The following is a 56733-nucleotide window of genomic DNA, read 5'->3' on the forward strand; positions in this document are numbered from 1 at the left end:
AAGATAGACCCATAAAGCAAAAGGAGATTTAAAATTGCATATTTAATCACCAAAATGTGCACTGGAACCATACAATAATTAGCTTAATGCTAACATGTAATGCAAAACAGCATAGATGGGCTAATGGAAATTAGCACGCATATTACAGTAACAACTGCTACTTTAACACAAACAGAAGTCCTATTTTACAAGAATAAATTCACAGGGAATTTTCCCAACTAAATTGCGTTGTATATTACTATTAGTAACTACAAGCAAACCAAAAATGAATACTTTTGAAATATGACTTCCTGACCTCAATATCATATCTTCCAATCATATCAATATATTCCAACTTGATGTAATAATGTATTCTATGGGGTGAATCTCCTTTGGTGTTTACTGGGCCTAACAAATAAGCAGTTTGAAGCAAGTACACTCGACATCAAATTTGGTAGTGCGAGTCTTCTTTTCCATTTCACAAAGTGATGTTATATGACAGTCTCTCATTTCTTCACACCAGGAGAGTGAGAAAAGGCAGTCGACACCCCGCTATTTAAAGGGTGGCGGTGGGGTGGTGGGGTTGATTGCCTGGTACAGAAAGAGCAAAAAGATGTATAGCTGATGCACATTTTTAGTAGGCCCCCATTGGACACGCGCACACACACACACACACACACACACACACACACACACACACACACACACACACACACACACACACACACACACACACACACACTCACTCACACACACACTCCATCAACACCAACGTCATCTCTCCTCATCGTCCACCTTTGTGACTTCTCTGATGTAAGAGATGTTACCTCCGTTTTCTGTATAAAAAAGGTGCTGTTGTCAATTATTCTTCTTCCCTCAGCTTGTGTGTGTCTGTGTGTCTGTGTGCATGTGAGCGTGCGTGTTCAGGTGCGCGTGTGTGTGTGTGCACGCGTGCGGCACGCTAACTGCTAGTAGAGAGGCACAGAACGGAATGGTCGGATTATATAAAAACACAAGTATGTGTGTGACTAATCACCACCCTCAGCGACAACAGATGGGAGTGTGTGTGTGTGTGTGTGTGTGTGTGTGTGTGTCGGGTTTACTTACCTTCGTGGACAACCTTTTCTTCTAAAAATAGATGTTTTTTCCCCTCAAATTATATATTTTTTCTCTCTTTTTCTTAAGATACACCTTTATTTCTTCACACTTTTTCAAGCATAAAAATAAACAGCTTTTTCTTGAAAAAGGATAAACTGTTTGGAAAATGAATGAATGAATGAATTAATTAATACACCACTTTCCTATTGAGATTCTACAGGGGCGTGCAGAGGGAGGGGCCAATGGGGCGACGACCCCGGGCATCCTCCTGCTGGAGGCCATCCAATGGACAACATCCCACTCCACAACATTTTTCATTTCTAGTGGTCAGTTTTCAAAGTGGGGTTTCAAACTCGGTGTAGCGTTTCAAATTAGTGTTTTAAACTAGGGCTAGTACAGGGTGACCCAAAAAGACCCATGAAAATTTCAATTGTGAGTTTGATTAGAAAGTTGTTTATTTCAAATTACAATCACACATTATTCAGTTTATGGAAGACCATTCACCAGAGTTTCAGCTATTTCTGTCAATTTTTAGTCAATTTATGGCTTTCCCAAGATGTGTCCTAGGGCTGCGTTCTATTGAGTCCCTCACTGCAGCAATGTTTTCTTCTGTCCTTGCACTCTTTTTCCTGCCGGAATAAGTTCCCCCTGTGGCTTTAGAACATAAGTTCACTACAGTCCCATGCTCTCTGAACTTCGTAACCCAACTAACAATCGTTGATTTTGGTGGAAAGTTGCGACAATGGAAAAGTTTTCGAAACTGAATCTGTACACTCTGGTATGATTTTGTTGCAAAATAGATCTCCAGGGAGAATATCTTCTGCTGATTTGTCCAAGACATTTTTGGGGCAACTATAGCTAAAAACGATCATCCATAGGTTCACCTTTCACGTCCTGCAACAGAAAAGACATTCGTTAAAAAATGAATTTTTTGTCGAATAAAATGTGGGTACGCATCTTTTTGGGTCACCCTGTATTTCTTATTGGGGTTAGGGTTTAGAGTTACGGTTATATACTTTGGTTAGGTTTTCAAAGTAGGGCTTCAAACTGGGGTTAGGCTTTCAAGTTAGGGTTTCGAATTTATGTGTCAAGATGGGGTTAGGGTTTTGATATAGGATTTCAAACTGGGGTTAGGGTTTCAAAGTAGTATTTTAAACTAGGATTAGGGATTCAATTTAGGGTTTCAAACTTGGGTTAGGGTTGAAAGTTAGGGTTGTATAATTTAGTTAGGTTTTCAAAGTAGGGCTTCAAACTAGGGATAGGGTTAAAAGTTAGGGTTTTAAACTGTGGTTTTCAAACAAGGCGGTATGTTTTCAAAGTAAGTTTTCAAATTGGGGTTAGAGTTTCAAATGGAGGTTTCAAAGTAGGGTTTTAAACTCGGTTGCACCGTACAGCCATTGAAGCAAGAAGGTACTTTAGTTTTCTTGAGAATGTGTATATTTTAGACTAGAAAGCTTTTTTATTGAACATATCAGCAACTTATGGAGAACAGATGGTAGTTGTATGTGTGCGCGTGCGCCAGTATGTCTGTGCGTGTGTTTGTGTGTCAGGTTTTCCTTGCCTTTCATTGGAGGACTGGATGCAATTCCTGTCTGACGTCATCAGTTCATTCAAGGTGACTGAATTTTCGAGCATATGCTGTTTTTCGTGAAGTGATGGATGAAGGTGTGTGGATGTGCATTGGTGGGGCTGCAAGGAGTGAGCTCCAGTGGACTGCCAAATAGGGGTTTCCTCACACTACCAACCCCGTTTTTTTTTTTTTCTTTGCAGCATCACAATGTACGGAGTGTAAGAACATCCACAATGCTGTTTCCACACAACAGACTCAGCAATTTTGTTTTCTATGCCCAGCCATGTCTAACATACAAAAACTGTTAACATACTAACATACAATCTTGTGCTCAATAAACCATATTGAAGTGAGGGGAGGAGCTTCATTTTATCAGGCTATTGCCTTGAAGAAGAAAAAAAAGTTTGGTTTACTGCCATCTTGTGGCATCTATAGAAAATCGCATTGGGGGGGGGGGGGGGTTTATGCCATTACTTCATCTCAGATTTTCACTATTTGCAGCCCCCACTCGAAAAATTTTCAATCAAAAAAATATTGCAGAAACGTCTGCATTTTCTCTCGAAAAAAAAAGCCAAATAGTATATCTAAACATAAAAAAAAAAGATCTAATTTGAGGGAAAACAAAAAGTCCTAATCTTAAGAGATTAACGTATCATGTTTTTATTGGGGTTCAAAATGTAAGACAGAAAGGGGGGAAAAAAAGACAAACGGGTTGTGCCAATGTCGCAAATCTTGGAGGCATCAAGAAGAAGAAAAAGATGACGTTTGAAGTTTGTGCTTTGCGGATCACTATGAGAACAGGAAAAGACACAAATGAGATGAACACGCATGCACACAAAGGCACACTCGTCCCCGCTCATTTGTTACCAGCTTTCAGCAGACGACTTTGAGCCCAAAGTCCGGCAATGCGTGTCAACGGAAAACCATTTTGAGCATCGAGTCCCTATCCTTGATATCCTCTTAAGTGTGGGACACATAAAGGATATCTTAATCTTAATCTTAAAGTGTACGCACTTTGTCCTCACTAGTAGGACAATCCAGCACACTAGTAAGGAAACTTCAGCATACTAGTAAAACAACCGCATACTAGTGAGGCAAAACTTTGCACTAGTTGATGCCTCCGTACTACTACTATTACTAGTGACTGTTCTAGTTAACATGGAATGCTTCATTTAGTAGTAGTGCCAGCAGGATATACAGGAACACGTGGCGGTCCTACAAGGGAGGACAAAGTGCAAACTAGTCTATGGTCCTTTCAGCCATTTGAGGATTTTGTCAATATCCTTGATAAGAAGGCGACTAGTGCGTGACACATGCCTACTAATTAGGCCTAGTCGTGCTATCAGAAAGGTCAAAATGTGTACGAGCAGGATAAAGACTGGCACTCGCAGTAGAAAAGGGTTACAAGCAAGCTACAGTTAAACTACTAGTGTACCAAAGTTATTGTACAAGTGCACGGAATTGTCTTACTAGTGAGGACAAAGAACGTGCTAGATACCTGTATGGATCTTCTGATATGAAGGATATGGAATTCATGCTCAATTGGCTTTCCATAGAGCTTTGGAGCATTTGTTGGGAGTGAGCTTCTTTTCATTCCGAACTCGGCGCGCTAGTAGGACATGAAAGAAATGCTGAATGGGTTTTCCGTGTGTGTAATGCGTGGAAACGACTCAAAAGATCCAAAAGAGCAATGTTTGCACAGTTGAAGACGACATGAGAATTGCACACGGCCTCCTCCTCTTTGTGTTTGTTGGTGCCTCGTCGTCCCTCCCGCCTGCTGCGGGTGTCTGTTGATTTGCGAGCATTAGAAGGTGTAGGGACCGATGTAGATGGAGAGTCTGAGGGCGGAGCTGCTCTGGTAGTTGCCCTGGTAGCTGAGCAGCGGGTTGACCGACACCATCTCCAGGTCCAGCGTGTACTCGCGCGGGCCCGACACGGCCCGGGCCAGGACTAGCATGGCGCTGATGTTGTTGATTTGCTAAAGGCAAAAAAACAATTATAAATCCTTAATAATTGGCTTTTGAAAATCATGCTTAATTTTTTACACTGAGTTTTGACTTTTTTAAACATTTTTTTACTCAGAATTTTGGACTGGGAAAAATGCATGGAAGCAATTCGATGGGAAGGAAAATCTTGAGTTTTAAAAAATGGTGCTGAATTTTGGACATTTTTGTGTTTTTGATAGTAAGTTTCGATTTTTGTTTCAAACTAAATTTGAACAAAATTTTTGTGGGGAAAAAAATCTTGGCAATTTAGTGGGAAGGAAAATCTATTATAAATTCAGCCTTTAAAAATGGCGCTGAATACTTTTTGACTTAAAAATGGTAAGAATCTTTTGGTTTGATGATATGAAGAATTTGTTAAAAATTTGTTTTACAAAAAAATATGCAGAATTTTTCGCTCTAAATTTTGAATTTTTGACATTGAGTTTTGATATTTCTAAACAATTTTTTCCACATTTTTATCGGATTTCTTTCACCATTTTTGACAATGACCTTTGAGTTTTTTGACAGAGATTTTTTTATGGAAAACGTTTTGCAATTTGGTGTTAAAGAAATCTGGTGTGAGAAATTCAGTGTAAAAAAATTACTACATTTTCAACACATTCTTTTTTCATGGTAAAAAAAAGCGGTTGGAAATAAAAAGTGAAAGTAATGGCACAGGTATACTTCCATAATAAATTACTTTCTTCTAGAAACTGTTGCCATAGAACATTTCCCAACAATTTCCAAACAATATCCAAATTTTTATTTTCTCCTGTTTAAAAAAAAAAAAAAAAAAATTTAATCAATCCATTTCGCGGCACGTTCCTACCCTGATGTAGAAGTCTCCGTGCGTGTCACCAGAGCGAATGCGGAAAGTGTTGTAGGCTCCCGGGGAGACGCTGGTGGCCTGAATCTGGAAGATGTCGGACGGCACCGAGCGCTCCGACGTGATGCTCATGTAGCGGTGCACGATGGAGAACGGCAGATCTCGGCACGCCGCCTTCATCACGGGACACACGCAGCGGCTGCGCACGCACACAAAGAGTGAAAATACTGCATTATCACAAAGAGCTTTCATCATTACGACAACGTTCAGAAATGAGCCAGTGGAAGTTAGTGGAACAATTTACATAACAATTACATGACTTTCACAAAAATGTGCAACTTTTTAAAAAATGTACTACTTTTTCCTAAAATTAGGCCGCTTTGTAATTGTAAACTCTTCTAAAAATAAACATATTTTTTCCCCTAAAAGAATTATTTTACTGTCAAAATAAATATTTTGGCCTCCCAAAAAATATATAGATGTGTATATATAGATACAGTATACAGTATATATGTGTGTATGTGTATATATACACATATATATACAGTATATATATATATATATATATATATATATATATATATATATATATATATATATATACACAGTATATATGTATATATATATATATATATATAGAGAGAGAGAGAGAGAGAGAGAGAGAGAGAGAAATCGTTTTGGGGGGAAAAAAATCGGCACTTTTTCCGCATTGACGTATGATTTTTTCCCCTTCAAACTATAAATGATTTTTGTGTTAAAAAAAATCTTTCAAAATAATTTTTTAACCTAAAAAACACTGCAGTACTTCTCATAAAAAGTAGAACGACTTTTTTCCTCTCTCTTGATAACTTCATTCCTTTGTTCAAATTTTATTCGAAACGTTTTCACTTCAAATTCTACCACCTTTTCCCTCAGAAGTTCGACCTTCGAAAAGCTACACATATCTTTCTGAATAATATGTATGCGTTTGTTTTCAGATTAAAAAAAAATCCCCCTTGTTCTCGTGAATTTTCTTGAAAGAGCAGTTACAAAATTGACCAGCAGAGGTCAGCAGAGCGTAGCTAGCTTTTGCTTTTGTTGAGCTGAAATTAAAACTGCGATGAAAAACATTCACATTGCGTGACAGTACAACAAACATAAATACACGACATAAAGGAAATGTGCGCCAGCTGGATAGCTCATTCAATATCTTACGTCGAGTTACAATCAAGATAAAATACCCGTAATCCAAAACAACATTTCAACGTGTGGTTTGTATTTGTAGAATGACTGTCTTTCCTTAAAAACTGGAACATCACTGTAAAATAAGACGGGAAATGGTGTGTATCATTCTCTCCAACATAACTTGTTACAGTCTTCCACATAGTTTGAGCTGATAAACTATCCATGACACACGTGCGAATCCCACATTTGCTCTTGGTTTGAATGTGTGTATGTGGACAAGAGTTTTCCACCTGTTAGCAATCCATGAAATCAAAGTTGCATTTTGGTGTGGGGTGAAAAAGTCAATGTGGAAATTGTGCAGCTGGAAGCTGGAGCATGTGAGTGGACGTCTTGGTTGTTGAGATTATTACAGGGAGATGAAGGCCAACATATTGCATGCGTACGTCCACGCGGCGTGTGGGAGAGCAGGCAGACAGGCAGGCAGACACTCACTTGTCGGACACTTGCACGTACGGGTCCAGGCATCGGTTGGCGTCCACGCACTGGTATCGTCCGTGGATGTTGACACACGTCTGCGTGTCCGTGCACTGATGTGCACCCGTTTCACATTCGTTGATATCTGCGCAGACATTTAACGAAATCTTACTTTAGTCCAAGCCAGGGGACTCGGAATTAGTTTTGTTTTTTTCTTTTTAATTTTTTTTTAATATTTAATTTTTTTAATAAAACCATTCTTCTACCTTCAGATTTTTTTTCTTTTTTTTCTGAGACGATTTTTTTCTCAAAAACATTTAAAAAAAAATAAAAAACTACCATGAAATAAAATTATAATTAAAAAATAGAAAAAAAGATTTTCAACTTTCTTAAAAATAAAAAAACAAAAACATAAAACATTTTCCAACTTATTTCTCAAAACTATTCAGCTTCTTTCCAAAAATATAATGAAAAAAATCCAGAAAAAAAACATTTCACCCTAAAAAAAGATATATAACGCTCTTTTAAAATAATATACAACTTTTTTAAAATATTAAAAAAAACGAAACACAACATTCAGCTTCCTTATAATTTTTTAAATGTTCTTATTTCCTACCAAAGAGTTCCTATCACAAAGATATTCAACTTCCCTTTAAAACTCCCATTTTTTTCTGTAAACATAAGGGGTTCAGATAATGGATTGATGGTTATTGCACTTTGTCGCGTGCAAGGAAAGGCGCACATGAATCCTGACTCACCCTGGCAGAGTCGCGTGCCTTGCAGCTGGTATCCCTCAGGGCACACACAGGAGAACTTTCCAGGCTGGTTGACGCAGCGGTGCTGGCACAAGTAACTGGAGTAGCTGCACTCGTCCACGTCTGTCGCAGTCAACACGCCGTCACTCAAAGCGGAGTCGCATTTCACGTCACACCTTCTCATGATTCGGCCGCTCACCGTTACACGCGAAGCCGTCGGGCCCCAGCTCGTAGCCGTGCTCGCAACGGCACAGGAAGGTGCCGTATGTGTTGTAACAGCGCTGAGAACATGGGGCACCCATGTCGCACTCGTTCACATCTGAAAGGAAATGAAACACTCTCAGCCTCTTGTTGTTAATAATAATAATAATAATAATAATAATAAAGAGCTCTGTAAAATTGTAAAAATACAGTACATATTAAAAATATTTGTCAAAAAATGGCAAAAAATGTAGAAAATAAAAGAACAGATAAAAAGTAAAATTGTAATAAAATAAATATATAGAAAATATATTGTTTGATCAAATATTTTAAGATAATTATATTTGACAAAATATATTTAAAAAACAGGGTTGATAAAAATGAACAAAATACTAAATATGGAAAAAACATATTTGGTAATGAAACAAAGTCAAATAGTTTTGAAAGAATGAAAAGAAACTGAAACTAGATCTTAAAATTGTAAAAATAACAAAAACAAATTCCGGGTACAATTATAGCAAAAATGTCCTTTGTTTTCATCTCTTGTTGGTTAAGATCATGTATGAGCTTTAGGGTTTCATTTTAAATGTATTTATTTCAGTAATGCGTCCATACACCAGAAGGAAGGTCGAACAGCCACTTGATAACTGTAATTTATATTATTACTCAATATTTGGGATCCTTTTTTTTTTTTAAATCTTGCACTTGACAGATAGTCCATAGAGAACTCAAACTAATACTAAAACTAATAAAAACCCAACATGGCCAAAACACAAATCTTCCTATCTGACAGAGCTGTCCGTCCAGGTCCAGAAAGTAAACCGTGCCACAGTTTGTCTTTCGCCATAGGTGCTTCAACTTCTAATCTCTGCTCTTTGTGGGAACAGGGTTATAATTACTTTGCCTTTTGCATTATACAAACATTCTTTCTTAACACCAAAATGAAGTGTTTATAAATAATAAAAACCTAAAAAAAAAAACCTTCAAAATGAACAAACCTGCTTCGCAAACTAATTAAAACAAGCTGAATTTTAAAAACAAATGTCAAAATGAAATAAAAATGAACTAAAAGGAAAAATCCAAAAACGGCGAGGGTGCGCAATCTTTCTGCTGCAACCCCATGCAGGACCATAATGAGGACATATGGACGATTGGGTTTCACTGGAAATATGTCAAAGCCAGGCTTCGCCCAATCACACAAACCTCAAAAGCATCTGTAACCTTGAAGTCCCTTCCAAAAGGCCGCTGATCCTTATGAAAACTCTAGTGGGAGGTTGTCACTCACCGACGCAGGAGCGGTTGTTTCCCGCCAGCTGGAAGCCAGGCTCACACTGGCACCTGAAGGAGCCGGGAACATTGACGCAGCGATGCTGGCAGTACCTGTACCTGCACTCGTCGATGTCTGGCGGAGGAACAGAGAGCGGCACCCCCGTTAATCATTGAGCTTCTTCAGTCTGCTACACAAAAAAAGAAAAGAAGAAGAAAAAAACCCTTTGTGCCTCACCAATGCACTCGGTGCCCACTTTGCGGTAACCGTCAGGACAGTGGCATGTGAAGGCCCCCAGGGTGTTGACGCACTGCTGGCTGGGCTGGCAGTCATGCTCGTCGCGCTCGCACTCGTCCACGTCTGCGCTTGGAAAGGAACTATGCTGGTCAGTTATACAGTCAACCCCCCTTTGTTGCAGGGGGGAAATGTACCAGACCCACCCACCGTAGGTTAAAATGCAAAAAAAAAACCCCAAAAAAACCCCATATACATTGTTTTTACCACACCCACAAACATCAAACACATTTAAACATCTAAAAATTACACTATTTAAAGTACTGCAGTTTCGTATGACATCACTTTAAGGAAACAAAATGAAGAACCACTTCCTTTAAATTAGAGTCACACTGCGCTTGCTTCATGTTGTTTCTTTGTCTCTCACTGTTATAAAAGATCTTTTTCTTTTCAAAAGGTTTTGTCTTTTTTGAAATGAATAAAGGCGTCTTCCAAAATAAAAGCTACCATATTACGAAAGTAAAAGAGATTTTTATTTTATCCATAGCCTAAGAGTTGAAAATTTTACGCTGGTAAAAAATATATTTTCTCACTCTGAAACTAAAATTCTTGCTTCAAGCAGTTTATTTATTGCATTCAGTTGATGTTTTTCTGTCAAACAAAAAGACTATTCAAAATTGTACAGAATCATTAAAATGCTAAACCAAAGCCTATCATTTCATCTTGAAAGTCGGCTCGCTTAAAGCTAACATATGATGCAAAACGCCACAGATGGGCTACCGTAAATTTGCCAGAGATGAGATGGTAATTCTAAACCTTCAAACAACCGCTACCGTTTACTGTAGATGATGAAAAACGATTGCTTAAAAATATGTGGCATAGTGAAAAGATGAAATTTTGTCTTTCCTACAGCTAGTACTACTAGCTAGTACTACTCGCGACATTATAAAATTACACTGGTAAAGCTCTGGTGCATCAGAAGTCGCACAGATGTCAAACAGTGCAACGTTTTGCCTCGCTCAGAAATTCCATTAGTGGTGGAAACAAACATTATCAGGAAGACACAATCATTTTATTAGGTTGCTAAATTGCCCACTAAGTCGGGACAAAGAGTATGAGTTCATGGATCTTCAGATGGCAATCCAAGACAACATGGAAAAAATGCTCAACCGGCTTTCGATAACAGGGACAGCAACAAATTTCCAATATAATTTGGAGGTTGGGGGGGGGGGGGTGGGAGTAGTTTGAGTTCACATGTTCATCGGCTTTTTCATGCCTGCAAGACAACAGCTGTCGTCGTGTGAAAGCTACCAAATTCCTACACACTCTATCAACCCCCCCCCCCCCCCCCACACACACACACACAGTCACCACCCCACGCAGAGACAATCACACTCATTGACACCCACCCAAACCCCAACAACACCTGCTGCGGCCACTTGCGTCCCACCCCTAAGATAACAGCCCAATTTCCACGACATCCACAATGCGGACCACCTGTCCACGGCCACACTCACCCACGCAGCTGTCTCCTTGAGGCTCGTAGCCCAGGGGGCAGGGGTTGAAGGCCTCGGTGGGCGCGATGGGGGGTTCGGGGGCCGGGATGACCGAGGCCGAGCGGGGGAGGCACAGGTAGCCTCCGTAGTGGTTGAAGCATTTCATCTCCCCCTTGCACGCGTCAGGGATGGTCTCGCACTCGTTGATGTCTGACGCCGCACATATGCAAACGTGACACACGCACAAGGATGGCCAATGAGTGCATGGTTAAGAGTTTTGCATTTTTTTTATTCTACGGTCATACTCATAGTGTATTGGATTCAGGATTTTTTGTTGAGTTTTAGTATTAGTTTTATTTTTTAGATCGATAAACCGACCGACCCATAGATCAGCATTAGGGCATAACTTAAAATACAAATTGTACCTAAATAAATAAACAAATCCATCTACAAGATTATAAAACAGGCAAAAAAAAACAAAAAAAAATTGCGATGAACGCACCAAATAAAGGCCTGAGGCGTAACAATCGTAATTGTAATTTCCTGCTTTTACCTTTGCAGTGCTCTGTCTGAGGGTCCCAATGATAGCCATCTGTGCATTCCTAGAAAGAGCACAACACGGATACATTCGCAAAACAAATCAAGTGTCAACATGCAGTACATCAAAATGATAAAAAACATCACCCAACAGTAGTCCATGGACCAATGAACAGGTGTTTATGATAATATTGTATCGTAAATATGGACAAGTGAATCTGTTTTAACATATGCACATCGTACTTAACCGTGTACAAATTCATACATACAATTTGTTTACTGTAAGTAGTTGAAAGTTAAATATGGGACTTGTGACATTTTAATGAACCAAATCACCTCGATATTTACTCATCAGATGTCTAATTATTCAAGGACTATTATTATTATTATTCTGGGCGTAAGGCACCTGTTGACTTTGACAGAAAGTAAAACTAGGCCAAAAGAAATAGGAGCAAAATATCCCCACAAGCTGCCAGCAGAAAGGAATCTTTGTGAAAAAGGGTGCGCGTGTGTGTGGTGTGAGTGTACATATGCGTATGTATATCGTAGCAAATGATGGAAAATAAAAACAAGAGGACAGGTGTGACAAGCCTAGCTTCAATATAGAGCGGTAAGTGACGCATCCGTACCGTTTGGGTGTCAATTTCTTTGGGCGGCTGTGAAATAACGTTGTGGAGGAGCACGCACACGCACACGAATGACACACACACCCCCTGCATACTAACCACGTGACACTAGAACACACATAAACACACGCGCGCGCACGCACACGCACACAGCGATGAGGCAGGGGCGGGGCAGTTGACTTTGGATGGCGCAGCGCAGTCACTCAGCATCTGCGGGGAAGAGGAAATTACAACATGACAAGGTGTCACAAATCCAACAAAATGGTGCCATTCAACGGAGGCCCAATGGAAGAAACGCGGTGTTAGTAGCAGTCGGAGCAAGAAGAAGAGGTGGAGAAGGTCCCCTAATCATACGTAAAGCTCCGGTGATAAGTTAAGAGACAACGTGTGGCTTTGAATATCATTGCATGATGTGTGTGTTCATCGCTACATCAATGCTAATTTTCATTAGCTTGTCGATGGTGTTTGGCATTTTGTGTTAGCATTCAACAGGCAAATTTTGTTGTCGATCCTTTGGCATTTATGGGTACACATGGCAGTTATGTTTCATTGATATTCGGATGATGAGGAGGTCCTTGGAAAAATGTCACCATGGACTTGAAAAGTTTGCAAACCCCTGCACTGAGCACCCCCCCCCCCCCCTCCCAAAAAAAAGAGTCAACTTGGACTGGCTGGCCTGTTTGTCTGCCAAACACTGTGGCCTTGATTGCTAGATGACGAGAGTTGACTTTCAACAGGTAGAAGAACATGAACATTGTGACGTCCTGCAGCTGCACATTAACATTACACAATTTTTTTTTCTGTCGGTGCTGCGCAGAAAGCTCTCTGTGTCCTTAGCCTGGCACACTGTAACGGCTTGTAAGAATACCCTGGCTGCTGTACAGTCGATCACAGAGAAACTCTCTATGGTGTTAAAATGTTCTGGTAGAGCGAACCCAAGCTATACGCTGGGGTTAGGGACCCAACCAACAACATTGAATCTCTGCAAATCATTACCACCCCGTTTAAAAGCGAGAACTGCCTATATTAATAATATGACAATGATAAGTATCAAACAGAGGGGAGAAGCACTAACTTTCAAGTAAAGAAAAGCTTTACTTCAGAAGAGGCATAAAACGTAAAATCACCAGGACCAAGTATTTGTATCAGGGTATCGGGTCTCATGAAGGTGTCAATACCAACCACCGATGCTTAAGGCAAATCTGACACCAAGTAAGTCCTCCTTGCCAGGAGTTGACACAAGGGAGAGTCATCATGTGTGTCTGAAAGACAAGGTCTTTGTTCTCACCCATCTGTCTGTTAAATGAACTTTCATGCATCTTTAGTCCGATTGGCGTCGGTACTCACTTTTGTGTATCGGTGAGTACAAAAGATATAAAAATTAGTCATGGTTTACCATCCCCCCTCCTCTTCACGATATTATTCACATTTGAACATCTGATCACAGCAGAACCAGAAGTGCAGATAGGGAGATTGTATTATTCCCTCTGCTTTTTTTGTTTGAGCTGCGCCTGTGTGGAACCTCACCCCAATCGCCACCAGAAATCAAAACACAAACACATTTAAGCCCCAACTAAAGAAATGGTTGGACTGTCAACAACACAAACCACAAGAATTCCTCGAGCTGTCCCTGTTAGCATCTTGCTTGGTGAATGTTTTCATACTTTTGTGTCGGCCTAATTGCTGGTTTATTGTGACTCTAATGGCCATTTTAGCCTGACAGTACTTTTAAGTCAATGAATTGTTATTGTTATGTAAATGTGAACTTTTAGTTTACTTGTATTTTTTTTAGTACATATATTGTTGACATAGGACGGTATAGGAAAAATAGCTTTATTTACTTAAATCTTTATTCATATTTACTGGAACTAACATTTAAAAAAAGGGGGGGGGGGTGGTATTGAACATCTGTAGAACATGCTTCATAAAGATTTACAACTGCCATGAGGCATGCTGGGATGTTGTTATATATAATAGTTCAGACCAGTGGTTCTCAACCTGGGATCGATCGAACCCCAGGGGTTCGGTGAATCGGTCTCTTGCGTTCGGCGGAGCCCCTGCCATGGAAGTTTAAGACACACCCGACTCAACATGTTAATTAGTTATCACACGCCCACTGCAGGTGATCACATTACATCGCTTGTCCAATCAGTGCTGCGGGAAATTTAGTTTGCTCATTTGTCAACGTGTGACTGTTGTGATAGTACGTCGTGTGAATTTTTAAAAAATTTTAATACATGCTATGTCTCGCAAAAAAAATTAAGTGGTCGGACGAATATGTACAACGTGGATTTACATGCAAGTTGAGCAACTCAAAATTATTTTGCCACTAAAATGCAAAAGATTATTTTTTTTTAAACCACATCAAAAAATCGTAAGTGGGGTTTTCTGCATCTAAACGTGGTTATGTTTTGGAAAAATGGGAAAATTTGCCATAACGATCTCAGAGTCTAAGTATTCCTTTTCCATTCAGGGTAGCTCTACAACATTGTACTATGAAATTATGAAACTTGTTTTGGCTGTTTGAAAGTGCTCTATAAATACAGTTGACTTGACTTGACTTGATGAGCGACCAGGTGGGGCAGGCTAACCTGAACAGTGAAAGCAGTCTTTGCCATTGTCATCTTCTCTTTGCTGATTGACTGCCAGAAGTCATTCGATTGCGCAAGCTTATAGTTAAGGCATATTTAACCGTGGACATACAGCGAGTTGCTAAATATGGCTCCTTGCCCTGCTAAAGGGCCACCGCGAGTGCATGCCAAGCAGCTGCAGTTCCAACGCATGACAAGGAGTTATAATCAGCGGCAGCTTGCTCACAAGACAAAGTGCAGACCACAAGACTTGACATGGTGCTCCCCCCTCCCCAAAGACAAGAGCGTGACATCATGGGCTATTTGTGTCTTGAGACGCATAACATACCAAGACACCCACAGTACGTGACCTGACTGGACCGCACTACTGGTGGGAAGTCACCAAGTACAAACACTTGACTTCCTGTCCTTGAGTCGACTTTTCGGCTAACTGTCCTTTACTTGAGTGTTTCAACTAAATACTGTACTATCTAATAACTAGCCAATTAAACATAAAACAGAGAATTTTGTGTGTTGTGTATTCAAATAATCACATAGCATTGCCTAAGGGAAACCTACTTATCTTAATGCTAACAAACAAAGCAAAACGCCATTGAAACGCTCATGGTTAGCATTGATAGTTTTGGTTTTGGAAGCAAGGGATATTTAAAAACAAACTGCGCAACATGTCCACGGAGCTTAAAACAATACATAAAGGCATATATTATTTATCCTCACTGAAAAACGCATTTTATTAGTTCGGTTTGGTTGTCTCCATGTATATCTATATGCCTGACTGATACTGCCCCCAGGTGGCCAAGGCTTGCACTCCGCAAGCAGTACAATGAATATATGATGAAGCAGAAACTGTTTAATTTTTCATTTAATTGTGTTCCTAGTATATGTGTTTACCAAATACAATACAGTACTATTTTCATGATTGAAAAATATATAACAAACATTTTAGCCTTAAGTACATTTCAGACGGTGTAGTTTGCCTGTGACTTGAGTAAATGAGTTGTTTCTGTATTTTTCTATTTTTATTTCTATTTTTCTACGCAGGTATTTGTACTTCTAGTTAAGTACAGCATGTGAGTACTTCAACCGCCTCGACTGAACAGCCAGAAATGTGATGCAAAACTACTAAAAACAAAGTGACCAATTCGTCTAGGGTGAGGTGACTGACTGTGGCCGGCGGCGGACGTGTGGAATGCCCGCGGTTAGGATGTGGCCGATGATTCTCAGCCGGGATGCCCTGGCATGGATGTGGTTCCCAGAGTATCGCTTTTCTGGGAAACCCCCCTCCGGAGCCCAATAAGGCAAGGGTGGGAAAAGTATGGCCTGCCGGCAACAACTGACCCACTCTGTTGAGCGCATTTACATTCGAAAGAGTCATCGGTCAATATTTATTGTATTAATTTAGCCGCACTGTAACAAATTCACTTCAATTCCTGTTTGCTTCTTTTGCAAACCTATTTGCTGTTATTTGCTAAGCAAAAAACAAACCAAAAAAAATGGCTAATTAATGCTTTCTATTGTGCTCTAAGGGACCACAAGATACTGTACTGTTAAAGCCTTGTACAATAATTGGTGTCAAGGAAGTAAGTTGAAGTTATACATTTCGCCTGACTGACATGCATTTGAATTCATACCCCAGCGGAACTTGGAAACGATCCAATAAGGATTGGGGCTCTGACTTCTGCGGGTCCATTTATACATTTTCGATCAGCCCAATTTAACAATTTAACCACCTGTGGACTTGGAAAAACACACAGGGGGACCACACGCGGACACACGCGAGAGGTTGTTCTGCTTGGCCGGCATGGAGAAGCCGGAGCACGCCCTGGTACAGCTGGGAGCGCTCCACCTGCAAAATCCAACAGTGATGGATGGCTGAGGGCCTCGTGAGAAATTCTCTTCTCAAACCCAGCTCCCTGCTGTGATGCTCCGCCGGCATGCCCTGCCAAGTGGGTCAAAGGCCCGATTTGTCATCCGGGCTGACAATCAGGACCAAGACAACGGTTTGTTGCCTTCCTGATGCTTTTCCCACCTTAGGCCACAAAGTGAACTCCGGCTATTGGCGAAGAAGAGAAGGCCCCCAACTAACCTCCCGGTATAAGTCATCATTCTCACTAAGCGGAGAATAAATGCCTGTGAGTATTTTTGTGCATGCTCTTTTTGGATATTTGTATTCCCTGCATTAAAGGGGGGTGCACTGTACATAATTGTACGACAGCCTCAAGTTCCTTTTCAGGGGACAAAAGAAAATATAGTCTGCAAACACATTAATGCAAATATTGTGCCGTACTGTATAGTGAAGTAAATAGTAGATAGTAAATGTCTTTGATACAATTGAAAAATGTAATTTCCACACAGAAAGAACAGAGCCCAGATTCGAACCCTGAACCGCAGAACTGCGAGGCAGATATGCAATACACGAATACACCATGCCACTGCTGTGTAATATTTGAGGCATTAATGTAGCTTAAAAAAAACAGACTAAAATGTTTGGATATGTTTTTCTTATTTAAAAAAAATTTTATTTAAATAAATCGTTTCACATATAAAGTATGGTTACCATTTATATGATTTAATAATTTAACTCTAGGTAAATAATTAAAAATAATGACAAGTCAAAACGACAATGGCTTATTGTATTGTTACAATTGTCACTGTTTTACATATTTGAACTGTGTATTAACTGTGGCTAAATTGAATTTGTAATTAGATGTCATGGTAAATTGAAGTAAATATTGCGGGACAAAGCTCCCGGTTCAATTAGAACTAAAAAGATTTGTTGTTTAAAAAAAAAAGCTTGTAATGTCTGATAGAATTGAAGGAAAACTGCGATTTTTGTACATTCTGCCAAAACGATAAGAACAAACCCATTTATCAAGACACATGAACTATCGGCACACCTTATTGACTTTTGTGGGCCATATCAGTGATGACGTGTGCCGGATTTGGCTTCTCTGAGTTTGACACCTGTGATTTCCACTTGTGACTCGGACTTACAGGTACGTACGTACTTGACCCGACTCACCCTGCAGTCGCCTCTTTGCCGTGTGACGCGGAAATGGTGACGACGCTGTCCAATCACACTGCATGTCTACCCTCCCATTACAGCCGCTGAAACGTGCCGAGCCAAGGAGCCGACCACTGTGATTATGGGGCCGCATTGACTATCCTGCCGCTCCAAAAGTAGAGCGCTGGTGCACTCATGTGACATGTTAACAAAGAGAGGAGGTTCTTCTCATCTCTCTCCCAATTACAGCGAGGTCATCCACCACCATTGCTGTGTTCATGCAAATGTTGAAATGTCCCAAGGGTGGGAGACTTTTGTCTGCAGCTGGAATCTGGCGCCCGTTGAACCAGAACACTGGCAGCCCTCAGCCCTGGTCAATCGAAACTTCAATCTTGCTCCTCTCTCATCTACTAACAGCTTCACACGTGTGCAGCAGGAGAGAATAAAACTCCTCGATGCCAAGGTGGCAATGTGCAGGGAGCTATGGTTTATTTTGATGAAACGATTTAGTGTGGTTATTTATGATCACATTATTATTGTTCTTCATTCATGTTTTGTTTATACAGCCTTGGCTGTTGAGAAAGTGCGCTTGAAAATAAAGTTTGTCATTTCCATACTCAACTCTTTCAATAGATCAATGATGTATCGTTGACATCCAATTGTCCCTTTTGACACTATCGTGGCCCCTTTGACCCACTGAAACGCATGAAAAAAAATTTCTCTCTTACTTTACGGGATTGAAATATACAATTTGGGTGAAGCGAGTTCAAATGAGTTTCTTAGAGTGGATGCTGCCTCTGCTGGCTGTAGAAAGACTAATATTATGTATGTAATATATAGTATCATTTCTGAGGATGTTTTACAATCTGCGAGACAAGAACTGATGTTCGTTAAAAACTTGATGCCGTAAAATCTTTGATGAATCATAAGACTGAATGAAGTAAACGAATAAATTGGGGGGGGGGGGGGGGATTACATACCATGTCTGGATGTGGCCAAAACGAATCACAAAGCAGCTGAGCGGTTTGAACCATTCAACGAGGCCTGAGGCTTATTATGTGGTGATGTCAAGTATTTCATTAAAGTCAAGCGAACTCACCAGCGAGTCTTGTTTGAGATGTGCTCGTCTCCTCGGTCGGCCTGACCCCGGCGTGTCTGACTGTGGCGAAGTGGTCCCTAAAGCTCCAAGAGGTGCTCCCTGAGAGACTGAGTGGGAGACAGCTGGAGCAGCTGAACACATGCAGAAAGGAGAAGGGAGGGCGAGCCAGCCAGAGAGAGAGAGAGAGAGAGAGAGAGAGAAAATGGACCGCCCATTGGTCGTAGACCCCCCTCCTCCCACCCCCCGGCCCCCTGCGCAGTGCCCCTGCAAAGCCCCTCTCACCACCCCTCTCAAGTCTAGGGATGCGAATTCCTGGTCTGCAGCCCAAATACCCGAAAATCCATCCAAATGGCGAGCGAACAACAACTTCACAGATGCACACACACTCGACCCCCCCTAAACCGCCATCCATCCCGCTCCAACAACACACCTGGTTTCGTTTAGACTCAATCCCCCGCAAAAGCCCCAAGCAAGCTCTCCCACCCTTCTGCCATTTTACCCCCCCATACACCTATATTTACCTCCCCAGGCCTTCTTTTTCCATGAAGCCACTAAAAGAAAAAAGCTCTTCCAATCTGACGTGTGGGATATTTATAGCCAGAGAGCAAGAGAGAAATAAATGGAATGTTGACAAAAATTAGAGAGTGGAAGAGCGAGCGAGTGAGCGAAAGTGGAAAAAGTGTCTGCTTACTGGGCAAGAATGAAGCCTTTCTGCCTTGAAATGCTTTCAAACAAAAACTACTACCATTATCACTCTCCAAGTGTACCGCTCAATGTTTTTACATGACTAATCCGTTACGCCGCTTGCAATCATTTCCGGCCGGGCCAGAGCTTCATTCCCGCAAGAAGCATGCATCGTCTCGATGTGTTGCAAAGCGCTCTGGATGTTGCTTAACCCGCATTAAGAGTGGTTGACGTGTGATTCAAGACGGACGCCACCGGAGGCTTCATTCCAGCGCGTTATGAAATATTCTCCAACAAAAGGTTATCTTGGCTTTTTAACCCTCAGGCCTTGCTGGATTTTGTAATCCAGCAAGGCCAAACCCCTTTCAGCGGGTTTGGTGACAATAATCACCACCTACAGACATAGGCTTTCATTTTTAAGATTTTGTTTTGCTTCTTGGATATACAGAAAGTTGCCTACCAGCATCAATTCTTGAATAAGTATAAAACAGTGGTATATATTTAACACCAAGCGCCACCTGCAAAAAAAATTTTTAGCTCTCCAAGTACTATATAGAAAACATAAAAAGGAAACAAAATGGACTTAAATGATTCAATATACAAATAATCAAACAGTTACAGAACAATGTTACCCAACGTGCAATTGCAAATAATTTAGGGAATTCATCATCTATGGTCCATAATATTCTCAAAAGGTTCAGCGAATCTGGAGACACCACTCCATGTAAACAGCAAGGCCAAAAAAACAACACTGAATGCCCGTGATCTCGATCCCTGAGATAGCCCTGCATCAAAAGCTGACAAATGTGTAAAGGATATCACCACATGGGCTGAGGAACACTTCAGAAAACCACTGTCAGTAAATACATTTCGGCGCAACTTAAAACTCTACGATGCAAAGCAAAAGCCATTTATCCTCATCAACACCAACTAGGAAATACCGCCGGCTTCTCTGGGCTGAGCTCATCTAAGATGGACTGATGCAAAGTGGAAAAGTGTTCTGTGGTCTGACGAGTCGACATTTCAAATCGTTTTTGGCCATTGTGGTCATGGATACGAAGTTCAAAAGCCAGCATCTATACATGGTGTTGATGCTTTATGATCCTCTCCATTTTAAGTGCTTTGTCGCCATCTTGTGAAATCTATAGGGTTAACTGTGTTCTCTGTATTGCTCAAAGTCATCGTGTTTAGAGCGGGCTTCAACTTCTTAAATTGAAACATTATTCCTGTCAATGGTCAGCAGAGCCCATCTCCACTTTTTAAAATCAAAACCGTGTATTTAATGGAGTGCGGTACACCGTTAAATGCCTCTTTTTCCGCTAAGAATATGACATGAAGTTGCTCATTTGTCTAGAAATTAATTGAAGTAATCTCAGATGACACAAAAAAAGTATTTGAGATGAGCAAGAAATCCAATTTACCCAAACATTATCCGGTAAATAGCAAAGAATTAAAACGTGCAATTTTCATTGGGTTTCACCTGCCGGAAATTGGCAGGGAAGTAAACAACAAATTATTGATATTTTTAAAAAGTTGAAGTTTGAAATGAAAAAAAAAAAAACAAGCCCAAAATCCAAATCCTGAGAAAGTTTCACTACATTTGCATTAACACAGTTCACATTAAAAAAAAAAAAAAAGAAAGAAAAACACATGAGGTGGTCACAAATGGCCAGCGAAGAGCCCTCCCGGTTTTAGTGGACGTCATATGAGCGGCAGCATTGTTTGTGTTACCGAAATGACGACGCCTGCTTGCTCAAAGTGTGTCTTTCCAATGTGTGTGTTTGTGGGTGGTGGCAGCTGTCATTACAGGAGGATCTTGTTAAAAATCACACTGTCAACCCCCCCCAACTGTGCGACCGACCCCCGTGCTTTCCCCCTTGTTTCCTTGGCCACACACAGGCACAAAAACATCCCACACATTCTCCGAATTAAATTCTAACGCAGCAGAACGTCTTCATCTGCTGTCACTTTTCATTTTCAGGCGCGCTTTATCTTATTTTCTGGCATTCATCTGTATCCAAGGCCCCTAAATTTTGCTGCATGGGACTGATTTTGTGATATTGCAATTTTAGAAGGCAAAAGGGAGATAAAACAGTACGGGGCTCGCAGCAACAACACAAAACACGATGACATCTTGATGTGAATACATTCTTTTACTTATAAAGCGACTAGAGAGACAGGGACAGGAGTCATTTGCAGGCTTGAAGTCTTGCAAACGGGCTTGAGGGGGGTGAGAGAAAAGAATTAAGGGGAAGCAGAAAGCGAGGGGGTGGAAAGCCGTTTTGAGCATTTCTTGTATGTAGTCCGTGTCCTTGATATCCAGCTGATGGCCCGTGTACTACTATGCTCTTTCGCCTTACTAGTCGGACAACTTTAGCACATGAGTGCTTTCCATAAAGTGGTTCGAGCATTTATTCAATGTCCCTGATAAAGAAGCTACTATAACGTATGAAACATGCCTACCGGTTGGGCCTAGTCGTGGTACTGGTGTAGCACTGTAGTTTACTAGTAAGGCTTAAATGTTGACCAAATGTGGCATCAGCAGTGGAAACAAATAAACGTCAAGAGTACTGGTAAGATGGTAGTTCTACACGGTGGTAAATTTCTTACGAGTGAGGACAAACAGCATTCTAGTGATTGGACCCTTACCTTGGATATCATTGTTGAATAAAATGCTAAAAAGGCTTTCGAGTCTTTCAAAGTGAATTCAGAGGTTTGTTTCAAACATGTGTGAAGATAACTGCTGAAAATGTGCAAAGCCTGGCAACTACAGTATTTGGCACTCAATGGTGGAGATTTTACACAATTTTGCAGCCTCATTTGATTTACTCTGTCATTTTTATTGTATTTTTTCAGATTTGCCAGGGTTGCGAACAACAGCTCTCTGCGAACTGCCAATGTGTTGTCATTTTCAAGGGTCATACTTGTAACTCCTGTGTTGAATTGTCTCAAGTGAGTATAAAATGAGCGTTCTAGTACATGGACCTTATCGTGGATATCAAGGATATCGAATAAAATAGCTTTCCATACGAGGAGGGGGAGGGGGTTGTTAAGATAACAGCTTTGGCCAGGAGTGGAGAAAAAATGGAATGGTCGAGAAAAAAAGCAGGTCAGTCGTGATACATTTTGAAGATGCAGCTTTTGATGACGCCCATGTATCTGTCCCACACAACTTGATGTCTGCGTGAGAGAGAGAGAGAGACACACACAGGAATCAATCTACCGGTAATTGCAAATCTCAAGAAAAAGTCAGATTCTAGTAAGGAGAACGAGGCTATTTTTGTCTACTCAGCAACGCAACGGTATTTATGAATCTCTCTTTGTTGAGTGCCGAGAGCTGCGGGCCTGAGCCGGATTCCATTTCGGTATGTTTACATGAAAAACAAGGTTCAGCGCAGCCTCGAAAGTTGAATGAGGTCATAGGATTCAGAATTCAACCAAAGTCTTTGGGGAAAAATACAGTTGTGCCCTTTGGAGAGGAATTTGTTCCGTGACCAATTGAAATGAAATGCCATTCATTTGTTCAAGCCCCCCCACACTTCACCCAGCAAACACCACAACTTTACTCACTACGTGTTTTTATGTAGACTATGTAAGACTGTGTCCCCCCCCCCCCTGCCAAAAATAGGATTGTGTGAGCAAGTCCTTTCTTCAAAGTGATGTTATACAATAGTCTATCATTTCTTGCCATCGAGAGTGAGACTGGGAATGAAGGACTACTTTAAAATGTGTCTTTGAATAAGTTCAAGTGTGTTGTATTAATTTTAAGTGTTTAAAGCATGTGGGTAAAACAATTGAAAACATTGGTATACTTAAAAATATTGATCAGAAAGGTCTCCATGTCACAATTTTAACTATGTGGAGTGGTTTATATCATATAACTTGCAATAGACGGGGATACATGGAACTATGTCCATAATTTCTTGCAATTTTACCAAAATGTGAGCAACTTGGAGGTGGCCCAGTGTTCCAGAATGGCCAACCTTTACGCTTCCGCTGTAACCAGTTTAGGGAATGAGAGATGAGACAGGTTGACGCACAACTTGATGCCTGAGCGCCAAATGGCCGAGCCCAAGTGTTTATCTGACTTTGTTGTGTTGACCAAATTAGCCCCGTTTTAACGGTGAGTCGCGTGGGCAGAGATCAAGGCAAGCCTGGTGGGCCCACTGCCACCGTTGGGACAGCTAATATCGAAGGATTTTCAAGTGATCCTGTTTTAAGAATTTGAATGACATACAAGCAAGTCCCAATTTGAAGTTGGGCATCTTCATCATGTTTTGCCAGCGGTGATGTACTGTATGGTTTCACTAAAAAAAATAAAATAAAATAAGCATGAACTGTGCGCGATACAGTGAACTGGATAGATGGCGGTAAATAGCAATAAGCAAGCCCACTTTGCCAATAATTTGGGGAACTGTGCAAGCAAGTAAGAACAACAGTTGAGCCCGCACATACCTTCAACCGCGTGCATTTCGCCTGCTATTTGTGGAGGTCCACTGTACTTAACTAATTTAATAACAAATGGGTCATACCAGAATTGCAGGACATTTTGGCTTCAAAATTCTTGAGAAAAAAAAAACATTCCGTTTTCTGATTTTCTGCTACAAGCTAATCAATAATAGGTCATAAACTATTAGAGGTTTGATTAACTCAGATCAATGGTACAATTTGTATTACATAAATTATTTGGTGTTTACAATACCTGCCGCTGTAATCACTGTAAGAGGGTTTACTGCTCACAGGGTTGCAAATGGGCAAATGTTAGTTTCCTCACAGGAGAAGAAGCTGGCTTTTTAGGTAGCTGTTACTGCTGACCAAAAGTCATATTCTGACAGGAACAGGGTTAACTTGAGGTAGCGTGAGAAAATTGTATTTTAGGGGGTACTCCGGACTTATTCTGTATTTTCAAAAAAAGTTTCAAGCATTCTTTTCTCTTGGGTTTTTGTTAGATTTGGTCTCGGGATAAGCAAATGCACTCAGAAACTGCATGTTTTAGTATTTTGGATGTGGATTATTTAAATTGGGCGACCCGGTGGTCCAGTGGTTAGCGCGTCAACCTCACAGTGCAGAGGTACTCCCGGTGTGGAGTTTGCATGTTCTCCCGGGCCTGCACGGGTTTTCTCCGGGGAATCCAGTTTCCTCCCATATTCCAAAAAAATGCATGGCAGGCTTTTTGAACACTCAAAATTGTCCCTACGTGTGAATGTGGATGGTTGTTTGTCTGTGTGTGCCCTGCGACTGGCTGGCAACCGACTACTGCCCGAAGACGGCTGGGGTAGCCTGCAGCATGCCCGCGACTCTTGTGAGGATAAGCGGATGATAGAGAAATTTATGAACAAAATTGTATCATGTTTAAAGTTTCGGTTAATTTGGGCATGTCAGGACATACTCAGCGCAGAGGCGTCGGCCGTTTGGGCGGAGGCCTTTTCTTGAGTAATCACGTCAAAGCAAGGGGGGCGAACAGATGGAAGAAGACTAGATTCAATCACAGAGTGGGAATGAACAAATTGGGAACAAAGAGTTGTTGAATACCAAAAGACAGTTTGGGAACAGCTGTCACGCCCAGGTGATCATTTGTCATCAGCAAAGTCTGTGACTTGTGTATTCGGGTAGATCATTACCGAGAGGCCGGGCCGGGGGGCGCGGTATGCAAATCTCTGGGGCAGTGTCTTTCTTGTATTTTGCAATAAAAGTTTGAACCGGCGGAGAGGGAGCCGAGTGTGTATCATCGGAGCAACTAACCGTCGTTCGCTCTAAGAGATCCGCTCCCGCCGATATTGAAGACAATTTTCCTGTGTGCCGAATCATTTCTTTAACTTTGTCCGAGAAAATCTCTGACAGCGGATCAGAAAAACGTATCCCATTATACTCACTTAAAGGTGTCGAGTATGTGCGCCGAATTGCTGTAGTGAGTCAGGTAGAGCCTCGTGTCCGCCGCCGTCCATCGGTCCGAGCGACACGGCTCAATAAACTGAGGGAAGAAGGGAGGTGGTGTTACATCAGACGGATTCCGTCCCGCTTTTGTCTGCTCTAGGAAAAAACGACACACCTTCTCCACGAGGTCGATGAAGAAATCACGGACGTCTTTGGTGTTTGTTAACTTGGCTGCGATGTTCACAAGGCCCCTGGAAAGATTCTGCCATGAGGAAAAATTATTCATTTGCACAGCGGAAACACCATGAGTTCCCCGAAGCGAACTATCCAGAATCGGAGTAAAATCATGGAGAGAAGTCAAATCAAGTCGTTCAACAATCCAACAACAAAAAAAACCTAATCATGGTTGACAACTGTACGGTGGGAAAATGGACTCCCACTGTTTATTTGTCCATCCTTGTTGATGTTTGACATATAGAACAGCAACATTTTTCACCCAAACCATTTCATTTCATCTAACAAAAGTGTCTTAGCATGATGCCATGTAATACAGCATTCGCAAGCTAACGCCATGGCCACAAGACAGCAACAACGCTTTGCATGAAGCTCCTCAACTCACTTCAACATAGTTCCTTGGCACAGAGATGCCACAAGCTGGGGCCAAAGAAACACTTCATATTTCAACATATAATGGAGGATATTAAAAAATAAATGTGTTAATAGGAGAGCATATTCACAAGTGGCGAACCATGAACACATGCGGGAATACTGCACACTGGAATGCCTGGAGGAAACCTTTGTATTACCACACTCGTAATTTTTCACCTTGAAATTGGCCTCCATCTCAGGAAAGGCTTTCGTTTTCCCCCTGAGGGCTGTGCAGACAAGACTGGAGACAAAGGAAAGAACATGAGGCCTCTGCAGTTGAACTTTTGTATTCACTGTTCGGCATCAAACGTGTTTGTTTGTATTGTGTGGGTGTGTGCGTTTGTGTATGTGCATTCGTGCGCATGTGTTACACCTTTTGTGTTGATCCAGCAGATCCTTGTCGGAGATTAAAATCTTCAGTTCTTTCAGCTCTTGCAGGAATTCTTTGTCGAGATCCACATCCATGTCTTCCACCATGTTATCTAGAATGAGAGAATTGGTATCATTTATAATTTATGAACTCATAAACTATTGAGAAAATATCCATTTCCCAATCCGCTTCTCCTCACAAGGGTCGCGGGCGTGCTGGAGCCTATTCCAGCTGTCTTCAGGCACCCTGAACTGGTTGATTTCAGTCATAATGGCCCTCCAAGGGAAATGGTAACTAAAAGGTGGCCTGTGACAAAAACGGGTTTGACACCCCTGATTTCGGGTGTTCCATTGACCTGCCATGCATGATTTTGGAATGTGGGAGGAAGTCGGAGTACCCGGAGAAAACCCACGCGTTTCCTTTGTAAATGGCTTTATCTTGAAAACACTCTTATTGATGTACAAAATTCATCTCCACTAACATTGCTTTTTACATTTTGACCGAGGGGAAATTGCTTCTGGGAGATCCTGGCGACCTCTGGTGGCCAACAGGTAGAGGTACTCTTCTGAACGTGGCAAAAGGCTTTTGACGTCAGCAAAAAGGTTGACATTTGCGTTGCCGTTTGTTTGTTCAAGGGCAGGCTAACTTGTACCAAAGATTCGGAGGTCATTTTGCAGTAGGTCAAAGCAAAAAACTCATCTTGTTTATCCAAAAATAAATAAATGAATAAAAATTGGGTCACTTCTCTCACAGGCTGTATAAGAGTGTGGTCACATGGGAAACATTTAGCATTTTAGTTTGGGTACACATTTCAGACTTTTTGTTTGTCCTGGATGTGCGTTTAAAGTAAGGCAGTTAAGAATAGTCCCTGATTCTTAAATGAATCCAGGGGCGCCTTTCATCTCAAGCAAACAGAGTCAGTCTCTCACCAACAGCTCCAACTGTCCAGTGGTCAATAAGCTGCCCGGCACAGTAAGCAAAATCCTGGAACGTGAGATACTGCAGCTTTCTCTTCCCCGTCTCAAAGCGATTGTTGGCAAAGAACACAATGGCCGCGTAATCCCTGAAACGGGCCAAGAAATCGGTTAGTCCGCCGTTGTTTTCCTTGGCGCCAGTATCTTGGATAACGGGAGTTAGTTAAAAACATAACAGTGCTGTGAAACCAGGCACAAAAAAAAGAACATTGGCAACGGTTCAGTTCATAAACTCAAGGCGGTACAACAGCTTGTACCTTCCAAGCTTGTCAGAGAGAAGGAAATGTTGACGTATGTTCTCCACTAGAGGGCCCTTTAGCTCTTCCACCACTTTAAAAACACGCTTGAAGTTGTCAAACTGCAATCAAAGACAAACTTTGTGTATTTAAATAGAACAAAATTGGACAACATTTACTCAGAAACCTGGGAATTGTTTTTAGACATTTTAAAGGCCATGGAATTGTCTCATTGTTCAAACGAGTGACAGCAAACACCCTATCATTCCATTTCACCTGTCGTCTGCAGCTTTTCAGAGTCACGCCCGTCTTGGCGCTGATGTCATCCAAGTCTTTCTTGGTTCCTTTTGAAAGTTTTTTGCCCAGGACTTCACGCACAAATGCATCATCAAAATCATAGTACCTTATGGCAGGAAACAAAAAGGAGAGAGTAAAGTTAGACTGAACCACATCAAGGAAACAAGAATTTATGAAGTGATGCTAATTAAATAGGAAAATGCATGTCATCTTCAAAACAAAAAATTCATGAATGATGCTCAATAAATACACACAGTGGAAATTAAACGCCCCAAACTTTCGTAATTCTACCAAATTTTTGTGTAATGATGCAGTTACAGTCCTATGGCGTTTGTACATAAATTGGAACACAGCCAAGTCTATCACTAACCTATGCTAGTGCTAGTGCAGTAGTGAAGTCACAATGACTGCAAGTATTTGTGTGAAAAACACTCCAAGGCCAAAAATATAAAACAAGCACGTGACCACGTCACATGCGCAGGTATTCTAACTCACAAAAGTAACGTGTTAAGGCAGGAAAAGCACATCACCTCTCAATAAGCATGGCTTGGCGATGAGGTGGGATCTGGAAGAGCAGCTGATTGGCCAGTTTGGATGGACTGTGCAGCAGACGCTCGCACATCTGGAAAGTTCTGTACTGGTCCATGGTGTCACTCAACAGCACGTCCGCGTTTGCCTCGCACTCGTCCAGTGCTCCGCCCTCCATTCGAACTTTCACTGCATCGTTAACTGTTCCGGACAATAAATATGTTTCATTCAAACTTGTTTAACCAACAGATTCACATTTAAAATTGACTTGTTAAAGTATGGATATAATTAGTTGTGTGGCTGGAATATGTCCAGTTAGATGTGAATTTATAAATGTAAGTCTCTTGTTAGTAAAGCTCAAAAATATATTGAATAAATAAATAAAAACCTCCTGAAATATGAATGGTGTGGCATTCATTACCTGTATATCCATCTAACCAGAGCTGATAAACCTCCTCGTCCATGATAGTGGTGTTACCCACGAACACATCCAGCTCCACAGCCATCTGCTTCAAGACCATATGTCAAGAAATAACAATGTTAGTCATAAAAAAAGCTGGGCTTTGTAAAATGAAAGTGCAGCAATCTGCAATAGACTTCATAGATAGATAGATAGATAGATAGATAGATAGATAGATAGATAGATAGATAGATAGATAGATAGATAGATAGATAGATAGATTAAAAAAAGCGCGAGTGAAGGTGAAAGTTATTATTTCCCTTTGACTCTGAAGGAAACACCAGATTGAAAGACACAGATGCTTTCGATTTATCAAAGAACACAAAAGAATTTACAAAATGTTTAGCAATCCAATAACACATTACCTTGTTTTAGTTTCCTCCCAAACGACGTCAGGCAATTAAATACAAAGACATCTTTTGGTGAATTCGCTTCACAAGGCCGACTAGTATGGGCTAGCTTCGAGTTTCTAAATCGCGAAACATACAGTGAACACACACTCACTCAGACCAAAACAAAATAGCTAAATGATAAAAAATGGAAGTGTACTGTGAGTTAACAAGCTATAGTCTTTCTAAAGGTTACACATGGGGCGATTGTATGAGACTAATGTGATGTACAGAACTGTCAACAACAGCCGTCACATTCACAAACAGATATGCCTACTTCCGGGTTCCGTCACCGGAAGTGATTTTAACACTGCACGTCGAAGAGATAGAAAACATAACCCGTCTCGTTTGGTCATGACGTAATGCACCGTACCGCGTTACAAATATAGCGTTTGTGTTCAAATCGCTCACTATTTCCTTACATAATACACAAAGTGCTTTACATAATCGCGCTTTTTCTTTTTTTTTATTATATCGAATTTTAGCAATTATGTTACACATGTACTAACATTGTTTTTAAAACTGTCAATAATTTTAATGTTACAATTCTTCCAACTGAAATGACTGTTTTAGTCCCCCACAAAAAGTTTTTTATAGTGCAAGTACATGCTTGATGCATTGTGTTTCGTGCTTTGCGGATTACTTTTTGGTTTGTTTGTGCTGTGACAGAGTTTGATCAATCCAACGGACTACTTATAAATAAAATTTACTTCAAACATGAACTTTTTTTTTGTCTGGGTTGTTAAAAGGGTTGATTTTCAGAAGATGAGCAATGAAGGGCAGCTGCTGAACTTTTATACATTGAACCCGCTTGCCGTAGAAAAACGTCTGCTTGGAACCGGAATGGATGACTGACAGTGGCAGATTTGCCTATTAATTATTTCCCACTTTCTAAAAATAAATCAGACCACATCTGCTCTTACTTGATTTTACTGCGTGAAATACACAATCTGCTCCCCCGCTGGCGATTAATCCAAATAAATCCCCATAAATCCCTGGTTATACCCTCCCCTTTTCGGTCCTTCGGCATGTGTCCTATTCACGGGGATATGAGGCTGCGAGGGGGTTGTGGGGAGACGAATCCCCGGTTGTCAAATCCCTCGCTGCACATTTATTTTTTGTGAGTTGTAAACTCACATGACACTCTGATGCCGTCACCATTGGGTTAACACCCTGCATTGTCCTGCTCTCCGTGCAACAAAGGAGGTGGGACACAGGGCGGAAGGATGTGTGAGTGAATGCCTCAGCACAAAGGTATCGGATGGGTGGGTCAGGGGGGTTGGGGATTCTGTAGTGTAGACAGTCATACACAAACAAGCAGCCTTTCATTATAACGTGCAGGTTGCTTGCTGCTTGTGTCATCCAGCAGGGAACATCCCAGAGGAAGAAGTGTTTCCCTGGTATTTCCTATGATTTCATTGTTATTTTCATTGCATGGTCAGGAGTCAAAACCTGACACCAACAGAGAGAAGTCAATGGATGATTCTTTTTTGTTCAACATGAAAAGCAACATTTTAATCATTTTGCATGATTATTCATGATGTATTAAAAATAAGAGATCCACTGGGAAACGAGTGGCAGGGGAAGAACACAAGTTATGATTATCCCCTCAAGGAAGGCGTGTAAAGAAAATTTCCAACATTTTTGTTTTGAAATAACGTCTAGATTTAAATGGATTTATTTGATTATTCATGATGTTTTCCGAAGCGAGAGCTCCACTGGGAGTGACAGGGGTAGATCACAAATATTTATGATGATCTCCTTCGAAGCGTAGGAATTGATAGTTACGTGTCTATTATAGAACATTTCCGGTAGAATTTCAAAAGAAAAAGGAGTAAGTATTATACGGAATCACAAATCAGTGATCAGCTAACTACAAGGGAAGAATGGCGTTCAAATAGTAGAATGTACGTTTTTAGCATTATTCTTACAGTACTGTATTTGTTTTTAAGTGGTACACATTTATTCCATATTTGTGATATCCCACTTACAGCCTATGTACTAGTACTTGTCCTCACTATTAAGACAATTGCCTAAACTAGTAGAATGAGTGTCTTTTTTTTTTTTTTCAAAAAAAAGGTAGTCATTCATTTCATATCAATTTTAGTATGATCTTAATCCTAACTAGTAGGACAGCTTTGGTATACTAGCAGGGATCTGCAAATATACTCGTGAAGCAAAACTGGACTACTGTAGTTGACCTTTGCGCTTTACTAGTACTACAAGATAAACACTACATGTTAACGAATATAATTTTATCATGTCAGTAGTAGTACTTTTGTAGTAGCAGGCAGTTTTGAACCAGTGCACAGTTCAGTTGATTAGAGTTTTCCCTCAGTTGAAATATTAATTTGTTCTACGAGTATGCCAATGTTGTCCTGCTAGTGAGGGCATCGAGTGTACCAGTCCATGGACCTTAAGCTGACATCAAGGATATCGAATACATTCTCAAACAACTTCCTAAAAATGCTGTGTGAGTATTTATCCTTTGTAAAGAGGCTACTGGTACAGGGCACATGGTACTAGATGGGTCTAATAATGTTACTAGTGTGCAGCAGAGTAGTTTACTAGTGAGGTTATGTTGCATACCATTTGGCCACCAAAATGATTAACAAGGTGGTTTTATAATATTTTATTGATAATGTCACAAATAGTATGAGTATTACACAGGTGTCAACCAGTTTCCCAACCAGTAACGTGGATGTCTTATAGTATGCAAAACTAAGCATTACTCGGAAGGAGAAGAGTGTACTGTAGTAATACACAGACCAACAAAAATATAGACTACATAAGCATAGTCCATACTGATAAGATCTCTTAGCCCAAAAGAATCACTAGCAGTGGGGAAAAACTTTACTCGTAAGACAGTCGTTGTTCCTATGAGCACTTGTTTTGAAATATCAGCCTATCTGTTTCCGGTGACTCAGTGCGGCTTGACAGTATGTAGCCCCTAGCGGAGAATCCCAACCGTGAAAGTGTCTTGTGGAAGCGGACATTGTTGTGTTTAATGTCCAGCCCGACAATAGCCATAAATGGCGTTTCGCGGAGAAAATTTGGGCTCTTTTGTAAGCCTTCTACTTTTTTATAGCTCCCACGCCTGAAAATGAAGCGTTCGTGAGAAGAAGCCCCTGCTTTGTCACCGAAGTGGAGAAACCGGAGAGAGAGTCCATTGAGCTCGGAGTCCAATCCGGATGGCGAGTGGCGATCACCGCGCTGCAAACACAACATCCAACATCTGTGTTGTGCATCGTTCCCCGATGGATTAAAAAAGGCGGCGGTGGATGGAGCGAGCCATTTTTCCAAGCTGCTGCCTTGAAAACAGAATCATCCTCCTCATCTGCGAATTGAAATACGCACAGTGGCCGTTCCCTCGCTCGCGGAGGCCTGTTTTGCAGCTGCTTTGGTGCTTCTGATGATTTTGAACGACAGGTACACAATTGGGCACAAAATCTTGTCAAATGAAGGAGCCCTGCTGATGTGATGTTTGCATCCAGAAGTCACACTGGATGACGGTGGTCCGCTTGTGAACCAATTGAATCCTCTCAGCACTTTCAACATTTTCTCAGGTATAATTCAGTCAACACCCGTTTTGCATTTTTTGAGGGGGCGGGTGGGGGTGGGGGGGTGTTAACCTCCGTTATTTGCTGAAAAATCATCCACTTATTACCTTTTCCTTTTCAGCACATAACGGAGGATATTTCCTCCCAAAAAAAACTCATCTGAAAAACTCACAAAAACAGTGAATAGGTCAGTTGTTCAGTGAATAATGGAACAAAAGCAATGAACAGATGACTCACAGGTTTTGTAATAAAATTTAACCTTGGCCTGAGTGCAAAAAAAACTGCAGAAAGACTTGTAGTTTAAAAAAAATTGAAGGGTGGATGTGTTTCAGTGCCTGAAAAACGCATATATTGTCCTGTGAGAACGCAACAGGGACGAGATGAGCTTTTCAACAAAAACCAGAGGATTGGCACTGACTACATAAAAAATCAGTGACTCTGTCTATAATCTTGTGGCATTTTAAACTACGTTGAAGAAAGCAAGACAAAGCAGCTTTATTTATATCGCACATTTCACACACAAGACAATTCAATGTGCTTCACACAAACAAAACCACCTATATATTTTTTTATAAACAGAACTGCTGAAGACGTTCAAAGGCAAATCAAAGAGAACAAAAGTAGCTTATTATTAAGTTACTAAGAGAATGTACATTGACAAAACTAAAATGCATTTTTACAAGTTAAAAAAAAGTAAGCTTTCTGAAATTACGAAACAAATGTACAATAACATTGATTTTTAACATGCTTAAAAGGCCTTAATCAAAGACATTTGGGCATTAGAGTTCATTTATACAAATGTATTGCTGTGGCACCATTTGATGGATTATGTCTACCAAGGAAATATGTTGAAGTGAGTTGAGGAGCTTTAGCAGAAACTTCAACTGAACTAGAAGATATCTATAAAAAGAAACATCCATTCATCCATCCGTCCATTTTCTGAACTGCTTCATCCTCACAAGGGTCGCGGGGCGTGCTGGAGCCTATCGCAGCCATCTACTGGCAGTAGGCGGGGGACACCCTGAGCTGGTTGCCAGCCAACCATCCGCGCTCACACTCACACACTGGACCGCCGGCCGCCCAACAAGAAACATGTTACAGATATTTAAAATGTAATGACCATTAGTCGGAAAGATGATGTTGATCTCTCCCGTGTTAATCCGGGATAGTTAAACTAAACTGTTAAATGCTTAACCTGCTCGCCACTGCAGTTGTTTACATACTATGTAACATGGGTTCATGATTGTGGTCATACTAGATGCATGATACTTATAAATAAATCAATCCAAACGTAATGTCTGCAAATAAAACGGACTTGACTTTTGTCTCTTGGGTGTCAAAGGGTTGAATTTGACAAGATGAGCAACGAAGGGGAGCTACTGACACGGGAGCTGTCGAAGATGTCGGATGAGGACCTGCTGGCTTGCTCCAAGGAGGAGCTGCTGAGTCGCCTGCGCAAGGAGGAGTCGGAAAAGATGTCGGCGCTCATCCAACGGGGTCGTCTCATCAAGGAGGTGAACAAGCAGCTCCAGGGCCACCTGCTGGAGATCCGCGAGCTCAAAGTCATCAACCAGCGTCTGCAGGAGGAGAACGTGGAGCTGCGGGACCTGTGCTGCTTCCTGGACGACGACCGGCTCAAGGTGAAGAAGCTGGCGCGCGAGTGGCAGCACTTTGGCCACCACGCCGCAAAGGTCATGCGCGAGGACCTGGGTGGCTACTTGAAGAAGCTGGCCGAGCTGGAGCGCACCCAGGATGGCCTGGTCAAGGAGAATCTAGACCTGAAGGAGCTGTGCCTGGTCCTAGAGGAGGAGTGCGTCAGTCGGAGCGACTCCAGCCCAGGCGGTTCCACCGAGCTGGCCCTGCCGTGCATGGTGGCCCGGGACCTGGGGGACGGCAGCTCGAGTACAGGAAGCGTGGGAAGTCCGGACCAGCTCCACTTGGTGTGCTCGCCGGATGACTGACACGTCAATAAGGGCTTTGAATATGGACGCCGAGGGCTAGTAGACACAAGGGCTGTGGTCGGAATGGTTTCCTAATCGCCAAGATTTGCATGTAATGCACATAGACACTTCCTCTGAAATTTGCCAGAAATCCTTTTGTAGTCACGAGGGAGTTGAGAATAAGTGGAATTATTCATCATGCCTGATTCCATGATCACAAAATTGGGATTTTGATCGAGTGGACCTCGATGGCTCTCAAAAAGTCTTAATAGAAATCATTTTTAAGTGATAAGAGGGATTCGGGAATGCCGAATGATTCCTAACACAGCAACTGGTCCCTAAACACGAAAAAAGAAATTTTATATAGTGAACGACATGGTGCACAAAACAGTCGAGTCGAAAGGACTATCAGCTAGTTCACAAAGACTTGAGTCAAAATCCCAAGACAGTGATCCGGGTGTCGGGACATTGTGAATGATTCTGAAATGATTCATTTGTCTCAACTTATCACAACACAAAAGAAAGAAAGATTCGAGTCAAAATCTTTTTATAGTGATTTGGGAGTGAAGAATCATTTCCTATTTCCTACTCCCTAATCACAAAATTGGATTTTTTTTCCCCCCATAATAGACCACGCACTTCACAATAGAGTTGAGTCAAAATCCCTGAATAGCTATGAGAGAGAAGAGAATAAATCACTTAGCGACTCCCTAATCTCTGAATAGTCCTCCCTTCAGGATTTTGTGAGTTTAAAATGCCTGATTTGGTGGCAGCATTTTTTACAATTGCGATAAGTGTTGCCATTTGCGAACTGATTTTTCTTGTGGTGAATTATTTACATTAATCGTAACTGTTACAAGGCCAATCTGTTTTGCGCAATCTAGAGCTGAAATTCTTTAGGGGGAGATTCTAATGTTCGAGTGGTACATGCATGTATCTTCTGAATGAAAACAAGGTTTTTCGACGTAATTTTTCCGTTCGCATGACGGACTGCTCTGATTGGTGGGAATGGCGGAAAGCTCTGATGACGAACTTGCACGGGGAATGTTTGAATTTGGATGAATTCTTGCAATTGCCACATGGCAAATTAAATTCCTGGACTGACTGATGATATACAGTGGACCCCCGCATATTTGCTGTTTGGCATTTGCAAATTCACCGACTCGTGGATTTTTTTATTTTTCATTTTTTGCTAATTCTGGTCAAGCACAATCCCAATCACCCTCCAAATAGTGGAGGTTCACTGTAGGGATTTTTAAAGAGTTAACTGTATCATATATTTTTCAGTCAAACGAAAAATTGTTTTGAAAGGCTACTCAGCCGTGCCATTATTGACGTCATTGTTGTCACACATTTACAACGTACCAGATCAATTTCAGCTGGCAAATGCGGTGACACACCCGCTAAAGGTGGGAATCCGTGATATAGAGAGACCATATAAGGGAAAACAATATTGTTTTACTTTATGTGCCTTAACAACTCATTAAAACACACTTACACTTTACTTTCTTCATAACATCACTTTGAGGAAACGAAAAGGCCTAGATGAAGTTGACTACTGTAAAGCTGACGCCTAACAAAAAAGAACACCAACATTTTAATTTTCAGTCAAAGCACGTAAATACCAAAGTTTGTTAGCTTAATGCTAACATATAAAAGGAAACACCATAGGCGGGCTAAAATATTTTTCTTATGTAGAAAGTACTGATTGGAGATTAATTGCAATGGTTTTTTTTCCATTGGGAAAAGAATCAATTGTCCCACGTGAATAGCAGGGGTCGACTGTCCTTCAAAATGGCGACGGGACTATTTGGTGGCGAGGGAGTGATTCCAAGCGCAGCCAAGTTGTTCCATTCAACTCCGTGAGCCTTTTGAATGCTGCAAGACTCGCTGTGTGCCACATCGCTGACCTTTTCAGGACTTTTCACAGACCTTTCTAGATACTGTAGATTTTGATCCGTTTTACAGGTTTTCTAATGACTCTTCTGCCCAAATCCTTTTTCAGTGATTTGTTGTTAAAAAAAAAAGAAGAGTAATGGGACCAAAAAGTGGGTCACATTGATGTATCTCATGCACTGAACGAGGGTTGCAAAGAGGTGGGAAATTTACGGTAAATTCCTAGAAGCTATGATGGGGAATTTTCCACAGAAATTTATGGGAATGAATTAAAATCCCCCACTCCACCTCCACAAAAAAATGCTTGTTTCTATTTTTTTCCATTCTTTCGTAGAAATCGCATTGTTTTCACCCAAAATACTGTTTTCTACCCGAAATTCACCAAAATCAAAACTGAAAAATAGTTTTGATGGCAAAATAATTGATTTACAACGAAGAAATTCACCGCATGGTACGAGTTGAACTTTCGTGGCTTTTTTTACATGGGCATTCGTCATTCACTCCGTGGACTGTGTCATCTTTTCTCACAATCACAACACACACTTTCTGCCACCTACTCCGACACATACCTTGTTTATACCCAGATATATCCGCACTCTGTTGGCGTGTGAGCTTGAACCTGTCCGACTTTCAGCATGTCGATATTTCTCTCCCTCATAACAGATGTTTTTCACCTCCTGATCGTATCTTCTACGCAAAAGCTGTGCTGATCTCAAATATAAAGTAATGAAACACCAGCAACTACTGGCATCTGTCATTACCCTGATGCAGAAGCTTAATTTTCCACACGCAAACAAATATATTTGTAAATGGTGGGATGACGAATATTAATGTCCATGGGAGTGAATGAATTGAGAGCCAACCTTCAATTTTTTTTTTTTGCTTTATTCCCATAATTTTCTCATTGGAAAGTTTCTGAGAATTTTGCAACCCTACACTGAACTAACCCTACACTGGTAGAAAAAAAGACCCTTTTTTTCTATTGCACTGGACAGCGCAGTCTTTGGTCGAAAGATCAATTTCAATTCGGTTTTGAGCCATATTTAGTCAGTGGAATCCTTATAGCACTGAAGTGGCGTTGAAAGTCGTGAAAATTTGCCATGGGCGTCCAACAACGTGTCCTATTATGTACTCTCCGCCTCAGGACCAGGACGCGAGTGCCATATGACGCCCGTGGCAATGGTGCGTTTTTCAAGCAGTCCAAGGGGACGGCCCTTCAGGTTTTATAGAAGCCACGCGGCAACGACAGCGAGCGAGCTAGAGGTCCTCGGACTCACGTGAACACTTTTCAAACCAACTGGAAAGGCTTTGTATCAAACTGGAAGAAGAAGAACTGGTCGGAACACGTTGGATTAATCACTCTACTGCATTTTGACTTAGTTGGTGTTGATGTTCATTTAAGACACAGCACAGACTTTAAATTGCATCTTCCCTGTATGCTTTGTATTTATTTACAAAACCCTGTAACATTAAGGAGTGTTTACACTACTCGCAAAACGTTCGGGATTTCAGAAGGGAAATTTCAAGAGTAGCATAAAATGCATTGACTGAGGTGAACAAGGTTTTTCTGTTCAAGTCAAATTTACATTTGGAAAATGAAATCCTCGTACTGAATTTTTTGGCAATTTTGAAATTAGGATTAGGAATATGAGAGGGAGGGTCCTTGTGTTATATTCATAATAAAACTTTTTTTTAATTGTTAAAATAGTGTTGAACTAAATTCAGAGTGGGAAAAAAATTGCTCAACTCAATGTTAAAATAAATTCTGATTCAAAAACATTTTCGTTAAATCCGTTCAGACTAATCAAAATAAATTTTTTTGTCAATATTAAAAAATTATCTTTAAATTCAGGGAATTTAAAGATATTTTGTCAGTGTTGAAATAAATACTCTAAAAAGCCAAAAATATTTTGTCACTGTAGAGTTAAATTCAAAATAAAAATGATAATTTCAACGTTTGAATAAATTCTGATTAAATAAATCAGTTCACATAAATTCTGAATGTTTTTGTCAGAGTTCAAATTAATTCATTAAAAAATACTTTCATCAATATTAAAATAAATCCAGACTGACAAAAGAAATAAACCCCTTATTTTTTATGTAAAAATAAATTCAGCTTAATAAAAATTGCTCATGCTAAAGTAAATTCAGACGAAATAAAGCTCTTTAGCTACATTTTTTTTCCCGCAGGGCTTTCTGTGTCTCTTCCAGTCTCTAGCTTTGTTAAGTTTACACTGCAACAAGGAGACTGGAAGCGTCACATAAAAGCATTCTGTTCACCCAAATGCTGAATATCCCCAACCTTTTGTGAATGCACACTGTATATCTTTGAGTCCTCTTTTTCCCTTGATTTCTTATCGCGTGGCATTGCAAACCCTTTTAGTTGAATGATCCCATCGGGCGATGCACAGGATTTGGATCTGTTTTAGGGGTGGGCTGTGTGCTCATAGTACGTTGAAGAGCTTTAAATACAGTGCTATGACACTTTTCGGCTGTGCCGTCCTTTCTTTGTGTGAAACGCATTGAGTACACGACACACACCATTGATTTGTGCACTAGTGCTGTGTTGACCTCTTGCCCCAGGCAATAAGGACCATGGATCACAAATCACAACATTAGCAGCACCAAAAACAAATTTGCAATGATTTGGTATTAAAAAAAAAAGAAAGAAAGAAACAACCACATTCCAAATTACCAGCCTTAAAAAGTGCCTAAAGGCAATACTTGGGTAAAAGCATGAGTAACCAAAAGTAACTTTGGCACAATAAAGTGTCATTTAATCTTAACGCTTAAGATTTGATGGATTTTATTTTCTCATATTCATTGATTGGAAGTAAAAGTATTTGATAGAAATTGAGCAGTTACAACTGTTTTGTGGTTCCCTTACTATAAAATAGTTCTCCACCTTTTTACACCAAGCATCACTTCAATAAAAATCCTTCTCGAAATAATAATAATCATCATCATAATGACCAATGTTACAATACAGGAGGTTGCAGGCCTGGGTGTTCATCAAAAATAAGGGAGAAGTTTTATTTGTAAGTTCTTTAAAAAATTATTATGCTTATATTTAAAAGTACTACAATTTGAGAATAATATCTACAAACAACACCAAACGGTTTAACCTTGTGGGTTGGAAACTTGTATCCTGCAATATTCGTCAGCTTTAGGCATCCCATCAACATACAATGTAGTGGCAAAGGTGGTTTAGATCAATTTATTGGAGTAAATCCATGCATTCTATTTAGGAAATATAGTGGAGAAAAAAATTAAAGATGTTTACGGGAAGTCTGCTACGCTTGCAGAGGGCCCCATTTGCGACATTCTCAAATCCCGACATGTCATTGCAGTGTCGACAGATGTTTACAGTTGTTTCGTTGCTATGAACCTCAATCAGTAGTATGTTGGGGACCCTTATTTGCCACCAGCCAGCAACCAGCGAGTAAGGGGCTCTTCCATGGAGGACTCCCAGCATGGCATTGGTGTCATAACCGCATTGTCCTTTTGTCAGTAATACAGGCCCGCACAGGCTTGACAGAATGGAGCACACACACTGATATTTCCTCCCCAGCTCTCCATCTGTCATTTGTTCCTCATCTCTGTCGCTAACCCATTTTGAGCGTAGCAACCCGTTGCCCTCAGAGACACGCATGAACTGTATTAGCAAGTGACTCGCATCCATTTGCAGAAGCAGGCGATGAGGCAGATGAGTGGATGCTGGCACTTATCCGGGGTCATAAGGTTTATTATTATACAGTGCAGTGTTGCCAGACCTTTACTGAGATACGGGACACATTTTACACTATTACATGATATAATTGGCTTTTTAGCAGTGGTCTGTTGTGCATTTAGTACTGTACCTGGGCCTTCTGTGGGGATTTCACAGATTTAATTTACCGGTAACTCGACCACTATCAGTACTATCGAGGGTTTTGTCCTTTGTGCGATAAATAGTAAAATATCCCACAATCCCATGCGGTTCAGTATAGTGGTTGGCAATATCGCCTTTCAATTGCTAGAGCTATCACTGCATTTTAACCTATAATGGAGGAGAAGACGTTGATCTGGTTGTAGAACTACTTTGCACACAATTTTCAAGGCGGGCCTTCCACAAAAAGCTGGATATTGTGCGAAGAGGTCACCCAACTCCTGCGCTAGCTAGCCTGTTCCAGCAAGGACAAGGGGTTTGTCCGTCATTTCCAGACGAGCAATTATGAACGGTACCCGTGGCTCACAGCCTCTGAGAAACGCTGCAAATCGTATTGCTGGGAATGCCTATTGCTTGCAACTGACCGATTTGGTGTTTGGAGCCACACTGGATTTACCAATTTAAGTTGTTTTACCAAGGCAGCAAGGAAACATCAGAGCATGGCTGGGCACTTACAAGCTACGGTGCGTTTAAAAACGTTTGGGGACACTCGCGTAGATCTGCAGCTCAGTAAACAAGCACGCCGGGAGACGGAGCTCCACAACGAAAAAGTTTTTTTAAAAAAATAGGGAGATATTAAAAAGACTGACGGATTGTGTCATGTTTTTGGGTAAACGGGAACTTGATAAATGATCAACAATGTTACAATAAATTCTAAAGCTTCAAACAACACAGAGTGAGCAGTCCAGGGTGTTGTGTTCTTATATTTTTTTTATGATAACTATTAACAAGGACACAATAAACCACAGAACGTCTGCGTTTAAGTGTGAAGGTCTCTCCAGAATGCGAACCGACGGCGATCTTTGTGCCTTTGCAACCGTGGCAACAGCTCGCGGTGGGCGTCAAATCCCTGCTTTGTAATGATTTTCTGAATGAAGTGGAAAGAAACCTTTTTTTGGCTTTCCCCCTGACTATTACAGCCAACAATGATACACTACAAGGGACGATCAATGGCAAATGAAGTTTTGTTAGCAAAGTTTGCCTTTCAATCTGTCCTCTGGAAATGCATTGTGGGAAATGCAGGAAAGCCCGAAGCCCACTGTGAAACGTAACATAAACTACATGTAATTGTGCCAAGTAAATCAATTAAAAATGCCAATAAAATACCTCATACTCAACAGAAATGTTGAATATTAACTATACGTGAATGTGTCCCGATGTTGGAGACAATTTTTCATATTTGGCCGTCACAAGTTCAGCTCTGATCAACCAATCGGTAGACAGGAAATGGTGGCCTTATCGATGGTCACGCACATTTTAAATGTACTGTAATTGGTTGACGTTCACCTATGCGCACTGGAAGCAGTGCGGCCAAGAGAAAAATCAAGAGAATAGACTGTTGAGAAAAACTGATATGACTGTGTTTATTCATTCATTCATTTTCTGAACCGCTTTATCCTCACTGGGGTCGCGGGGGGCGCTGGAGCCTATCCCAGCTGTCTTCGGGCAGTAGGCGGGGGACACCCTGAATTGGTTGTCAGCCAATCGCAGGGCACACAGAGACAAACAACCATCCCGGCCTACACTCACACCTAGGGACAATTTAGAGTGTTCAATCAGCCTGCCATGCATGTTTTTGGAATGTGGGAGGAAACCCGAGTACCCGGAGAAAACCCACACAGGCCTGAGGAGAACATGCAAACTCCACACAGGGAGGCCGAAGCTGGAATTGGACCCGGTACCTCTGCACTGTGAAGTCGACGTGCTAACCTTTGGACTACTGGGCCACCTACGACTGTATTTAATGGAACAAATATTAGCATTTTTTTGTAATTATAAATGTAAGTCAGTGCTTCTGATTGTGTTCAGGTGTTTTGTTTATATTGAAAAACTGATGATGATCTCGTCTCATTTTACTCAATCTGGCCTGGTTTCATTGAACAAATCATACTTTATTGTGTTGAATGGCAACTAATTTGATTCTCTCCTCTTTCATCTATAACTGCTTCAGACAACAAAGTGTATGCAGAAAAGTGGTGAAGATTGCACGACTGTCTGTGTCCTATGTGTTGTGTTGTGTTGTGTTATTTTTGTTATTTTGACTTCAAAATGGCGCCGCGAGAGTGGCTGCCTTTCCAGCAGCTCCTATATTTTGTTGTTCTACTTCCTTCTTCCTTTCATAACTTTGTTGCTGTGAATTGGGAATTTCTCCATTGTGAGACTAATAAAGGTTTTCTTATCTTATCTTAATGGATGTACAGGTTCGTTGCAGCTACTGCTCTCTAGCGGAGGAGTATTTAATTGTTCTGTCTGTCACAGAACTGCAATAGGTGACATCTGCACATTACTAATACTACTATTGTAGCACTAAATGTTAACTATCATACAGTTTTGACTCACTATAAATAGCTGTGCCAACTAGAGTGCTGAATGCTGAATTGTCTTCCTGGTGAGGACAAAAAGTGTACTAGTGCATGGACCTTTATCTGGATTGCAAGGCTAGGGAGGAAATGAGCTTTCCTTGTAGAACTGCAGTGAACCCTGCCACGCGGTACACAGTATCAAATGAGGAAAGTAATCTGCGGGATCGGGAATGCAAAGATATGACATCGGAAGCATTTCAGACGTTGAGAAAGTCTTTATTGTCAATGCTAAAATCAAAGATGAAAAGTAAGGCACTGCCCCCCCCATTATCAAAAATATATTACCCTCTCGCAAATAAATATGCTTGCTATTAACTCCTACGGCCCAGCCTTAGTGGTCAATAAAATGTATATTTTAAAAAAATAGCGAAGGATAACTTTCCCTTCCATCCAAATGTTACATGCCGTAATGTAACGCTGTCATAAAATGCAATCTTAAATCAAATTACCAAAATATACTTTGATAAATATTCTGCATGCATTGTTCATCTTCAACACAATTGTGACACTTGAAAATGAGAGGTATAAAATATGCCAATTAGAAAATCTCCAGCGGCGCCCGGTAGTCGACTGGTTAGCACGTTGGCCTCACAGTGCGGAGGTGCAGTGTTTGATTCCGGCGCTGGCCTTCTTGTGTGGGGTTTGCAGGTTCTCCCCGTGCCTGCGTGGGTTTTCTTCAGGTACTCCAGTTTCCTCCCACATTCCAAAACATGCGTGGCAGGTTAACAGAACACTCTAAATTGTCCCCAGGTGTGAGTGTGAGCACAGATGGTTGTTTGTCGATGTGTGCCCTGTAATTGGCTAGCAACCAGTTCAGGGTGCCCGAAGACAGCTCGGATAGGCTCCAGCACGCCCTGGGACCCTTGTTAGTATAACTGGATCAGAAAATCTCCATCAAGTAAGGGCGTGATGAGTGTATCGTGATATATTCACTCTGATAGAGGGATTCTTCTCAAACTGGGGTCCCAAGGAACACAGGGGGTCTGCAGGCAGCAAATTAGGGTCCCAAAAAATCCTTTGCAAAAAGGCATCACTTAAAAATGTAAAACTAGATATGCTCCAACAAAACAAACACAAAACCTGTTACCTTCATTTTGGGCCAGTTAAAATGTCTGACATGACTGTGACAACCCCGAATAAAGTCAACAAAACAAAAGTCAAATTATGAGGTGAATAAAGCCCTTTTTTTTTTTGAAATCAAATAGCAATTTTTTCAAGAATAGTATTTTTGACAAAATACACAAAGGTGTATTTCAAATGAATTTATATTTTTGTTAAAATCTGACTTTCTTCCCCTGTTAAACTTCTGATTTTCATAAAACTGAGTTTATCTTGGGATTTTGTTTTTTAATTTTCATCCCATTTTTTTTTCTTAAAAAATGTTCTTCTCGTTCCATTATAACTTTTTTTGCCCTCAGGGCATATTTTGAGTGAAATATAGTCCAATTAAAAAAAAAAAAGAATAGATGCATCTTTTCTGCGATAAAAGTTGTAAGATTACAATTGCTATAAGGTTGAATGATTACTGCTGTCAGGCTATTGAATAGACAGACCTGAAAACCTGGACTCACCTCCATTCACCCATTTTTAATATGCTTATATCTATATTTTATATGTTTTATTAATTTATATACTTTTTGTTCTTCTACTTCTCCCTTTCATGAGTTTGCTGCTGTAAATTGGGAATTTCACCTTTGTGAGACAAATAAAAGTCTTCTTATCTTATTTATGAAAAACCTTTGAAATGACGAATACTCCTTGAAAATATTGTCTTTATTATTTATTTATCCTATTTTTTCAAGAACAAAAGGCAGATTTTTTTCCGTAGAATATAGTCCTATTTTTTTGTAAAACAAAGGCATCTTTTCCTCAATAAAAGTTGAAATATCTCGATTTAAATAAAGTTGTATTTTTGAAACTCAATTGTGAAAATACAACTTTCCTGCCTCCCTGAAAAATCTGACTTTATGCTCATAAGATTACAACAGTTTTTAAAAGTCAATATTGTACCTTATTTTTATGGTAAAAGAAAAATATAGTTATTGTCATTTTGTGTTGTTTTTTTTAACATGCAGCTTTTATTTCCGATAGCATTTGGTGCTACACAGAGTACATAAGCTTAATTAGTGTGACGACTATGAGAAAATTCATCAAGGACCCCAAAAGTTTGAGGGATCCTGGAGTAGAGAATGCCTTTTCCTTAAAAAAAAAAAAAAAAAGTAAAATTTTCAAAAAAGGTTCGAAATTGTCGGTTGCAATCACGTCATCAGTCACAAGGTGAGGATGGTGGGTGAGTGCAGGGAGTGATCCGACTGGTCGCCACTGCTGCTGCTGCGCCGGTGCGCCACACCGCAGGGTTGTGGGGCCTGATGGGGCGCGTCCACCGGGGCCGAGGGGTACGTGAAAATCATACTTGCCGTGAAAGGAGTGAGGGAAGGGGTGGAGGTCAGGATGGGGGTGTGCAGGGCCTCGGATTCTTGGCTGACGGCCAGTGTTAACGATGAAGATGAGGATGAAGATGAAGAGGATGTCTTGGTGGGGATGGTGATCTTGGGTTTGGGCTTTTCCACCTTGGCTGACTGCTTGGGTCGCGACGGTCCGGGTGCGCTGTCGTCCTCGGGCTCCATCTTGATGCCCGCCAAGGACGAGAGCGTGGCACTGGCGTCCGAGTCCGAGTCTGAGTCTTGGATTTTACAGATGGGACGGTGAGCCTCCAAAACCAACTCCAGCTTCTCTTTCTGCTTTTGCAGCTCGGCTATCTCTTTCTGTAAACGGGACTTTTCATCCTCCAGCAGGTCCGTCTCCTGATGCACACAAAACAACAAACTTAACATTTCAGGCCTGATGGAGACCAGTGCACATGCAACAGTCATACACCCCCCCTTCTCCTCATAAACCTTGGATCTGTTTTTTAATCTATCCTCCAAACCGGGGGTCGGCAACACGCGGCTCCAGAGTCGCATGCAGCTCTTTCGCAACATCTAGTGGCTCCCTGGAGCTTTATCAAAAAAGTTTGAAAATGGATAAAGATTTTGATAGTAGGCTAATATAGCTAAAATAGATATAGATACACGTTGCAGCTCCGAAAAAGGAGAGATGTGGTGTTGGTTTATTAAAACATACACTTTATGCTTTTAACAGTCTTGACAAACACAGGCACGTCTGATCACTTCACTGACACTGAGAAAAGCGAAAATAATGAACCAAACCATAAATCAAGCGAGGAAATTTCTAAATAAATTCGATGGGGGCGTTTGTGAACACACAACAAAGGAATGAATAACAAACAATTCTGAGGCAGTCCAGTCTCCTACATACATACAGTATGTGTTTCCTTCAGTGTAAGTTTTATAGAAGGCTTTCATTTTTTTGCGGCTCCAGACATATTTGTTTTTTGGGTTTTTTTTGTCCTATATGGCTCTTTCAACATTTTGGGTTGCCGACCCCTGCTCCAACCTATAGTGTTCCCTCGCGAATAGCAAAACTCTGCAAGCAACTGACAAGAAAAAAGTTTTATCATTTTATAATTGCCTGTATGTGCCACAAGACTGTTTGAAACCAACAGGCGTTCAGAAATGGACAGAAATGAGCACTTTCACCCGTCTTCTAGTTTTGCTGAATTTGTACACTCACGTTTTGCAACGTGTCGGTCAGCTCCCGACGGCGATTGCGACATTTGGCAGCTGCCAGTTTGTTACGTTCTCTCCTTATTCTCCGTCTCTCCAGCTCCTCGTGAGACAACTGGGGGGAAAAAACAAAACAAAACAATAACAATTAGTGACAAATACTGAACAAAACTAGTAATTCCACCAGGACCTACCACCAGATTTGCATTAGCATTTGTTCAATCTCTGATGCCATACTGTGGCATCTGTAGGCAATGACAAACCTCTTTCCTCTTCCACTATGGAAAAGGTACACAATGAACCTGTGACTCCACTTTAATGACACTTTCATTTGGTGGCATGCCCTGATATTTTTTTTTGAATGGAAAATGTGTTTCTTGGCTGAGAAACACTGCCCCACAAATGGCAATACATTCATCTGAAGTATCGTAATAAACGTAAAAATGTTCTAATGACAGCGTTGAAAAAAAAGTACAAATAAACAGATCTTGTGTCAGAAATATTATAGATGATATACTTTGAGCAAATTGTACAAATCTTACTGTAGCATAATTTGACTGCCATCTATCTATCTATGTATCTATCCATCCATCCATCCGACCCTCCATCCATCCAGAGGTGTGTCACCTCTAAAATCTTGCTATGACTAAAGATCATTAAAAAAAGTGAAAGGTACAAGTAGGCAGTAGTAAAAATAAAATAGCACCATCATGATGACACAGAACAAAATTGCCAGTCTAATCTATGAGTCACAGCAGAAAATCTTTGAAATGTGCCTGCTTTTGTGTCGGTGCTGCACCCCAACTCAGCCTCCATCCAGCACTGGCGCTGGCTGGCGGCATATTGAAGAGCTGCCGTCGCTCTGCAGTTTCCCGCCCTTTCAAAAGACTGATGAGTCACTCTCTGAGCCCAACAGTGACTCAGGTGTGAGTCACGCTAAGTGACTAGCGAGCCTTGTGAGTCAACTACGAGTCCACTTCCTGTGCGATTTACACTACGAGAAAATAAATGTGGCGCTGTGGGGAAGAGGGGTGACGGCACTGGAGTCACACTTACGCTGAAGTACAAGTAAATACTTGAGTAAAAAAATTGGTGAAAATTAGAAGTTATGATTCAACTCACTTGAGTAGAAAAAAACGGGTAAAAGTAGAGGAGTGATTCAACTCATGGTGGTGTGGTAAAAATAAAAAAGTAGACCTTGCAATGTACAATAGTACAAAAGTAAAACTGCATTTCTAATTTGAAAAACTGCTCACACTCCATGTACATATACTTGCGTTAAAAAAAAGGTCAGACAGCAGGAACTGTACTGATTCAACTCTGATACTTATGTAAAAGTAAAAAGCTACAGATTTTGAAATGCACTCCAATATTACAACGAAAACATATTTTTACTGTAAATGATGCCACTGAGAACATGAGTGGGCTAACTCCACTTTCATTTTTCAAAAATGCCATTTTAAGTTTTATGGCTGTAATGAAAAGTGCTGAGCGCAATGAAGTACTGCAGTCCCCTAAATGTCATCTGAAAGAAATTCCTTTTCTCTACTCATTCCTGCACTTAACTTGAAAATGACCGAAAATGATTTAGCCCACTCTAGTTCTCAATATCAATTAATTGCTGGATCACAATATTTCTCCCCATGATCCAAAATCGATTCAACAAATCCTTTGAATCGATTCACCTCCTGGCCAGTGAAGGGGTGGGGTGCTTTGCATGCAATCCGCATTGTATGGATGTGGGCCGCATTTGACCAAACGACAGTAAAATGACAACCGAAGCAATCAACAACAGAGTGAAGCTGTCTTCAACTTTTAAAACTGAAATAATCTGTCGAAAATGTAATCTCCTGAGGCCGAACAAAGTGGCAAGTGTAATTTGAGTTCAGTTCAGCATTGAAAAAACATATTTTCAAAGTGACGTTGACCCAAAATAAATAAATACATACCGGTACATACATTGCAGACACCTGAAAAAAAACTACTTGTGCAGTAACAAAGTATTTCGTACTTTGTTATTTCCACTCATAGAGGGGGTTTTTTTTCAAGGATTAACTTGGGTTCAGAAGGTTCAACTGTTGAATCAGGTCAGTGTACCTCTACCTTTTATTTATTTTTTACTTGTAGCACTGCTCTGCTATCGATGTTTGTTTGTCCCAAGGGATTATTTGACTTGGTCAATATTGTCTCAAAGTCATCAAGTGAAGAAATAAATAAACAGCGTGCGCTTACACATCCAGAAAAACCCTCTAATTCATCAGGTTGTGTCGCCATGTATTGGTTGCGCAAGTCCAATTGGGACAGCTCAGATGTGTCAGTGAGTGTCACAGGATATTACGCACTAATTTTGACATACATTGATCCAGCATTGACTAATTTTCTGTTGTCACACGTTGTGCCAGAAACGGCAATAATATGTTCGCCTTACGTGCTCGTCGTTCCTGCGGCGCGTTGTACCAAAGGCCAGGTTGGCGCTGTCTCTGATGATGCCCGGCCGGATGAAGTGTGAATGGGATGGCGGCGGAGGCGGTGGACCCTGCGGGCGTGTCCTGGATAGGGACGGGTAAGGTGGCACTGGAGAGCGGGAAGGACCCGGCGGATGCATGAGGGAGGGCTGTACTAGCCACTGGAGGTCCTGGCTGGTTGTGATGGCATTGAGGCTGGGCACGAATTGGCTGGAGCCGGGGATGGTTAACTTCTGTCAAAACACCACAAGAATTAGGCATCCGTATTCTGATCAGCACTAAATTTATGAAAAATTAGGATGTTGTGATGCTGTATATATGGTTCATTGAGTTGCAGATTTTGTGGGGTGGGAGGTGAAAAATCCACCAAATCTACATTTTTTGTGCTCAGGCCAAAGCCACATCTAATCTAAAAATAATTTTTTGGTGTCCACTAATTGGCTTTCAGGCCCAAGCAACTCTGCTGATTATCATTATTATAAGTGAACCGAGGAGCTTCAATTCCCAGTTCAATTCCCATAAATTCTTACGTAATGGATCAAATTTGGAATCTTTCAAAAATTCCCCATATTAAATTTCTGGAAATTTAATAGGAAATTTCTGCCCTTTTGCAGCGCTACTTGTAAGCCCTGGTCAGTAACTTAGTTAATTTAAAAGGTTGATGATGTAAACATTTTGCCATTAAGTAGAAGCACATTTAATTGCTCTGCCTTTCACTATGCAGTATTTCAAAAGCATTGATGGTTGATAAAAGGTAAAGAATTGGTCAATAAATAATTCGAGGGCAAATTCAGTGAAAACTGATCATTTCCAGCAGCACAGTAGTTGGGAATTACTTTGTTAGTGGCCATATTAGATTGCATAATAAGTATTTACGAATTCACCAATTTGATTTTATTTTCTTGTCTCCCGTTACTCACAGAAACACGTCCCCCTTTGTGTTTTTTTTACCTCTGTGGCGGTTTCTCAATTTGCATTATTTTATTTTGGTTTTTGTTTGCTTTGTGTTTTTGTGTTGCATGACAATTGTAAGGGCTCACCAGTCATCAATTATTCACGGATTTTCGTAATTCGCGGTTGGGCTCGCCCATATCCCCCTGCGAGTATCGGGGATCCACAGCATAGACAAATGGTGGACAAATGTTTAATTTCTCAACACACTAACAACACACACAGCTAATAGTAAGGGTTTAAGATAGTCTTAGCCTCTTTTTTTCTTCAGTCAACTGTTAATGAATTGCTTTGAATTGATTAGCCTATTTTTTCAATATACAGTATTACAGAGAAGAAGGGGGTATGCCAACATACTGATGCTAATAGCCTTTTGTATGTATTGTGTATATCACAATATAAACATATGTTAATCAGCAACAATTGACATTAGGCAATTGTAATGACAGGTAGTATGTACTGTATTCGTATAAGCCTACCTGCTCTTGTGTAGAGGAAGTAGTGGTGCTTTCCAAGGAAGCGGCGTTTGACCCAGAAGCACCGCCCGTATATGCCAGGTTGCCTCTTCCGTGACCTCGGTACATCCTTTCTGTTGAAATATTTATGTATATTTTTTTAAATCAAATAAGTGCTCCCAAGCAAGGTCGAGATGATATAATATAGTCCACGCGATTGTTGAAAAAAGAAAGTTTCACATTAAAGTGAACACACTCTGAATGTGAGGCAGGTCGGTCGAGTCCAAGCAGTGACGAATCGAAGGGGTGTAAGAGAAGGAATAAACGTTTTGTTTTTGGTCCAGTAGTCCTTAAACTTCTAGAATCGACTCTCGGTGTATCATATGATGATGAGTCACTCACCTAGAAGTCATAATGTGGCGGTCTTTGTGCCGTTGTAAACTCTTAAAGCGGGACTAACGTTTTGCCACGCCCCTCCTCGTTTACGGGAAATAATGGTGTCTGGAATCTCTCGCGGAATTCAGACACGTGACATGACGTAATTTTCCTAATATGGTGAGAGTTTCCTACGGCCGGGATACTTGAAGCTCTTAGCCACAACGACCGCTGTTAATACATTTGGGAAAAACACATTTGAGTGTTTAGTTATTCAGACTTGTGTCTGATCTAAGTATACTAAGAGTATGACAAAAAAAAATACTCACTGTCACTGAGTCATTTTCAGTTTTGAGTGAGTCACTGAAAGTGAAAGTCAAAAGTTCGTGTCCAATATTATTTTCCAGCTACGCTATATCACTGATATACAAAGTAACAAAGTACTGTATGATGTATGTAAAATCGATCGAGCACCCAAAAAATAATCTGACTAAAAAATAAAGATATTGCAAATGTATATATCATCATTTTCTTCTGACGTTTCTATTTCCACAATTTTGTGTTACAATTTTTAAATTTTCAATTTGTACCAAATATATTCTATTCCATTCTATTCTCATGCCGCAGTGTGTTGTCCTAATCTGATATAATAATTATGCTTTTCAATTAGTGTAGGTTGAACCAATAGTACAGTATTTATCATCATGGAGTGAACGTTATTGTTTTACAGTGCATATCTAATTTTACTCTTTTTTTTTATTCCAATGTGCTTAAACTCCTCCACAAAGACATATTTCATAAGGTAGAAATATTGCAACATTAATTAACATTAAATATGAAACAGGCAACTGAGGGTGTGGAGCCTTTTGGAGAGTTACTCTTTCTTGACAAACCACATCAATGTGCACACATGCCTGTGGAGATGAGTCAGCCTGTTGCCACAAAAGCTGACGTATTAAATTGCTGTACATTTTCAATGACAGCTTTTGTGCTGATGAACACAACTTTTACACCTCTGGCAAAAAAAAAAAAAAAAGTAAAAGCTATACAATGTGAATTCAGTAAGGTTACTTACTGTCACAACAGCTGCTGAGTTTGCGGTTCCCCTGTGGACACGCAGGGTTCCCGGCATGGGCTGACTTCTCCTGGCTGCTGACTGTTGCACCAGCATCTCGTGTTACTGCAGATCAGTGTTGACTGATTACGGCCTTAGTACTAATATTTGTAACCAATTACCAATAGTCTGTTCTTGCCAGTTGGTGGCATTTTGCTTGATTGCATTGGTTCCAGTACATGTTTGTGGACATTGGATATTTGGGGGGGGGGATCAGATGTTAGCTTCTACAACTTGCCATGTCAATATAACCTGCCCAGGGCATTCTAAATCACATGCAACTTCAACTATATTAACAATGAGTTTTTTTTTTTAACCATTCAGGTTTTTAATTAGTCCTCACAGGACCAAAGTACTGTCACTTAATGACATTAGAATTTTGCCGTCCTCTGGTTGGTTGTTCAAAGCAAAACTTGTTACAGCTAAGTTTGACTAGGAAAACACATCTGTAGCAACAATAATGGAGCAGGGCCTTGAGAGATGAATTTCATTCATTCCATTACCATGATCTTAACCCAAAACACTTAGATTGCAAAACATGTTTCCATATTGAAAATAATGGAAATGATATTAATTTGTTCCAGGTCCTCCAACGCCCCCCCCCAAAAAAAATCACACAAAATAATTGTCAATGTGTTTTTTTAATAGGAAAAATATCAATCTATAATACTGTACTTGATGAAAACTCAGAGTAATAACATAATTACTGTAAATCGAATGCAAAGGACTAATCAGTGAGTTTGTGTGTGTGTGTGTGTGTGTGTGTGTGTGTGTGTGTGTGTGGTGATTTAATGGCGCAATTCATTTTTATTATGCTGCGACTTTCGGTGTGCCCGCCTTGGCCACTGGGAGGCAGTAAAATACTAGTTAAATTAATCATTTTCTGCAGAGGATAAAGAAGATATGCCTGTGAGCATTCTTACATTATGTGTCGGCATGTGTTGCCTTTGCTTAAAACACAACTGTACAACTATCAATGCTAACCGTTAGCATGGCAATGGCATTTTCAAATACATACTAGCATTTAGCAAGCAGGCTATTCTTAAATCACAGTGTGTATTGCTGCTTGTTTCATGTTTAGATTGAGTAAACTTCAGATGGGAGTGGCATTAAAAAGCTTGACAAATGGTTTCTATAGTTGCGATGTGATAGTGATTGGATGAAATTGGAGAAGGCCCTACTAAAGCGACCAAATGTCATGACAAGTCAAATCAAGTCAGGTTTTATTGTCAAATATGCTCTATGTGTAACATATAGCACAGATGAAATTACTTTCCTCTCTCAACCACAGTGCAAACATGTAGTGCATTGAACACACAGCTAAAATGTACATAAAATTACATAAATATATAAATATGTTAAATAAAAATAAAATAATAAATAATAATAATAATAATAATAAACTGATACTGCTCCTTAGAACATAGATGCCAATATCATGCTGAGAGTTACTCACCTAGAGACAGGGAGAAACAGAAAGGTCATTTTCCTTGCTTTATCATGGCACGGGTCTCTGTGAGGTCATGTGAGTGCCAAAGTGAAACTGCCAACAGCACGTGGACTTTCTACACGCCCCGACGGGTTGCTCATTGATCCATTTTACTGTCAAGTGTCTCGTTTCAGAATGCCAGCCTGTAATAATGATGAGGCGACGCTTACAGGAAGTGTGTGCTTTCCTAGGGTATGGCATCATAGCAGTGTGTGTGTGTGTGTGCTAAAGGTGAGTGTCACATGACTCAAGCTTTTGGAATGTCATGATGACACACGCCGTGTCTCGACGTTTTACATGACGGGACATGTCGGCCTTTTACCCAATTATGTTCAACCAACGCTTGCCTGAAATGTGCCAATCAGATGTTGCCAACTATGTAAAGCTGTTTGAGTATTTATTGGATACACTACTGGTGCACTCAGTCGTCCCTGTACTGGTATGCTCGTTGCCCTCACGAATAAGACAATTCAGTACACTGTAGAAAGACTAGGGTGAACTAGTAGAGTCTTACAGTAAAATGTTTTCACTCAACAAATGCCCCTTTGACACATTTTCATTAATGAAACCTTACTGGTAGACTAATGTACCGAACTAGTCACACTACAAGGCCCAACTAGTAGGCATGCGTCACACACTAGTAACCTCTGTATCAATTATATCAAATAAATGCAGAAACTTCCTTGACCCCACTAGCAGAATAACTTTGGCATACTAGTAAGATAGTGATATGTTACTAGTGAGGCAAAATTATGCACTGACATCTATTCCCTACTAGTACCCCGAGTGAGATTGTAAAATTCCACCAGTTCAAATCAAGCACTTCACTAATAGTACCGTACTAGTAGTGTGCAGATGTCAACCAGTGCAGTTTTGCCTCACTAGCAGCACGTAGTCATTTGACTAGGAGAAAGATTAGGGTGCATAGCAGTGCCATGTACAGTACATAGTTGTTCTTCTAATTTACCTAAATTGGGTTGTTAGTGTGCAGAAATCTCATACACGAGTTGAAAAAAACATTCTAGTAAGACACACTTGGTATACATGAATTCACTTGTAGTACTACTGCTGCTCAGATGTTTGCCTAACAGTCAAACAAATCTATCAATAAAGGTGAGTTGAACAGTTTCAGATTATGAATGAGTATTTCGGCTGCTCTGCTCACCTTCCCTCCAAAAGTGAAGGAAGTTAGGGATTCCATTGGAATTTACTCACCCTAAAACCACCATATTTCTTCACTTACTCACACACTAGCACCCACCCACACACATCCCATACAACATACCCACACAGCCACACGCACGCAGGGACACACACACACACACACACACACACACACACACACAAAAGAGTTCACGTGGAGTAACAGCAACCTTATGCCACCTAGCATTATACCTATTTGGTTTTGTAGCTGTAAATGTCATTGATTAATGTAAATATGTAACAAAATATATAAATATCTTATAGAGACGTTTGGGAAAGCTCTGAATGATCCAGCAAGACGCTGGCTGTGTTGAGATTGTACTTTGCCTGATAGCATGACATCTATGATAACAAAACAGAAAATTGGATCATCATCTCATTACAATGAATAGCCTCCTGACTACCAGGGGAAGAAAATGTTGACCAATCACATTTATTTTGAATTTCCCCAATCTATGTGAAGTAATTGGACTACTCCAAAAGAAATTTTTGAAATCCAACTACATTTTTTAAACAGGCTCAAATACACTTAAAACAACTCAAACAACACTTTAACATGTTCATAAGAGCCTTATAATTAAAATGTCAACAGCATTTCAAGACAAAATGTGTTTAAAAAAAAGTATTACTTCTTCCCATAAAAAGTGCTTGCACTGAGGGAAGCCATTTTCTTACTTTTTCTAACCCCTACAAATTTGGTATCATTGGAAAGCACTGAATGTCCTCTTTAGAGTAACAAAAGGAGTTAATGCGATTGGAGACACTGGGTGGGAGATATTTAGGTTCACAAATGTCCTCTACAGAGGACAAATTTGAACTACTGGTAGTCCGGAGGATAGGCGGTTGGACCTAAAAAAAATCTCCAGTGAATGACTTCTTAGCGTAGTTCCAGAAAAGATGATAGAATTTACTTTATAAAACAAAGCTCCCAAATGTTTTAAGCGGTTGTTGTGGCTTTCTAATGTTCGACCATACCGTCCAGACACAAAATTTATCGGGTAAGTTTGAACACGGACGTAATACGTACATGCGTCTGCGCAGCCAACGTTACGTCAACGTCAGCTAATATGACAGTGAACAGGCGTGGTCGGCCGATTAGCCTTCCAGTAGCTACCAAACGTTAGCAGGCTAGGAAAGTTACTTTCATTCGTATTATCATTTGGTGTGAATTATTAGGCCATTTGCTGTACACTTCTGATCGGACATGTATTATTCAGCTAAAATGTTGTGTGGCGTTGTGAGCCACAACCTTACTCTGAGCTGTTGTGCTTCGATAGCGTGTAACTAATGTGAAGTAGCTGTTCGTTTAGAGCTAAAGCATCAGCATTTAACACAGCAGCAGAGTACGTTTTCGCATGTATTGCCGAATGTGTCACCGTTTTTTTTTTTTTAATTTTTATTGTGGAAGCTAACATCAGCGATAATAAGAGCTGAATTTCCCACACCGAGCAAGTGGAACGTGAATCACAAATGCTGCTGCAAAACAGTCATCGTTTTTTTTTTTAAATAACGGTCATCTATTCTTAGTTATTACTGTACATACAAAGAGGTCGTTATGGGGACAAGCATGATCCGAGGCGCTTATCTTCAGCCACATTTGCAGACGAATGAGAACCGTTTTACTGTACCAATGTTTCCCGACATTTACCGAACCAAGGTAAATAAACTAGATTAAAAAAATTTGGGTAAGACATTTTGATTTCGGGTGACATTTCAGGGTTAATCACACTTTTATTGAACAATAAGGAGCTGAACTGCAAAATTCACAACAGGTGTTTGATTCATGTGTGGAGCAATGACTTTCCTAGTTCAATTAAAATATTTTTTCCTAAATTGAAACATTTTGGCATCGTGATGCCAAGACGCTTCCGAGCAGATGTGCCACCTCAAAACCTACCGAGAGGCCGGAAATACGTTGAATGATTTCAAAATAAGATTTGTTTCCGGCTTCTAAATAAAAATATTTTCCCGCGTGTTAAACGCACGTCAAAATCAAATGTAA

General features: G+C 40.6%; 4 protein-coding genes across 10 annotated transcripts; 1 reads left to right on the top strand and 3 right to left on the bottom strand.

The window, feature by feature from the left end:
• Positions 1–3283: 3283 nt before the first annotated feature.
• On the bottom strand, positions 3284–19111 carry efemp2a (EGF-like fibulin extracellular matrix protein 2a). Of its 2 annotated transcripts, XM_086101270.1 has the most exons (11): positions 18907–19046; positions 12216–12422; positions 11603–11651; positions 11071–11259; positions 9557–9679; positions 9338–9454; positions 8051–8170; positions 7855–7974; positions 7115–7241; positions 5462–5657; positions 3284–4625 (listed from the first exon to the last, which is right to left on the bottom strand). In XM_086101270.1, exons 2-11 carry the CDS (start codon positions 12303–12305, stop codon positions 4452–4454), a joined length of 1305 nt encoding a protein of 434 aa, XP_085957396.1. In that variant the 5' UTR covers positions 12306–12422; positions 18907–19046; the 3' UTR covers positions 3284–4451. The 2 variants fall into 2 exon arrangements, with proteins under 2 accessions (XP_085957396.1, XP_085957395.1); XM_086101269.1 differs by lacking the exon at positions 12216–12422 and having other exon boundaries at positions 18907–19111.
• Positions 19112–21728: 2617 nt separating this feature from the next.
• fibpa (fibroblast growth factor (acidic) intracellular binding protein a) lies at positions 21729–29648 on the bottom strand. Of its 4 annotated transcripts, none has more exons than XM_086101272.1 (11): positions 29343–29648; positions 28939–29023; positions 28520–28718; positions 27969–28095; positions 27714–27814; positions 27412–27545; positions 26486–26594; positions 26290–26353; positions 25640–25726; positions 25464–25561; positions 21729–22770 (listed from the first exon to the last, which is right to left on the bottom strand). In XM_086101272.1, the coding sequence occupies exons 2-11, from the start codon at positions 29021–29023 to the stop codon at positions 22701–22703; spliced, it is 1074 nt and encodes a 357-aa protein (XP_085957398.1). In that variant the 5' UTR covers positions 29343–29648; the 3' UTR covers positions 21729–22700. The 4 variants fall into 4 exon arrangements, 3 of the variants coding, with proteins under 3 accessions (XP_085957398.1, XP_085957399.1, XP_085957397.1); XM_086101273.1 differs by having other exon boundaries at positions 28939–29026; XR_015098744.1 differs by having other exon boundaries at positions 22725–22770; positions 25640–25715.
• Positions 29649–32324: 2676 nt separating this feature from the next.
• ccdc85b (coiled-coil domain containing 85B) lies at positions 32325–39251 on the top strand. 2 transcript variants are annotated; one of them, XM_086101276.1, is made up of 3 exons: positions 32325–32795; positions 32861–32932; positions 34269–39251. In XM_086101276.1, exon 3 carries the CDS (start codon positions 34285–34287, stop codon positions 34885–34887), a length of 603 nt encoding a protein of 200 aa, XP_085957402.1. In that variant the 5' UTR covers positions 32325–32795; positions 32861–32932; positions 34269–34284; the 3' UTR covers positions 34888–39251. The 2 variants fall into 2 exon arrangements, with proteins under 2 accessions (XP_085957402.1, XP_085957400.1); XM_086101274.1 differs by having other exon boundaries at positions 32325–32932.
• Positions 39252–43248: 3997 nt separating this feature from the next.
• Positions 43249–53955, bottom strand: fosl1a (FOS like 1, AP-1 transcription factor subunit a). Of its 2 annotated transcripts, none has more exons than XM_086101278.1 (5): positions 53496–53955; positions 50575–50684; positions 49108–49377; positions 46687–46794; positions 43249–45857 (listed from the first exon to the last, which is right to left on the bottom strand). In XM_086101278.1, exons 2-5 carry the CDS (start codon positions 50677–50679, stop codon positions 45324–45326), a joined length of 1017 nt encoding a protein of 338 aa, XP_085957404.1. In that variant the 5' UTR covers positions 50680–50684; positions 53496–53955; the 3' UTR covers positions 43249–45323. The 2 variants fall into 2 exon arrangements, with proteins under 2 accessions (XP_085957404.1, XP_085957403.1); XM_086101277.1 differs by lacking the exon at positions 53496–53955 and adding an exon at positions 50807–50984.
• Between the last annotated feature and the right edge of the window lie 2778 nt (positions 53956–56733).

Source organism: Hippocampus guttulatus, chromosome 2 (assembly GCF_054856545.1).
Source record: "Hippocampus guttulatus isolate MCC_2025c chromosome 2, RoL_Hgut_1.0, whole genome shotgun sequence".
In the NCBI taxonomy this organism is placed as follows: Eukaryota; Metazoa; Chordata; class Actinopteri; order Syngnathiformes; family Syngnathidae; genus Hippocampus; species Hippocampus guttulatus.

Excerpts from the sequence above, each read along its gene's own strand:
- ccdc85b (XM_086101274.1), top strand. The coding sequence starts at position 34,285 with ATGAGCAACGAAGGGGAGCTACTGACACGGGAGCTGTCGAAGATGTCG.
- fosl1a (XM_086101278.1), bottom strand. The coding sequence starts at position 50,679 with ATGTACCGAGGTCACGGAAGAGGCAACCTGGCATATACGGGCGGTGCT. Across the intron at positions 49,378-50,574 it reads CTTCCTCTACACAAGAGCAG|AAGTTAACCATCCCCGGCTC; the intron begins GTAGGCTTATAC and ends GTGTTTTGACAG. Across the intron at positions 45,858-46,686 it reads TGACCGACACGTTGCAAAAC|GAGACGGACCTGCTGGAGGA; the intron begins GTGAGTGTACAA and ends TGTGTGCATCAG.
- efemp2a (XM_086101269.1), bottom strand. The coding sequence starts at position 19,047 with ATGTGTTCAGCTGCTCCAGCTGTCTCCCACTCAGTCTCTCAGGGAGCA. Across the intron at positions 9,680-11,070 it reads TCAAGGAGACAGCTGCGTGG|ACGTGGACGAGTGCGAGCGC; the intron begins GTGAGTGTGGCC and ends TTCCAAGCGCAG. Across the intron at positions 8,171-9,337 it reads AAACAACCGCTCCTGCGTCG|ATGTGAACGAGTGCGACATG; the intron begins GTGAGTGACAAC and ends ATTTCCTTTCAG.
- fibpa (XM_086101271.1), bottom strand. The coding sequence starts at position 29,038 with ATGGTCTTGAAGCAGATGGCTGTGGAGCTGGATGTGTTCGTGGGTAAC. Across the intron at positions 28,719-28,938 it reads CTGGTTAGATGGATATACAG|TTAACGATGCAGTGAAAGTT; the intron begins GTAATGAATGCC and ends TGTCCGGAACAG. Across the intron at positions 25,562-25,639 it reads TCATCGACCTCGTGGAGAAG|TTTATTGAGCCGTGTCGCTC; the intron begins GTGTGTCGTTTT and ends TTCTTCCCTCAG.